We start from the raw sequence: 72,089 nt of genomic DNA, 5'->3' as shown, positions 1-72,089 counted from the left end.
CTCAGACAGTTGGATCTGGACTATGATTGGATTGAGAGTAATTGTCGGTTTCTTTAGGTCATCACCTTCTGCGATCAACCCGATTGATCCCTCGGGATCCCAGCCATCTTCTATTTCAATCATGTGGATACCTCTACCCTTATGGTCTGGCAGAGGGTTGTTGCGGACGTTTGGAGCGGGTTCTTTTGCCATAATGATCTTGTTATCAATAAAAGACTATATTTTGTCTTTCAAGGAACGGCATTCGTCGATGGTGTGCCCTTTCATGCCGGAGTGGTATGCACAGGACTTGTTTGTGTTAACCCACTGAGAAGGATTCTCAGGGGCTGCAACAGGGATAGGGGTGACATAACCAGCAATTGTGAGCCTCTCATACAACTGGTCGATGGGTTCGGCGATGGTTGTATATTATTTTGGAGGTCTGCGATGAAAATTAGATTGGGGTCTAGGGAAATTTTGGCGTGTAGGGGGTGATTGATAGTGGAATGGCTGACCATTATAAGTTTGGTAGACATGAGCGGGTTGGGAGTATCTGGGTGAAGTAGGTTGATATGCAGGAGGTGGAGATGACTGATAAGTTGGTGGCGGAGCTTGGTATGAAGGTGAGGGTGTTTGGTAGTTTGGGGTTGGCTGGTATATGAGTGGAGGTGTTGGGCGAGTTTGGTATTTAGGGGGAGACTTGGTCCTCTATGCAACCATCACTACCCCTACGTCCCTTTTCTTGTATACTCTACCGGACTGTAAAGCCTTATTTGTAGCTTGCAAGGCCTCGAAGTTTGTAACCACACTGCTTTTGATACCTTCTTCAATTCGTTCACCCAGTTTGATAATGTCGGAAAACTTATGGTTCTCGATCATCATCAGCCGTTCATAGTACTGCGGGTCCTGAGTCCGGACAAAGAAATTATTCATTTTCTCCTCTTCTAAGGCGGGTCTGACCTTAGCAGCTTCGAACCTCCAACGAGTAGCATACTCGCGAAATGTCGTTGTGGGCTTCTTCTTCAAATTCTGGATATAGAACATGTCAGGTGCATTCTCTGTATTAAACCTGAATCTATCCATAAAGTCAGATGTCATGCCTAACCAGTATGACCACTTATTAGGATCTTGGCTGATGTACCAAGATAATGTATCTCCTTTCAAACTTCTCATGAAAAGCTTCATGCGGATCCTTTCATCCTTCCCTCACTACTAGAAAATGGGCCTATTGCAACGGACGTTTTTGCAACGGTTCAGAAACTGTTCCTATAGACCAGTTATTGGAACGGTTATAACCGTTGCAATATGACATTGATGATACCAGCACACTTTGGCTATAAAACCGTTGCCATTAATTAGAAACTGTTCCCATAGGATTGTAGTTTTTGCAACGCTTATTATGCTAACTGTGCCAATAAATATATCTATTGCCACGGATCTTGAAAAAAATTCAATGGGAACGGTTGTTATTTCCCCCCTCCCCTAAAATTTTGGCCCCCTAAATTTTCGTAAAACTCGCGCTAGAACCCCTATTTTTATATAATTTCTGTTTGTCTTAATTAATAGACTAGTATATTATTGTTTTATGAAATATAAGTTTCTATACCTAATTAAAAACACATTACAGAATTGAAAGGGACTTCACCCTTAGCCATCCCTCTCAAAAGGAACTTCACCTCAGAACCTCCATCAACCTCCGACTCTGCCATCGTCCCGCCGTCAACCTCCGCAGTAGAACCTCCAACTCTATAACAGCTACGGTCGTCAAAAACCACCTCCTTCTACAGCAGCCAACAACAACCACCATCCCACCGTCAACAAAATCATTCCAGCTCTTCGACTAGTTCTGAGATTTGATTTTCTTTTTTCTTCACCCATAAACTTTATCTCCACCACTAGAAACAACCACCTCTTTCTATTAATCCAAGCTCCGCATTTTCAAATAGTCCCAAAATTCTAGGATTTTTTCTCTACTAAGCTCGACTACCACTTCTTGTTCTCACAGAGCCCTAATTCTAGGTTTTTGCTTGACTCTCGCGAATTTTCTGATTTACATTCTTCTTTTATTTTTTTGCAATTTCTCAATAGTTGATCCATAATTTGCAAATTTCATTAGTGAGGAAGAAATTACAACTGGTAGTTGTAGGATAAATCGCAGTAAGTTTTTTTAAACTCTCTTTATTTAAATTTTAGATAACCACATTCGATAGTTGTGTTTTTGAATGAAGATTTTAGTATTAATGTTCGTTATTATCCGATTCAACTTATTTTTATTTTTGGGAGTATTTGAGCGACATAATGTGATTGAATGGAGATTAAACACACTGGTGCATGTCTTCTTATTATGATTGAAATTGTGGATTTCATTGAAATTATGCTTTGCATTGGTACAATTGATAGGTTTTGATTCTATATTTTGTTAGATATTTCACTGTTTGATGCAGTTGTCTTTATTTAAAAAAATTTCTTGTTCAACTTATTAAACTCACAGCTTTAAAGCTGTGAGTTTTTTCTTCTGAAGCTATTAATATAAGTTAGAGTTCAATTAGGATTTTGTCATACAATAATTCCTCCCTTTTTGTTCTTGATATTATGAGGAAAACAGGAAATTTCATCAATATTTATGTTCATATCCTTAAAATTCATTTCAGAAATAATACACAAATCATATTTTTTGTATTGTGCAGAGAACTGCTTTGGCAGACTTGCGAGTCCCGTAACTCAGCTATATTTTCTGTATAACCTTAGCTTTTGGTGGTTTATTGGAGCTTGAACATCCAAGTTTGTGCAGGTACAATTTGTTTTGCTATGTGAAAATAACTTAATTTTCGATAGTATGAAAATGGCTAGTGATATTTTATTTGTGGCCAATTTCTAATTAGATATTCCTCTGGGAATCTTCTTTTTGTGTCTATAGAGGTATGTTCTTTATTATTTCCTTGGTATTTAACAATCTTTGATATTTTGTGGAGCTTCTGTTTGTGTTCTTTATTTTATCCTTGTTGATTTTTCAATTAGGTCCAGTCCAATCGAATGGAGTTATTTGTTGTTTCATTGGTATTTAACAATCCTTGTTGTTTGTGTCTATAGAAGTAGTTATTTGTGTTTAAAAATTTCCATATGGAAATCAAATTGTAGCAGAATTGTCGCACGAAACTGCTATTCATAAGAGACAAAAAGTACATGTAAATATAAATAGAAAATCAATTGCATCAGACATATATGGATTCCACCATATTAATAGACCTAAAATAATATTTACAAACTTATTTTCAGTATGCATTTTCTCATAAAACTCCAGTACCTTATTACTTGTTTTTTCACAATGAATTGCGTCTTCCTGGTAGGGACAATTCCACTCAGTTCCTAGATGCATTTTCAAATTGCAAGTCAGATTCCACTAAGTTTTATCCTCAAGGCCTCAAAGTCAGAATTTCTTCTCCTCCTTCCTTGTGTTGTCGCCTCTACCACTTCTATCTTTCTCCCAAAGTCAGAATAGTCTAGTAATTTTTACACTTTGCCTATATTCAATTTTAAGAGAACTAGACTTGTTACTTATTCATAATTCAGACAAAATATTTATCCTGAGTAATGCTATAAAGACTCAACTTTTCTTGTTTACATGAACTTAATTTCCTTCTCTTTTCCCCCCTAACCTGCTTTTATTGAAGTCTCAATAAACAAATCTCATAGCTCACATAGGCCAAATAGCTGAGCACAAGAACAGCTAGGAAAAGAGAGGCAAAATTCTGAAAATGATTGAAGTTCCATTTACACTTATACTGCTATTGTTATACAAGTAAAGAAAATCCTCAATAACCTTCTCAACATATACAGCTGTGTATATCCACAACATACTAATTGATACTAAATATTTATAGTGATATCACCAAATTCAACATGATTCACAAATCAGAAGTATGGGGACAACATCAAAAACTCTTAAATTATTAATTCTCTAATCTCCAAGAACTATTGACACGATATCTTAGACCGAATTCTCTTGAAGAGTAATGACTTTATTTATCTTATTTTGCAGGTGGAGTGGATCACGAAATGGAAGATGATGGCAATGAAGAACTAGACCTTACTTGAGATGAATTTTGAATTGCTATGATGAAAGTTCTAGGAATCTTTTGTTATCAACATTTTGAAACTTACTCTCTAGAAATGTATTAAACTTATGCACTTGGGGTAACGTTTGCTTTATGAATATTATTAGCTTGATGGATTATTTATATGATTAATAGTTTTATTTTGTGATTTATTTAAATTCTAGTGTTATTATAATTTATTAAATGTATAAATATTTATTTATAACAAGGGCTACAGTTTTGTTTTAACTGAACTGTTACAATAGCCTACCAGAACCGTTGCAATAGGACACAAATAACATTCCATTAGACAATACAAACCATTGCAGTAGGTCCTATAAACTGTTCCTAAATGATCGATAAACCGTTCCAATAGATAGTTAAAATTGTTGCCATACCTTTTTCCTCTATTGTCATAGTAAATCGTAGCAATACAAATAAAATAGTTACAATAGATTAAAGAAACCGTTGGTATATTCATACCTAACAGTAACAATAGATTACATAAGTGTTGTGTTAGATAATATGGTAACGGTTAGGAACCGTTGCATATATAATATAGTAATGGCTTTAAACCGTTCCAATTGGAGAGAATATTCATTCCAACAGAGAAAGGAAAAACCATTGCGATAGACGCGTCTGTAGCAACGGCGATGCAAACCGTTGCAATAACAGTTCCTATAGCTCTATTGGCACGCGGGCTGATGTAACGGGCTGTGAACCGTTCCAATACTCCTATGGCAACGGTTTATCTGTCTATAGGAACAGTTTTCCATGCGTTACCATAGACCAATTTTTCAGTAGTGCCTACTCCAACCAGCTTGTCACAATATATCCTCAGATGGACCCTTGGATCATCCGTACCATCAAACATTTCGAACTTAGGAGGTTTGTACCCCTCGAGTAGTTCGACATCAGGCTGTATGCAAAGATCCTCATAGTTCATCCCCTCAATTCCTTTGCTTCCCTCAACGCCCTGAATCCGGCTGGTCAGTTTCTTAAGTTCCTCGGCTAAGTTCCTGATAAGCAGATCCTTTTCATCGGACTCAGATATGCATGAGATAGGTAGGGTGAGTGTGGCATGGTCTCCACTTAGATAGGAGTGTTATGGTGGCTTGGTGTATGGGTGTGGAAATGGTCGTTTGTAGAGTTCTGAGGTTCTGGGATGAGTAGTGGAGTGTTATTTGGGTATGGCAGGTGTTACATTGGTTCTTCGGTGGAATAGCGTGATGGTGAGAAGCGGGATGATTCTGTTGTTTTGGGATATTTTGAGGAGGTGTAGGGTTTTGAGTGTTGGTGAAGTCAATATATGGGGTGTTGAGGGAAAATGACAAGTTTGCCACATTTCAAACCTGATGAGCTCTTCCTGGAATTTCAATAGTTTCTATTCAAGTTGTGACACATTCTCGTTAGGAACCCGAATACCATGGCCATCAGTAGCCTCTACCCGTTCAGTGGTGTTCTCCTTCCTGATGTTGTTCAAATATTCCATCTTGCCTTTAATGGGACTAAGAGGGGGAGTGGGTGGAAGACCCTTGGATCTTGTGAAATAAAATGATGATGCCAGAGTGCACCAACCAACCTTTGGAGAGGGTAATAATAAAAGAAATAAAACAAAACAAAAGGTAATCAAGTCAGTGAGGATTATGAAAAAGTATTGCAATATTTAAACATAAAGTGCGAGAATGTAAAGCGTGTCCTGGTTTGGGAACCTCTTTGTGCCCGAGGTAGGCCTAGCGACAAATAGACTTGGAGAACTTCGGATGACAATAAATGCTTTATTTCATAATATAAAAATAGATGAATCCCAAAACGATACTAAGATAATAATAAGTCACTACTGGCACTTGGCCTTATTACATTTGGAAAGCGAGTAAACCTAATCTATTTGGCCTCAGAAGGACCTTCCTCAGGTTGAATTCTCTCGTTGATCAAATCCTCCAGTTTGCGTAGATTCACCAGTAAAAATGCCCTTTCCAGGTGTTCTCCTTCATTTCCCTCAGTGTTCTGGCAGTCGGTGACTCTCTTCCTCACTTTTCCTTCAAATTCCAACAGACTGTATTCCAGATATTTCAACTTTCCGCTAGCTTTGGCGGCCCTCTGTTTCCACTAATTGATTTGATCATTCGATGGAAGACTCCTCCACCAGTCTAGCAGAGTGGGGCATGCTAACCATACCGAAACTGGGGACCTCGTGCCTCATTTTCTGCAAAACAAAGGGGTTAGACCCTACCCCCACCGGACTCGACTATTTATACATTTATGATCAGCACATCGACATTTAGTTCTCCAAATAACTACACGGAACGTGATGATGTTCGTTTGGGTTTAGGGAAACCCAATGGACTTTTGGACAAGGCTATCTTAAAGGATCATTACGTGGACAACATAACTGATCCGACTAGGTTTGACCATGATGCATGCACAATTTAACAGAGTAAGGTTTCTATGGGGTTTTAGACTATTATTCTTGAGCGGACAACTCAAGGGGGAAGGCACGAAACCATCGATTGCACCGCTGATCGACTAGTTTTAGCACAAATATGCCTTTCTGAATTTAGGGGGTAATGATATAGGAAGAGCGCAATCACTCACAAAGCATTGCTATAGTATTTGTTTGGCGCGAGTGGAGTATGATGTTGAGCATGATTATGCAATAATTAAAAGCATATTGACATGTATTTGCACGTTAAGAAAGCGATAAATACAACAGTTTCATAATTTAAAGTAGTTATAAAGGAAGGAAACAAAAAGATAGGTCAGTTTTGATTTCGAAGAAGAAATTAAATGCTTAAAGGAATTAAACAAATAATTGCACACAGGGAGGTACAAATGCACAATAACAATCTCAAATGGTAAAAGCCTAAAAATCCCCAGCAAAGTCGCCATGCTGTAGCGCCCCCTTTTTCCTCGCGGAATCGGGTTCATGACATTTGGTTGGGACAACTCTTTCCTTTTGGAAAGGGGTTCTTTCAATTTTGGAGAGTCGTCACCTAACGATTTTAAGGTGCGTTAGGGCTCCTATAAGGTTCATCTACAACTACCTTTTGGAAACCAGAGATAGGGTAAGGGCTTGAAATTATCCTAAGGGGAAGGTGTTAGGCACCTCTCAGGATCCACTAGTGTGGTTCCCGACCAAACAGTTTTTGTGAATTTGTGCAATTAGCAAATAAACAAGTATGGCTCAAATAGTAGGGGATTTGAGTTTAAATACACAAGTGTTTGAAAACAATTAGTAAAAGGAGAAATTTTGAAATGAGTTACAATCTAAAGCATGCTTATGAATGTAAAGGGGGTGTCCTAGGTTTGTTTATAATATGGATCACATCAATGCAATACCCGGTATGACACTCCTCGAAGAGGGGCTACATGTGGTATTAATTTACCGGTCATCATATCCATATCTACCCTTTCTCGCCCCGTAAAGATACTTAAAGCGAAGGTTGGTCTAGACACCAATTGTATGTCGTTACCCATCCCTTCCTATCAGTCTTGAAGGAATTTAGGACTCCTATCCTAAAAGAGGTGGCTCTAGGTAGACCCTCAGGTTTAACGGCAAAATACTAAGCGACAAACAAGAACATATAGGACTGTATTTAGGGGAAAAGACAGAAGCGAGTAGAAGGCTTATGTATACCTCCACAAATAATGCACATAGACAGCATGACTTATACACAATTAAGGTCTGAATTTAAATGCAAGGTATCTAAGTGATAGCATCAGAACCAGATTTATTACATGACTAAGAAAAGAAGTCCGAATCAGGCTTACCTACTGATTTTGACAGGTTGACAGTTAAACAAAGGCAATTCTGGTTTTATTTAAAGTTGATTACCTAAGGCTTGCCTAGGCGTAAAATAGTGTACAGTAGTTATTCAGGATTATTAAAAGACAGTTTGGAAATTATTTTACCCTAAGAGCATGTTGTTCTAGTTGATACGAATGCATAGATTATTACCAGTTATTTTAAATGGGATAATCAAGTGTGAAGCTGTTTTTACCTCTTTTATGATCAGCAGGTTACACTAAGTGTGAATGCAGGTACGAATAAGATCATAAAACATGGTATCTAAGATGCATGTATAAAACTCATGATACAGAATTCCTAGAGCAAGATTTCTGAATGCATATGGCAGGATTGCAAAATTTCCTAAGAGCAGAATTTCTAAATGCACGTGGCAGCGTAGAACATAATAGTAAAGTGCTAATTATTAGCAGATTTTAGCACATGATTTTGTAAAGGTGCACATGCTGAAACAAAAAACATGAGACATAAGGGAATAATTTCTAATGCATGTATGAACCCTAAGCATGGTTTCTATTGCGCAATTAGGAACATAAACCTAATAACATGTTTTCCACCCTTAACAACTATAGCATGCATATTTACCCCATCCCTTTTCATAGCCAATCCCAATACTGGTTTACAACAAATTATTATAGGCTAACATGAAATGAATTACATAAGTAGAAATGAAAATAGGAAGTTATACTATAGGAAGCCTGATTAGGACTTCCTCTCTGAGTTATATAATCAATTACCTCGAGTGCCAAGATTGTTCCATAGCCTTTCTCATATTAGGGTGTGTCAGAGTTCCCTAAGGACCTCAAGGGATCCCGGGTAGTGCTCACATCCAGATTGTATAACCAAGACAGAGTAAGTACTGTGTGGAAGGGCCAGATTTTGTGTGTCCAAGTTCAGAGGGAGCTCAAGGGTCCCAAATCAAGGCTCATACAAAAAGGGCAGAACCTAGTCATCTAAGAGTATATGTGAGAGTGCTTGACATAGATTTAAAAGAGTTGAGTTGGAAAACAGTTTGAACAACATGTTTGAAATAAGCTTGCAAAACAGCAGAAGAGTTTGCCTTAGGGAAAATCAGTTTTGAAAGGAAGAGGGAATAGGAGTAACAACAACTTAGAACAAACCAGCACACACAAGTCAAATTCAAAGAATAGGATCATTTCAACATTCACAAGTAGGGAAATAAGGGGTTGGGGACATATAGGTTTGAAACCACATAGATAGGGAAAACATTTGACACAACAAGCATACAGAACAACTTTAAGTCCATTAAGCAAATCAGTCATGATAACAGCTATTTAAAACATGGGAAAGAATGCAGCAGGATCATGTTGAAGATAAGAGTTTTGTTGAATAAAATTTGACATATTATTAGGGCCAATAGAATGCATCAGAAGACTAAGTGACTACATAGCTATACCAGTTAAAGAAAAGGGGGTTAGGGAACTAAGTGAGCATGCTGGACAAGTCTCAAGAAACTAAGTAAAATCTGATATGATGATTACACATAAGGTAGAATTTAGACATGCTTAGTAATAGCAAAACATAGGGACAAGTTGAAGAACTAGTACAGTAACAAGCAGGGATATGTAGGCATGGCACACATGAAGTTTGAGTTTCGGAATTGAACTAGGAACATACCAGTTAAGGAAGCAAAGTGCAGAAAAGTAAAGCAAGTAGAGTTCCATAGCTTAGCCTTGGCTTTCAGCCGGCTAGACAAGCAGTAGCACAAGTAGCAGAGAAAGAAGAGAAAGTCTGAGTGTGTGTGTGTGTTTTTGAACTAATTGTTCGTGTCCTGGATTGAGAGTAGAGGAGAGTATATATAGTAGTTTAGGAGTGGAGCAGAATAAGGTAAAGAATTCATAATTCAGCAATCAAGGAAATTACATATGAAATTAGCATAGTCTTCCTTCAATTAAGGACAAATACCCAACGGTTAAAGGACATGAGTCACTTAAGGAAAGAAAATCAAATCATACCCAAGTAAAGAGGTAAGCAAATAGAAGTTTAATTAAGGAAGTAATCGTAAAGAATCAGTGACATTACGGACAATAAGGTAATAAGAATAATCAGAGTTATAAACAAGGGAATGAATCGGTAATCAGTACATAATTTTAAACAAGCAAATCAGTCAATCGAGATTCAAAATAATGTTAATTTGAAGAGAGAGAAAATATCAGTTTTCCATAAATAGACAAATAGGCAAAAAATAGAATTTCATAAACATGCATAAACTTGCCAAAGGATCGACTCAGAAACCCTAGTAGAGATGAACTAGGGTAAAAATCACAAGATACTGAATTAGGCTAAAGGGAAAAATCATGAAAGTCAAAGCACAACACCAACAACGCAACAAGTAGCTCAGAAAGACTAAGAATCAAAACAAAAACATAAGAAAATTAGGGATTTAACACAAACTAGTTAGGGTCCAGACAATTTTAGCAAAAATCAGTCAATAATACCTAAGAACATATGATTAACACACGAAAATCATGAAAATTTTGAGAAGACGAGTTTCAGTAAACCCTAGTTTAGAAAAGAGTAACTAAAATTGAAATAGTTACTCAAAACAGGAGATTTTTTTAAGGAAAACATTTAATAACACTGAAATCATCTCAGAGATCTGAGAAGAATCGAACAGTAGTGAGTCTAGGGTTTCGAAAAATAGTAAAGATGAAGAAACAATCGGTTAAAAGCTCATGGATACACTTAGATCTAAGACAGATCTAAAGAAAAGTGGAAAATCTCAAGAGCTAGGGGTTCAGAGAACCCAAACAAGGTGAGAAAACATTAGATCGTTACCGGTTTTAGCCAGAAAGGTCGTGGATCTTACTCAAACAGCCATGGATGGCCGGAAAGTAGCATAAAAGACCATAGATAGAAGTTGAACAAGATATGGACTAGATCTCTTTGAGATCTTTCCACGAAATCACAAAAAAGGCAACCTGGAGACGTAGGAGACAAGTATACATCTCAAACAGCCATGGGAATCTATGGATTGAGTAAGGATCAAAGGGGATTGGGCTAGTTTTAGGTGGCGGCGGCTAGGGTTTGAGTTAGGTTTAAGAGAGAATTGGAGAGAAAAGGGGATTCAAGGGCAGCAGATTGTAACAAATGAGTTAGGTAGGGGGTCATTTGGGTTAAAAAAGGTAAAGGGAAATAGGGGATGTTGATCTTCGAGATCAACGGCCAGGATGAGACGGGTAGGTGGGGTTCCAGGTTTGGGCATGGCTAAAGAGGGTGTGGTTAGGTTTTTAATTAGAATTGGGTTGGGAAATTGGGGTCCAATTTTGGGCTACAATTGAAAGCCAATTTGGCTATATTTTAAATAGCCAATTTTTCCCTATTTAATTTATAAAAAATAGTAAATAGTTTCTGAAAACTAATTTAAAGGGCTAAAATTATTTATAAAACATAATTAACAATTTTAAAAAATAGATGATCCAATTTTATGCGTATAAAACATAATTAAATCTAAAAAAGGCTAGTATTGCAATTACATGCAATTTAGCTTTAAAAATACTAAATACAATTATAAAAATTAATTTAGCCATATTTTGGCATAAGTATAGAAATACAATAGATGAATTATCAAAACAATAATTTTGGAAATAATTATTGGGGATTTTATGGATAAAAGGGGAGAAAATAAATTAATTTAAACCTTTAAAATTATGGAAAAAATAATAAAACCTTTGGACATGCTTATATATGCATATATATGCTATTTTTAAGGTATTTTGCATATTGAAAATATATAGGAAAAAATTGGGTATCAACAATATGATCATTCGGAGAGTGGGCCAAGTAGCTTATGAGTTAGAATTGCCCTCGGAACTGGAGTTTGTCCATTCAGTTTTTCATGTATCTATGTTACAGAAGTGCATTGGCAATACCACTTGAATGGTGCCCACTGATGATATACAGATTACAGAGAACTTGTCATACGAGGAAATTTCGTTGCCATCTTAGACCGACAAATCCGCAAGCTACGGAATAAGGAGGTAGCATCCGTGAAAGTTCTTTAGAGAAACAACAATGTGGAGGAAATGACTTGGGAGGCTGAAGAATACATGAAGTCTAGATATCCTTACTTATTTTCTCCTCCAGAGAAGGGTCCGACTGAGACGTCATAACCTCAAGGTACGTGTACGGATTCTTGTGTTAGTTATTGGCATTGGTCGTGTGAGGCCATTGTCGTTATTAATGATTGTGGTCCTGTATGGAATTGGATTATTAAGCTTCTACAGGGAGAGTTGGTAGTACTGTTGTTACAAGGGCGACCCTGCCAAAAGTTATACAGATCCCGGGGAATTGAACATTCAATGACGAATGTTTCTAAGGGGGGAAGGATGTTACACCTCACGTTTTTGTACGTTAAAAGATTCGTCTTTAGTTAATCGACGTAGACTCGGGGATGATATTATCTTGAGGTTAACGTATTTACGCTATTTATAACAAGCGAGAAGTAAGCGTCATGAAGAATAAAAGGTACACGAATTAAAGAAAACAAGTTTTATTGAAAGTGGCCAATTTGGAATAAAATACGGGTTGAGCGATAATATCCGATAATTATGAACTAGTACCATGCATGGTACCATATGACCACGGTAGTATAATTATGAACTAGTACCATGCATGGTACCATATGACCACGGTAGTATAATGTATAAAGTATATTAAAAATAAGTAGAATTTTAAGTAATTTGAGGCAATTTTTAAATTATGCGGGTAATTAATTAATTACCGGGTAACAGGACATTACCCAGTTAACTAATAAGTGCATAAAAATTAATAAATTAAATTACACCCCAAAAACGTGGCACAAAGCCACAAGACTAAGAATGACTCTTAGTCATTTATGCCTAGGTGGCTACCTAAGGTTAAATTGGAATTTAACAAAATAAGACTTGTTAAAAGTCTTGTTACATTTTTCATTTGGACAAAGAAAATCAGAACGTCCCTAAATCCTAAAGAGAGAGCCATATACCATTTTCCTAGTTCAAAATGCTTCAAAAGGCAGAAGCTTAATTCGTTCCTAATACTTCAGAGAACAAAAGCTTGATTCGTTCAAGACTTCAAGAACAAAGGAAAATTCAATCTGATTTTTTGGAGTTTTCCCTACTCCGGGTATGTTAAGGCCATTCCTTCTTTCTTTTTGGCATGGTCCAAGTTATACAGAAGAAACGAGCAAATGCACAGTTTTCATAAACGACTCTATTCATAGAAATACTAGGAGTCTCTGTGTTCTTGATTCCCCATGTGACATATTATTATATCTTCTGTTATGGGTCTCAGAATAATACACAGTTAAAAAAGTTTATCGGAAAGGAATATTGAGATTATTACATATTTTTCATGCATTTCATTCAAAAAAATACGTAAGTTGGTAAAGTTTATTTCATGATATTAATCAAAGGCATAATGGTCTTATGACGCTCCAGAAGATTTTATTGATGTACTTCTCATGCATTGCATTCATTTACATTGACCCATGATCAGATGGTGTTATATATATATATATATATGGGAAAAAGGTTACGGCGTTATATACGCACCACCACCTGATCAGTTGGTATATGTTGATGATGTTGCCCACAGTAGCCAAGATGATTTGATGGGATGCCCTCAGTGGCTTGATGATGTTATGTACACATATACTCATGCATGATAGGATATTTATATACACGTGCATAACATTATAAATGTTTCAGAATTTATAAAGTTATTCATATTTATAGATGAATTTCTTTATTCCATGTTCTATCTATGTCTTTTACGTATTGATTTTCACGCCTTACATACTCAGTAAATTTTTTGTACTAATGCCCTATTTCACGGGGCCTGCATTTCATGCTTGCAGGTGCAGGTAGGCAAGCTGACGGTCCCCCTTATTAGGATCCTTGATCAGCGAGAGTTGGCGTACTCCACTTGATCCGGAGCTGCTTTTGATTTTGGTACGATATGATTGTACATATATATGGGTATGATGTGTCTCAGTCCCGTTTTTGTACAGTTGCATTTCTATTAGAGGTCTGTAGATGTTATGCACAGTTGGATAGTATGTGGTCTTGCCGGCCTTCAGTTTTGGGTATATAGTTGTCTATCGCGGCCATGTCGGCTCGCCCACTGTAATCTGCACGTATATGTATATATATCTTTTGGATAAGTTTTCTTCATGAATGTTATTCTCGTAATTCAATAGATTTTAATCAATTTTATAGCTTAGACGCATGCTTAGGGGTGTTTGACAGGTAGGACTCAGGCACCCGTCGCGGCCCTTTGATTTGGGTCGCGACAAATATTTGAGGCGATTTTCACCATATGAATTGGGGTAAGTGTTCTCTACTTGATTTTGGTTATATTTAGTGAATTTATCTTCATTTTTGGTAATTGGATTGTAAATTTTAAAGAGGAAATTAGGGGGGTTTTGCCAAAAGTTTCATAATGCGAATTTTTGAGTTTTGAAAATCGATTCGGAGTCGGATTTGAGTGAAACTAATATGGTTGGACTCGTAATTGAATGAGTTATTGGATTTTATATGTTTTGTTAGGTTCTGAGGTGTGATCCCCAGTTTGACGTTTTGGTCGATTTGGGAATATTGATTAAAGATTCGACATTTATCGATTGGGTTTGTTTCTTTTGGCATTATTTGATGTACTTGAGTTACTTTTGGCTAGTTTTGAGCAGTTCAGAGGTTGATACGCACAGGATGGCAATTTTGGAGCATCATTTGTCTTGTTGGGTATTGGATTTGGCTTGTTCGAGGTAAGTAACACTCTAAACTTGGTGCTGAGGGTATGAAACCTCGAATTCGATGCTATGTGATTGGTGTTGAGGTAACGCACATGCTAGGTGACGGGCGTGTGGGTGTGCACCGTGTAAATTGTGACTCTGTTATTTCTATGGTACTATGTAGTTACCTGATCTTACCTGTAACCATGAAATTTCTACATACTTGAGCTATTAAGCTGTGATCCATGTTAGAAACCATGTCTAGGCTACATGTTTATCATGTTGGGACCCACTGAGGTCATTTCTGTTGTTGAGTTATCTACTTTCATTGCTTTGTATACTCAGTCATACGCATTCATATGCATATCATATCTCAGTCTCTATTACCATTTATTGACACATCATATCATCATTTTGGGCTAGTTTCATGGCATTATGAGCCCGAGAGACTTGAGAGATTGATGACTAAGTGAGGCCGAGGGCCTGATTATGAGTGACATTTATAGGATCGGGTTGCACACCGCAACAGTTATACTAATTTATGATAGTGCTTGGGCTAAATGAGCCCCTCCAGAGTCTGCACACTCCCCAAGTGAGTGCAGTTGATTATATTGAGGGATGGATCTTTCCTAGACATGGATCTTGTCCGAAGCATTTGTATACCTGGGGATGGATCTTCCCCATGGGCTGGATTTGGCCCTACTCATACTAAGTGATTGATGGTCAATTGATGTATATATTCCAGGATGGATCTTCCCTGGACCGGATTGGCCATATACAATACTGAGTGATTAAGCATGATGAGTGTGATGACTTAAAGGGTCATCTTCTATTTTAGAACTCGAATTCGTGTTCCGAGGCCTTAAAAACTCATTTTATCTCTCCTCGATTTGCGTGCAAAAGCCCTTATGTGGAAAATTTATGGAATGATAATTTTTGACCTAAAAAGTTGATTTTTGTTGACTTCGGTCAACATTTTGGGTAAACAGACCCGGACCCATATTCTGACGGTTCCGGAGGGTCCGTAGAAAAACATGGGACCTGGGCGCATGCCCAGAATCGAATTCCGAGGTCCCTAGCTAGAGAAATAAATATTTTAACAAAATTGATAAGACTGGAAATGTAATAATTTAAAGGATTTAATCTTGTTGGTATCGGGCCCGTGTTTTGGTTCCGAAGTCACGTATAAGTATGTTATGATATTTAAACCTTATCTGTGAAATTTGGTGAAAACAGAATTGATTTGACGTGATTCGGACCTTTGGTTGAAAAGTTTGAAGTTTTGAAACAACCTTGAAAATTTCATGTTTTTGGTGTTAAATCTGTAGTTTTAGATGTTGTTTTGGCTATTTGATCGCACAAGCAAGTTCGTATGATGTTTTAAGACTTGTGTGCATGTTTGGTTTGGAGCCCCAAGGGCTCGCGTGAGTTTCGGATAGGCTACGAAGTGATTTAAGACTTAGAGGATATTGCTAGTATGCTTCAGCTTGTTGTAGGCCCCTGATCTCGCAATTGTAAGATCAGGCATCATAATTGCGAGCCCAGCAGGGTTTGCATTTGTGAGCCTTTCATCGCACTTGTAATTAGAAGGCTGGGCCAGCAGAGTTCGCAAATGCGAACAAACCTTTGCTAATGCGAAGGGAGTCCAGGAGGGTTATGGATCGCAAATGCGATCTTTTGTTTGCATTTGCGAGGTCAGTAATCGCAATTGCGACACTTTCCTCGCATTTGCGAAGACAACAGGAATTGTGAAGGCTTCGCAATTGCGATAGCCCCTTCGCAATTGCGAGCTTCACATTTGCGTAGCTCAGGTCGCAAATACGACATCTGCAGCTGATAACCTTGGACTTAGACGGGATTTTTCATTCATTCTCCCATTTTTCAAAATCTAAAATTCAAGAGGCGATTTTCCTAAGACCATTTCTTCCCCCAAATCATAGGTAAATGATTCTTAACTCATTCCTTTCAATCTATTACATCTTTTTACAAGATTTCATCCTAGAATCTAGGGGTTTTTGGGTAGAATGGGTAATCAGGTTTTGACCAAGCGGGCCCGGAGTTAATTTTTGACCTTTTGGGGAAAATGTTGGGGAATCTATAATTATGTGTTGGAATTGATTTCTTTAGCGATAATTGATGTTATTAAGTTAATTATGACTAGATACGAGTGGAGTGGAGGTGGAATCGAGAGGTAAAGCAGTAATTGAGCTTTGAATTGCCCGTTGGCTTGAGATAAGTGTTTGGTCTAACTTTGACTTGAGGGATTAGGGATCCGCGACTTAATTGCTATGTGAAATTCCATGTGTGTGGCATATTGGTGTGGTAACGAGTACCTATGCACCGCCAAATTACCTGTTTAGACTATTCCCTTCCCCGTTCCTAGTATATTATTTTCCTGTCTTAGCTGCTACTTGCTTATTGATGCTTCCATGTCTAATTGCTTCTTGTTAAATGTTGTTTTCTCTACTGAATGCATTAATTATTTCGTAGTTTCATCATATTATATTGTTGGTTTAAGTTGGTTTATTGGTACTTCATGGTAACCTTTGGTTGGTCTCGTTGTGTAGTATTAACTAATGAAGTTTCATAACAGTATAGATTTCCCGTTGTTTTGGTTTGAGGTATAAATGTTGTGGAGGGTTTTGAGCTAAATTGTGAAATACTTGTTCTTATTTTATGATTGGTACTGATATGGTGGGATCGGGTTGCACGCCGCAACAGGAGGAAAAAGGGTGAAATGTGATTGTTTGGTGGGATGGGGTTGTGTGCCACAACAAGGAGTAATAAGGGTGGACAAGTGGGATTGGATTGCATGCCACAACAGGAGGAATAAGGGTGATATATTGAGGAGTAATAAGGGTGGACTGGTAGGATCAGGGTGCACGCCGCAACAAGGAGGTCAGCCTGTTGAGGCAGCTACCTGGGAGGAGCCGGTAGCTATTCTAGACTAGCAGGTTCGATAGTTGAGATCAAAGAGTCATTCTTTGGTTCGAGTGTAGTAGAGAGGTCAGCTTGTTAAGGCAGCTACCTGGGAGTCCAATTCCGATATGCGGAGCAGATATCCCCATTTTTTCACCGGCTCAGGTACTTTTCTATGTCCGTTCGAGGACGAACGGTTGTTATAGAGGTGGAGAATGTGATGACCCAAAGGGTCATCTTCTATTTTAGAACTCGAATTCGTATTCCAAGGCCTTAAAACCTCATTTTATCTCTCCTTGATTTTTGTGCATAGTCTGAACATGTATCCAGAAAGCCCTTATGTGAAAAATTTATGAAATGATAATATTTGGCCTAAATAACTGATTTTTGTTGACTTCGGTCAACGTTTTGGGTAAATGAACCCGGACCCATGTTCCGACGGTCCCGGAGGGTTCGTAGAAAAATATGGGACCTGGGCGTATGCTCGGAATCAAATTCCAAGGTCCCTAGCCCGAGAAATAAATTTTTGAAGGAAATTGATAAGACTGAAAATGTAATAATTTAAAGGATTTGATCTTGTTGGTATTGGGCCCGTATTTTGGTTTCGAAGCCCAGTATAGGTCTGTTATGATATTTAAACCTTATCTGTGAAATTTGGTGAAAAATGAAATTGATTTGACGTGATTCGGACCTTTGGTTGAAAAGTTAGAAGATTTGAAACTATCATGAAAATTTCATGTGTTTTGGTGTTAATTCCGTACTTTTAGATGTTATTTTTTCAATTTGATCGCACAAACAAGTTTGTATGATGTTTTAAGACTTGTGTACATGTTTGGTTTAGAGCTTTGAGGGCTCGGGTGAGTTTCGGATAGGCTACGGAGGGATTTGGGACTTAGAGGATATTGTTGGTATGCTTCAGCTTGTTGCAGGCCCCTGATCTCGCAATTACGAGATCAGGCATCGCAATTGCAAGCCCAGCACGGTCTGCATTTGAGAGCCTTTCATCGCAATTGCAATTAGAAGGCTGGGCCAGCAGAGTTCCCAAATGCGAACAAACCTTCACAAATGTGAAAGGAGTCTAGGAGGGGTATGGTCGCAAATGCGATCTTTTGTTCGCATTTGCGAGGTCAGCGATCGCAATTGTGACACTTTCCTCGCATTTGCGAAAGCAGAAGGAATTGTGAAGGCTTCACAATTGCGATAGCTTATCGAAGCCTACCTTGCTCTACTATTGAGTAGCGAGAGAGGGTCGAAGCAGCTTTTACCCGATTTATGATCGGGATCGATTTCCATAGAGAGCTAGATGTTGGAGTCGGGTATCTATCTAATTTAGAGTTGGGTATGTGTTTCAAATTACACTTCTAAACATTTTTGCCTTTTTGTTTTACTTCTACTTTTATCAAACTACAATGGTAAATTAAACTAGAATAAGCTAAGAGTAAAATGTTGCAGGTTGTTCAAATGGTTTAAAAGGCACTAGGGTAGTGACTTTCGCCTAGGTGGTCAATTGACGAATACTTAAGTCGAAGGCATAATTGACATATTTGGGGAGTATGATATAACCGTTGCACGAGTTTACCCACTCTGCACCTCTCGATGGTTCAAGTGATTTTGCCCGAATTGACTTTCTCAAGACCAATTGGGTATACAAATTTGCACAAGCAATCAAGGTTCAAGTCGGGTATTACTCTCTCGAGGTTTAACCCTTTAATTGGGGATATCAATCTCTTGAGTACGCCCCAATTCTTTGTTGGATAAATTTCAGAGACTCAAGCTCTCTTTCTCAAGAAGAGCTCAAGTCAATTAAACACAAACTAGTGTTTGCAACCACTAATTCAGCAGTTAAACATGAAATTAGCCCAAATATCAAACACTCATAGTCAATATAGCGCTAAAACACATGACCCATCAATTAACACTAGGATTGAGCCACAACCCTAGCTTATGGGTTTAGCTACTCATAATTAAAGAAGAAAAGCAAGAAATAGATGAAGAATAACTCATATTAATTAATTACTAAGATAAATAAGAAGCTTCAATGTTGAAATGTAGATAAAATTGCCCAAAATAGCTAAAATATTCAAACCCATGAGTGCAACTCTTCGCTAAAACTATCTGATGACCTAAAAATGGGAAAAGAAGCTATTTATACTAAGCTGAAAAATCTAGACAAAAATACCCCTGCGGGGCTAGTGCGACCGCACTAAGGCTCTTAACATAAAAATCCATCTCTCTGAACTCAGGCAATGCAAACCTCACAGAATGTAGTGCGACCGCGGAGGCTTCTAGTGCGGTCCGCATGAAATGGAGCGCGGACTGCATTGGCTTGAAACTCAGAAATGGCAACTCTCTGATCCTTCTTACTGCGGACCACACTAAATCGAGTGCGGCCACATTGATCCCAGTGTGGACCGCATAAAACCTAGTGTGGCTGCATTGCCCTTTTTGCCTGAATATCATACTCTCTGAACCTCGCTTGTGCGGACCGCACAGAATGGTATGCGGCCGCACTGACCTTTTCTTTGTCTGAGCTTTGTCTTGTCTTGATACTTGTGCAAGTTTCACTCCTTTTGAGCTGATTTTTGACATCATGTCACCTTGTTGATCAAACCTGCAATCAAGCAAAACTTGTGAGCCTTTGGGACTCATTCAATCAATTTACAACTGATAACCTTGGACTTAGACGGGATTTTTCATTCATTCTCCCATTTTTCAAAACTTAAACTTCAAGAGGCGATTTTCCAAAGACTATTTCTTCCCCAAATCATAGGTAAATGATTCTTAACTCATTCCTTTCAACAGGAGGAATAAGGGTGATATATTGAGGAGTAATAAGGGTGGACTGGTGGAATCGGGTTGCACGCCGCAACAAAGAGAAATAAGGGTGAATGTTCATATTCTTACTTGTTATATGGTGGGATCGGGATGTACGTCGCATCATTTTGTTGATTATGTATTCTTCCTCTGTTGTGATTTTATTCCGTAGTATTGAAACTCTCATAAGGATTGGTTATAGCTGAATACTGGAAAATTATTTGGGTTCTGTATTTATTTGTTGCAAGTTACTATTCCATTTCATTCTATATTTCCTTTTTGCTTTATTATATACTATTACAGGTTATATTGTATATGCCCTGCCGTAGCCTTGTCACTACCTCGCCGAGATTAGGCTCGACACTTACCAATTCATAGGGTCAGTTGTACTGATACTACACTCTGCACTTTCTGTACAGATTTAAGAGCTGGTAGTGGCTGATCGAGAGATCGGTTGTTGATACTTCATTCAGGAGACCCAAAGTAGTCCTATTGGCATCCGCAGGTCCTGGCGTCCCCTTTTTATGTTTTTCCTTATTTCTGTTTATTTCTTTCCGAGATAGATGTATTTTCTTCTTTCAAACCCATACTTGTAGTTATTCATAGAATGTTCGTGAGTTGTGACACCTGTTTCTGGGTGGTAACAATTTTGGAGTTGTTAATAGCATATATAAAATTGGTTTAATATGTACTTCCGCCTTTATTTCTTTCGAATTAGTTTTTTTAATTTTATATTATGAAAATGTAAAGAAAAAATGAATATAACTCTAACGTTGGCTTGTCTAGCGAGTGCGATGTTAGGCGTCATCACGGTCCCGACGGTGGGAAATCCGAGTCGTGATAGTGTGAGATAGGAAGATTGAGTACTCTGAAAGTGTGAGTACATGAGTTCATCTTTAAGATACATTGCATTGACATGCACACATGACATACAGGCATAGAGATGCATTTACCTCACGTTGTATGGTATTACGTCATTTATGACTTCTTACACATATTGACATATGGGCATAGAGAGGTATTTTACACTTGCTATCTGGAAAAAAAATGAAACATCTTATTCATTGTTGAAAGGATTTTTGGAAAAAATTACAGTTTTCAAATTACTTGTATTTTCGACGATTTAGGTAAAGGATTTGGGTTTTCACTGATATATTTGAAAAGTGGAACTATTTTTCAGGAAATTATGAGAAAGCTGAGCATTTTATCTCTGAGTTACTTCTTTCATTACTTGCCTTACGTTGTTATGAACTGTTGTTGGCTATTGGTGTTGGACCCGACCTTTGTTCCAGCTCGTCACTACTTTCGACCTAAGGTTAGGTTTGTTACTTATTGAGTACATGGGGTTAGTTGTACTCATACTACACTCCTGCACCTTGCATGCAGATGTTGGCTGTTGATATTGCTGTGATCGACGGGAGCTGGAATTGAAGACGTACCTGTGTTTCGGTTGTAGCTGCATCTTGTTCATGGTAGCCTTAGATCATAAAAATTTGTTTATGTACTTTTCGAACAGATGATGTATTTATTTCATACCAGCTTTATAAATTCTAATCTTAGAAGCTCATGATTTGTACTACTAGTCATTGGGAAATATAAAAGATTTAGATAATTTCTTCTATTTAATTATTTTATTAATATCATTCGAATTGGATAGTTGGTAATTAGCTTACCTGGCGGATTGGGTTAGGTGTCATCACAACTATTTGGTTTTTAGGTCGTTACAAAAATTGAGTATAGAGCTCAACTTTGATAGTCCAAAAAGAACTATGAAGCATATTCCTTAAGGAGTCATGCCTGGATTTGAACATGAATAACCATTGCTTTCCAATCTTTTATAGCATATCTTGTAACTCTGCATGTCTAATTCTGGGCATAAACCTTTGCAATCCTGAGTATATGGTAGGTCCAGCTGATACCTAAAATAATACTCTTCCACACTTGACAAAGCAATCAAGGCATTGGTGATGTAGTTGCGACTTTGCCTAAGTGTTTTGCACTTGTATCTGTCCTCTCTCATTACATACCTGCCAAACCGATCATCCTCATGTGTGATACGTGAATAATGTACCTACATTTTCTCCAAATGATGCTCAAATGGCCCGTAACATGCGGGAAACTCCCATGGTTTAAATTGTCCCGCCTTGACATTAACACAGTAATGCATGATAACTAGGGATTTTGATGCACTTTATACTCCTTTTTGCTTATGTTTTGATTAGAAATTCATACAAAATAGTCCCAAAAGGCTCACAAGTTATGCTTGATTGCAGCTTTGATCACAAAGTGAACAAGATGTCAAAGATCAGCTCAAAAGAAGTGAAACTTGCACAAGTACCAAGACAAGACAAAGCTTAGGCAAAACAGGCCCAAAACGGCCGCACACCATTCTGTGCGGTCCGCACAAGGAGGTTCAGAGAGGTGGCATTTAAGCAAAAAGGGCAATACGGCCGCACTAGGTTTTGTGCGGTCTGCACTAGGATCAATACGGTCGCACTCGATTTAGTGCAGTTCGTAGTAAGAAGGATCAGAGAGTTGCCAACTTCCGAGTTTCAAGCCAATGTGGTCCGCGCTCCATTTCATGCAGACCGCACAAGAAGCCTCCGCGGCTGCAGTCCATTCTCTGCGGTCCGCAGTGCCTGAGTTCAGAGAGATGGGTTTTCAAGTGCAGAGCCTTAGTACGGCGGTCCACCATTTTGTGCGGTCCGCACTAGCCCCGCAGGGGAATTTTTGTCCAGATTTTTTAGCTTAGTATAAATAGCTTCTTTTCCCATTTTTAGGGTATCACATAGTTTTTAGCTGTATCTGCGCTCGTGAGTTCGAAGTCTTTAGCTATTTTGGGCAATTTTATCTATATTTCAACACTGAATCTTATTGTTTATCTTAGTAATTAATTAATATGAGTTGTTCTTCATCTATTTCTTGTTTTTCTTCTTCAATTATGAGTAGCTAAACCCATAAGCTAGGGTTATGGCTCAACCCTAGTGTGGGTAATTGATGGGTCTTGTGTTTTAGGGCTAGATTGACTATGGGTGTTTGATATTTGGGCTAATTTCATGTTTAATTGTTGAATTAGTGGTTGCAAACACTAATTTGAGTTTAGTTGACTTGAGCTCTTCTTGAGAAAGAGAGCTTGAGTCTCTGAAATTGGTCCAACAAGGAATTGGGGCGTACTCAAGAGATTGATAGCTCCAATTAAAGGGTTAAACCTCGAGAGAGTAATACCTGACTTGAACCTTGATTGCTTGCGCAAATTTGCATACCCAATTGTCTTGAGAAAGTCAATTCAGGCAAAATCACTCAAACCACCGAGAGGTGTAGAGTGGGTAAAATCGTGCAACGGTTATATCATACTCCCCAAATATGTCAATTATGCCTTAGACTCAAGTATTCGTTAATTGACCACCTAGGTGGAAGTCACTACCCTAGTGCCTTTTAAACCATTTGAGCAACCCACAACATTTTACTCTTAGCTTATTCTTGTTTAATTCACCATTGTAGTTTGATAAAATTAGAAGTAAAACAAAAACCCAAAAATGTTTAGAAGTGTAATTTGGAACACGTACACAACCCTAAATTAGATAGATACCCAACTCCAACTTCTAGCTCTCTGTGGAAATCGATCCTGACCCTAAATCGGGTAAAAGCTGCTTCGATCCTCTCTCGCTACTCAATAGTAGTGCAAGGTAGGCTTCGATCAACTTTTTGGCACCTTTGCCGGGGTGCTAACGGTTTTGGCTATCTATTTAATTAGTTTTGTTTATTGTTCTTCTTTCCTTCTTTGTTACTAACTTGTTTGTGTCATAACTCAGGTACCAAATGGTAGCGAACAATGCTAATGACCCTCTTGGAAATGTGATTGCGGGGGAGGAGGTAGATAATATCGGAGATGATGAGGTGCCTCTTGTACCTCAAGGACAACGTAGAGGCCGCCAGGCCAATGCGAATAATAATAACAATATTCCAGACCCTCCTCCAGCACCTCCAAGAGTGGCTCCTAGAGTGCTTCTGAACCAAGGCTATGCAAGTGATATTGTCCCACCCCGAATCTGGGCGAGCAATTTTAAAATAACCAATGTAATGTTGACTTTTACTAGAGCAGCGTGGGTATTTCACGGGCGCTGCAAATCAAAATGCTTACAAACATCTCAAGGGGTTCGTGGATACATGTTGGGGGAGCAAGCAAACTAATGTGTCCAAGGATGTTCTCCGGTTAAGACTCTTTCCATTCTCACTTAGGGGGAAGGCATTGGATTGGCTCGAGCGACTTCCCAACCATTCCATCACTACTTGGGATGAGTTGGCGGATAAAAAGTTCATTGACATGATGAAGAGCTTGTCCATTAATGTGCATTTGGTGGAGGATCTTGAACAAATGGCGGGCTATGCAAAATTCATGTAAGACTTGGTCACAAAGAAGCATTCTATCTATTGTGAAACTATAAAGATGACTCACCAAGTTAGTGCTATAGTGCATTCAATGGCCCCGAAGCTTGAAGATCTCGGTGCTTTCACCATTCGTTGCACCACTGGGAGTGTGGATTTTGCTAAAGCTCTATGTGATTTGGGGGCTAGTATCAATTTGATGCCCTATTCCGTTTTCAAGACTTTGGGTATCAGGCAGCCGAGGCCGACGTCTATGAGATTACAAATGGCAGATAGAACAATGAAGAGACCATTGGGTATTATTGATGATGTGCTTGTCCGGGTGGACAAATTTATCTTGCCAGCTGACTTTGTGATCTTGGATTGCGAGGTGGACTATGAAGTTCCTATCATATTGGAAAGACCTTTCCTAGATACGGGGAAGACATTGGTTGATGTGGAAGCAGGGGAACTCACCTTCCGGGTGGGTGATGAAAAGGTGGTCTTTCATGTGTGCAAATCAATGAAGCAGCCCAACAGTACCGAGGTGTGCTCTTTTGTTGACCTCGTCACAGCAGTGATAATTGATGACACCAGTGCAATGATCAATGTGGAGGACCCATTGGAGGCCGTACTATTGAATCTTGATGTCAATGAGGATGCAAGCCGGGTGGAGTGCATGAATGCTTTACATGGAAGGGCTCTTATTCTTATGAGTCTAGGAAATTATCTTTGGACCTTGAGAATAGAAAGACTCCACCAACAAAACCTTCAATTGAGGAGCCTCCGGTGTTGGAGTTGAAACCACTGCCTCCACACCTTAGGTATGAGTTCTTAGGCTCAAATTCTACTTTGTCAGTTATTCTTTCTTCTTGTCTTACTAAACTGCAGGTTGATGCCACATTGGCGGTGCTTCAAAAGTGGAAAAAGGCAATTGGATGGACTTTAGTTGATATTCGGAGGATAAGCCCTGCATTCTGTATACACAAGATTATTCTGGAAGATGATGCAAAGCCTTCCTTGGAGCATTAAAGGAGGTTGAACAAGGCAATGCAAGAAGTTGTGAAAAAGGAGGTGATCAAGTGGTTGGATGTCGGGGTTGTGTACCCCATCTTTGATAGCTCTTGGACTTCACCGGTGAAATGTGTACTGAAGAAGGGTGGCATGACCGTGGTTGCAAATTCACAAAATGAGGTGATTCCTACCAGAACCGTCACCGATTGGAGGGTATGCATGGATTACCGCAAGTTGAACAAAGTGACCCGCAAGGATCACTTTCCTTTGGCTTTTCTTGATCAGATGTTAGATCGACTTGCGGGGCGTGCCTTCTACTGTTTCTTGGATGGGTATTCTGGGTACAACCAAATCTTGATTGCTCCGGATGATCAGGATAAGACCACATTCACTTGTCCATATGGCACTTTTGCCTTCTTTAGGATGCCTTTTGGGTTGTGTAACGCACTGGCTACATTTCAGCGGTGTATGATGGCCATTTTCACCAATATGGTGGAAGACATTTTGGAGGTGTTCATGGACGACTTTACTATTGTGGGGGATTCATTTGATGAGTGCTTGAAGAATCTTGATAGAGTTTTGGCCCATTGTGAAGAAACCAATCTTGTCCTCAATTGGGAGAAATGCCACTTTATGGTGGAAGAAGGAATTGTTCTTGGGCATAAAATTTTGAAACATGGCATTGAGGTGGATAAAACAAAGATCAAAGTGATTTCAAGGCTCCCTCCCCCTACATCTATCAAGGAAGTTTGAAGTTTTCTTGGTCATGCGGGGTTCTACCGGAAATTTATCAAAGACTTTTCGAAGGTAGTGAATCCCTTGTGCAAGTTGTTGGAAAAAGATGCTAAGTTCGTGTTTGATGAAAAATGTATGCAAGCCTTTGAACTTCTCAAGCATAAGTTGACCAACACTCCTATCATTACCGCGCCTAATTGGAGCTTACCCTTTGAGCTTATGTGTGATGCGAGCGATGTTGCGGTTGGGGTGGTTTTGGGTCAAAGAGTGAACAAAATGTTTCATCTGGTGTACTATGCGAGCAAGACAATGAATGATGCTCAAATGAACTACACAGTGACCGAGAAAGAACTTTTGGCTATTGTGTTCGCAATGGAAAAATTCCAGCCGTATATTATGGGTGCTAAGGTTATTATTCATACCGACCATGCCGCACTCCGGTACTTGATGACAAAGAAGGATTCCAAAGCTAGACTGATGCGATGGGTCTTGTTACTTCAAGAGTTTGATTTGGAGATTGTGGACCAGAAGGGTAGTGAGAACCAAGTGGCGGACCACTTGTCCCGCTTGGAGGAGGAGGGGAGGCCTCGTGATGGCCCAGAGATCAATGATTCATTTCCCAACGAACAACTCATTTCGGTGTCGATGAATGATATGACATGGTTTGCCGATGTTGCTAATTTCCTTGTGACTGGTATAATCCCGTATAGGCTCTCTTCTAACCAAAGGAAGAAGCTCAAGCGGGATAGTTTGGATTTCTATTGAGATGAGTCGTACTTGTTTAAGATTTGCACGGATAGTGTGATCCGAAGGTGTGTCCCAGAGGAAGAGCAATTGAGTATCTTGGAGGCTTGTCATTCTTCTCCCTATGGTGGCCATCACGGCGGGGTAAGGACGGCTTCTAAAGTTCTTAGTTGTGGGTTTTATTGGCCAACTTTGTTCAAAGATGCGGGCGATTTTGTAAAGAGATGTGATGAATGCCAAAGAGCGGGTGGAATTTCGAAGAAAGATGAGATGCCTCTCAATACAATTCTTGAAGTGGATATCTTTGATGTATGGGGCATTGATTTCATGGGCCCATTTGTTAGCTCTTGTGGGAACACTTACATTCTTGTGGTGGTGGACTATGTTTCAAAGTGGGTTGAAGCCGTGGATTTGCCCAATAATGAGGCCCGGAGTGTTGTTGCATTTCTCAAGAAACGAATTTTTACAAAGTTTGGTACTCCTCATGCAATCATAAGTGATGGGGGGTCTTATTTTTGCAATAGAGCTTTCGACACTTTGCTTTCAAAGTATGGTGTCAATCACAAAGTTTTACTCCCTATCATCCTTAAGCAAGTGGTCAAGTTGAAGTCTCCAACAGGGAAATCAAAAGCATATTGTCAAAAACGGTCAATTCAAATAGGACCGATTGGTCAAAGAAGTTGGATGACGCTCTATGGGCTTATAAGACTGCTTACAAGGCTCCGATTGGTATGTCTCAGTATCGGTTGGTGTTTGGGAAAGCTTGTCATCTACCGGTCGAGTTAGAGCACAAGGCCATGTGGGCTTTGAGGAAGCTAAATCTTGAGTGGGATGTTGCAGCCAACCTTCGTTTAGAGCAGCTTAATGAACTTGATGAATTCTGATTCCATGCCTACTCCAGTTCGTCCTTATACAAGGACAAGATGAAGTACCTTCATGATAAATATACTCGTAGAAAGGAGTTTAAAATAGGTGTTTTGGTTCTCTTGTTCAATTCTCGGTTACATCTGTTTCCGGGAAAGCTTAAATCAAAATGGAGTGGACCTTTTGAAGTGGTGTGTGTGATCCCTTTTGGTGATCTTGATTTGAAAAACAAAAATGGAGAGGTCTTCAGAGTTAATGGGCACCGGGTCGAGCATTATCTTGGAAAATAGATGACAGCCACGTAGTGGCACTTCTTCATCTCAAATGATGTGATGATAACCTGCGTCGTGCCGCAACGTTAAATCAGGCGCTTCTTGGGAGGCAATCCATGTGTTTTTCTTCTTGTTTTATTTGATTTTCATTGTAGTGTAGGATTGATTTTTGGGCTAACTGGTTGTGAGATATTACAGGATTGTGTTGGTGCAGTGCAGGACATAGTGAAAAAAGTCTTCAGGCCTCTGAACTTTGCAATGCGGCCGCACTATATTTAGTGCGGACCGCACTAGTGAAGGAGGAAATGTCCAACTCTCTAAAGTTTGCCACCGTGGCCGCAGTACATTTTGTGCGGTCTGCGGTGGACCACTTCGGCCGCATGGCATTTTGTGCGGACTGCAGTGGGTTGCCTGTGTAAACTTGAAAAAGGCTAATAGTGCGGACTGTGGTCCATTTTGTGCGGTCCGCACTGGGGTAGGTAAGCTGGGCCCCAGGACTTTTTCTATAAATAGTACCTGAGGCCCAACGGTTACACTTTTCGATCTCTTTGCTCTCAAACATTATAAAAACACTGTTCATACTCCATATTGCTCGTAATTCATTGTTTGGACTTGTTAAGCTTCATTTTATCTCACATCTGGTAACTTAACTTCATTCTAATTGCTTTAATTTTGTTATTTTCCTTTATTTTATTTTATTTTTGTTTTTCTTGCCTTTCATTTTGTTCCTCCCATAGTTTCTGCATTAGGGTTGTTAAATTCTTGATTAAAGTAGACTTAGATAGTTAAAAGCACTGGGCAATCACTTAGGGACCCTACTTAGGTGAAAAATTGGGCTTAGAATCAAAATTCATAAAACCCTAACTTAGTACCACAACTGGGCACTCAATGCGGACCGCGGTCGTTTCTGTGTGGTCCATAGTAACATTTTGTGCGTACCGCATTGATGAAAGTCCTGAAAATTGAACCTTGGGGCTGCGGCTGCACTACATTTTGTGCGGTCCGCATTGGTCCCTATGCGGCCGCACTACATTTTGTGTGGTCCGTACTACCTGGATACAGAGAGTGGGTAGTCTGAACCCCACCAATGCGGCCACACACCATTCTGTGCGGTCCGCACAAGGAGGTTTAGAGAGGTGGCATTCAGGCAAAAAGGGCAATGCGACCGCACTAGGTTTTGTGCGGTCCACACTAGGATCAATGCGGCTGCACTTGATTTAGTGCGGTCCGCAGTAAGAAGGATCAGAGAGTTGCCAACTTTCGAGTTTCAAGCCAATGCGGTCCGCGCTCCATTTCATGTGGACCGCACTAGAAGCCTCCGCGGCCGCAGTCCATTCTCTACGGTCCGTAGTGCCTGAGTTCAGAGAGATAGGTTTTCAAGTGCAGAGCCTTAGTGTGGTTGCACACCATTTTGTGCGGTCCGCACTAGCCCCACTTTTTGTCCAGATTTTTTTAGTTTAGTATAAATATCTTATTTTCCCATTTTTAGGGTATCACATAGCTTTTAGCTGTAGCTGCGTTCGTGGGTTCGAAGTCTTTAGCTATTTTGGGAAATTTTATCTACATTTCAACATTGAATCTTATTGTTTATCTTAGTAATTAATTATTATGAGTTGTTCTTCATCTATTTCTTGTTTTTCTTCTTCAATTATGAGTAGCTAAACCCATAAGCTAGGGTTGAGCTCAACTCTAGTGTGGGTAATTGATGGGTCTTGTGTTTTAGGGCTAGATTGACTATGGGTGTTTGATATTTGGGCTAATTTCATGTTTAATTATTGAATTAGTGGTTTCAAACACTGGTTTGTGTTTAGTTGACTTGAGCTCTTCTTGAAAAAGAGAGCTTGAGTCTCTGAAATTGGTCCAATAAGGAATTGGGGCGTACTCAAGAGATTGATAGCTCCAATTAAAGGGTTAAACCTTGAGAGAGTAATACCCGACTTGAACCTTGATTACTTGCGCAAATTTGCATACCCAATTGGTCTTGAGAAAGTCAATTCGGGCAAAATCACTCGAACCACCGAGAGGTGTAGAGTGGGTAAAATCGTGCAACAATTATATCATACTCCCCAAATATGTCAATCATGCCTTAGACTCAAGTATTCGTTAATTGACCACCTAGGCAGAAGTTACCCTAGTGCCTTTTAAACTATTTGAGCAACCCGCAACATTTTACTCTTAGCTTATTCTAGTTTAATTCATCATTGTAGTTTGATAAAAGTAGAAGTAAAACAAAAACTCAAAAATGTTTAGAAGTGTAATTTGAAACACATACACAACCCTAAATTAGATAGATATCCGACTTCAACTTCTAGCTCTCTGTGGAAATGGATCCCGACCCTAAATCTGATAAAAACTGCTTCGATCCTCTCTCGCTACTCAATAGTAGTGCAGGGTAGGCTTCGATCAATGCACATGTCCACAACCTTTGTGTTGTCATGGGGCCTGCTAGTATTAACTTGTGTGACGCCCAGGAAGTTGCATCTTCTAGTACGGTATTTCACATCTACATCAAACTATAATTCTATAATGCTCCAGTTTGGTTGACTCATGTGCAGTCTTCTCCCTACCTTGTTAAGTAAGTATTTGGGCTGGTCTATGTAGTGACTACACCTACAGGGAATGAGTATCAAAGATACTAATACCACCCTAATAGGCTTGTCCATCACATAGAACCAAGCACCCTCTAAAGTACCTGCAAAACAAGAAACCATGTTAGCGAAAAAAAAAATTTCTACTCTCCTCACAATAGATTCGAGTAGAAAGTGCAGTGAGATCTCCTTCCCCTATGACCTTACCATAGTCTCCGGTATATATCCTCATCAACCACCTTATTACCAAGGAACACCTCATCGACTTCAGTTCATTGGAATGCATGATCATTTGGAGTTTGGCTTGGCAGTTCTTACCCTAATGTAGGGTATTTGTAGCTTGTCACTGTTCAATATCTTCCTCCATTCTGTGTCTAGTTCCTCAATTGAATGTACCTGTACCAAGGCTTGTTGTTCGAGTATTAAGTTAGCTAAATGATCTGCTAACTTATTTCCTTCCCTTGGTACATGCACTACCTAAAGCACTCCTCTAGACAATATTATTTTCATTTCCTCCGCTTAATTGACTATGCTCCAAAGTGATTCCCAGACTTCCTCCAGTATTCTCTTCATCAAACTAACATATTTGATGGCTTGAAAATAATTTTTTTTACCTTAATAAAGATATCCCATTTTTTTGAATTACCAACTATAATTCTTCCTTCACCATATTGAAAGCCTAATACATTTTGACTTTTAAATAAAGCTATAGTTCTATAATCTCTCTTTTACGCTTTAAGTTTAGAAATGATATGTGGAATAGATTTTAATCAACTGCTAGGATGGATTCTCTATAAATGATGCACTAATTTCATCAAATATCTATTCTTGAAGGTTCCATTATCAGTTCTTCAATCTTTAGTACATGAATCTTTTAAACTATCAATAAAACTGCGTTCTTCTTCTAATGTTCATCTTCTTTGGCACTGAGGTATTGATCTCCTTGACATTTAGACACTTGGTCAGAAGGGGTTGCGTGATTACTCATTTATGATCTTGTGGGAAAGTTGATCAAGTAAAAAAATAAAAAGAAGTGAACTTAATAGTTTTCCAAATTCATATAGCAAGCTAGCAAAATACATGTGTTTATAGTAGTAACTACAAAATATATAATCTATCTAAAATCAAAGAATTAAAAATATAAACAAAAAGAAAGAGAAAGAAAAGGTTTTTGTTAAAAAGTTTCCGATCCAAAGTTTTGGAGAAGCCTTCACAAGTTAGCAAATGAGGAAGTTTAGCATGTCCCTTATTTGTGTTAGTTACCCAAATTGGGTCTCCTCCCTATTCTCTTCATTTTAGTATATACACCTATAAATCTTCTAAAGAATCTATTTGGCATAATATAACTTAAAATAACACAAAAGAGTATAATATAACAGAAATATATGTCACAGAGATTAACTTAAATAAAAGAATTTTTGTTGATTAAAGTAAAGTTTGCTTCTTCTTTTTTTTTAATCATGTAGAGTAAAGTTAGCTATTAAGACCACGGGATAGGAATCTGGTAGGATTTGTATGCGTTAAATCAAATTAGTTTGGTTTTTCACTTGAAATTAACTTCCTAGAATCTAAATCTATTTCAAATCTAGTGGTAATTTCGATTTCGGGTTATCACTTAATTTTTTCACCTACATTTATTGCCGCGTAGCGCAACTTGGGTGTGATGAGGTTGAAACTGGTCAAAATCTTTAATATCTCACTGAAATTCCATTTGCAATGTAAGATAATACTAATAATTTTCGAGTTTCAGCAAATAAAAAAAGTACAAACCAAAATCTAAACCCTAACAATTATTAATCAACAAACAGAAATAGAAAATTTAAAAGCCCTCTCGATATCTTATTGGAGTTTTGTAACTAGTGACCAGTCTTCCGTCACGTCAGCCTTTTCCCAGTGCACGAAGCTCCGACGAGGAAAGTGTTAGTGCTTAATCATTGGGTCAACAATGCTAATCCCTCTTTTCGTACTACTCCTTGAGGGGGGGGGGGGGAAGATAAGAAAATGCGGAGCGTTCTCTTACTTTCTCAACCTATTGTTTCTAAAGACTTCTCTCTATTGGCTAGATCTTGGGGAATATATACTTTGGTCAAAGAGAAGTAACAAAAATAGAAGAGATTTCCTTTAGCAAAAGGATTTCATGTATAATAGAGAATGAGACCGAGGAAGTAACAAGAGAAGGAAAGAAAAGAAATTAATAAAAACTTATAGAAAAAGAGAAGCATCTAATGATTCTCTCTCGTGATATCAGGGAGCCATGTTTGATATGCCAAGCTCGTTCGGTTGTATCGCTGGAGAAAAAAAGGATTTGTGGAAAAGTGATTAAAATAGATGTACTAATGCGGTGAAAAAGGATTTTTGAGGGGTAATTTGTTTTATGAAATTTTTATCCAAGGGATTATAATTTTGGTATTATTATTCCACCCCTAATATGGGATAAGTTTATACTACTATTTAGTATAAAATTATACTAGTATTATTTTAATACTAGTAATTAAATATGAAATAAATTTAATCTTAATTTCTATATTGAGATATCCCACGTAACCAAACGACGCCTAAAAGTTAATAAGATAACATGCGTTTGACAATGTATTAGTAGAATATGACATACTAATAGACCAAAAGTACAACAACAACAACAACCCAGCGTAATTCCACAAGTGGGGTCTGGGGAGGGTAATATGTACGCAGACCTTACCTCTACCCCAAGGGGCAGAGAGGCTGTTTCCAGGAGACCCTCGGCTCGAAGAGGCAACAAGAGACACTATATTAGTACTATCAATATACTCATAATAAAACAACATAAAATACCATAAAACCCATAACATAACATAAATACCATAAAAAACAAAGTAACAGCAATATAAGAGATATAGGAAATACGAGAAAGATGTAAGGTATTAATACACAGAAGATAAAGCACATCATTAGTAGTTGATCAATAGCATTCTAAGACTAATTTCTAACTGGCTAGTCTCACTCTAGTGCGCTGTAAAAAAGACATCACAATTTCCCCTAACCTACAACCTTAATGCTCGATCTCCACAATTCCCTGTTTAGGGTCATGTCCTCAGTAACCCTAAGTCGCGCTATATCCTGTCTGATCACCTCTCCCCAATATTTCTTAGGTCTCCCTCTACCTCTCCTCGTACCCACCACCGCCAGTCGTTCACACCTTCTCACCGGTGCATCAGTGTTCCTCCTCTGAATGTGCCCGAACCATCTGAGTCTTGCTTCCCGCATCTTGTCCTCCATGGGGGCCACCCCCACCTTCTCTCGAATATCTTCATTTCTAATCTTATCCTTCCTTGTATGCCCACACATCCACCTCAACATCCTCATCTCTGCAACTTTCATCCTCTGGATGTGTGAGATCTTCACCGGCCAACACTCGGTCCCATACAACATAGCAGGCCTAACCACTGCCCTATAAAATTTACCTTTCAATAACAGTGGCACTTTCTTGTCACACAGGACTCCCGTCGCTAACCTCCATTTCATCCACCCAACCCCTATACGGTGTGTGACATCCTCGTCGATCTCCCCGGACCCCTGAATAAACGACCCCAGGTACTTGAAACTACCCCTCTTAGGGATGACTTGAGAATCAAGCCTCACTTCCACTCCCGCTTCCGTCGGCTCTGCCCCAAATTTGCACTCAAGGTATTCCGTCTTCGTCCTGCTCAACCTGAAACCTTTGGACTCAAGGGTATGTCTCCAAACCTCTAACCTCTCGTTGACGCCGCGTCGTGTCTCGTCGATTAGGACTATGTCATCAGCAAATAGCATGCACCATGGCACCTCCCCCTGAATATGATGCGTTATAGCATCCATCACCAGGGCAAATAGGAAAGGGCTGAATGCAGACCCTTGGTGCAACCCCGTAATAACCGGAAAATAATCTGAATCGCCTCCTGCTGTCCTAACCCGAGTCTTAGCTCCATCATACATGTCCTTAATCGCCCTAATGTAGGCAACCAGGACCCCTTTAGCCTCTAAGCATCTCCATAAGACCTCCCTAAGAACCCTGTCGTACGCTTTCTCTAGATCGATAAACACCATGTGGAGATCCTTCTTCTTATCCCTGTATTGTTCCACCATCCTCCTAATAAGGTGGATAGCTTCTGTAGTAGATCGCCCCGGCATGAACCCGAACTGGTTGTCTGAAATAGACACCGTCCTTCGCACTCTCATTTCTACCACTCTCTCCCAGACTTTCATGGTATGACTTAGTAATTTAATACCCTTATAGTTGTTACAGATCTGGATATCGCCTTTGTTCTTATACAACGGGACCATTGTACTCCACCTCCACTCTTCGGGCATCCTATTAGTCTTGGATATAACATTAAGCAACTTAGTAAGCCATTCCAAGCTTGCTCTACCCACACACCTCCAAAGCTCAACCGGAATTTCATCTGGTCCGGTAGCTCTGCCCCTACTCATCTTACGCATTGCCTCCATGACCTCATCGACCTTAATGTCCCGACAATCACTTAGTACATGGGGGCTTTCGGCGTTCCTCAATTCATCTAGTACAATATCCTGATCCTCTTCCTCACTTAGAAGTTTATGAAAGTAGGTCTGCCATCTCCTCTTTATCTGGTCATCCCCCAACAAAACTTTGCCGTCCTCATCTTTTATGCACCTCACTTGGTCAAAATCCCGAGCCGTCCTCTCTCTCACCTTAGCGAGTCGGAGTAACTTCTTCTCCCCGCCTTTGTTCCCTAGTTCCTCATACAAACGAGCAAAAGCTGCCGTCTTTGCCTCTGTCACTGCCATCTTTGTCTCCTTCCTAGCTACCTTATATCTCGCAATGTTTGCTCTCTTCTCCTCCTCTCCAGTGCTCCCCACTAACCGCAGGTAAGCCACCTTCTTCGCTTCCACTCTACCTTGTACAACTGCATTCCACCACCAGTCTCCTTTGTGGCCACCAGTGCGGCCTGAAGATACCCCTAACACCTCTCTCGCCGCCTTCCTTATATAGTCCGCCGTTGTCGACCACATAGTGTTTGCGTCCCCACTACTTCTCCAAGCTCCCATTGCCGACAACCTTCCTTCCAACTCCTGGGCTTTAACCTTAGCCAAGGCGCCCCATCTAATCCTCGGGCGGCCTCGTACTGACCTCTGTTTCCTTCTTATCATAATACTAACGTCCATCACCAAGAGCCTATGTTGCGTTGCAAGGGTCTCACCTGGGATAACTTTGCAATCCTCGCACAACCTTCTGTCGCATCTCCTGAGGAGGAGATAGTCAATTTGAGTCTTCGCCACCGAACTTTGGTAAGTAACCAAATGCTCCTCTCGCTTCGGAAAACTCGAGTTTGCAATCACTAGATCGAATGCCTTGGCAAAATCCAGCAGTGAGATGCCCCCTCCGTTCCGTTCCCCGAAACCAAAGCCGCCATGCACCTCAGTATAACCACTTGCAGACGACCCAATATGGCCATTGAAATCCCCTCCTATGAATAACCTCTCGGAAGGTGGAATACTACGAACAATGTCATCCAACCCTTCCCAAAAACGCCTTTTAATCTCCTCGTCACAACCTACTTGCGGTGCGTACGCGCTAACGACGTTTAAAGTACACTCACCCACTAATAAACCAAAAGTAACATTAGAAAAGTTAAGTTGACTTGTATCATATACATAAATAGAAGAAAATGATATATAGACCTTTTTCTTTATCGCAAGTTAAAAGAGAAAATCAAAAAATAATGATCTCAATCTTTTATTTAGAAAATGCTTAAAATAATTTTTTTTTTATAAATGAAACAAAAGAGGTGTTGATAACATTAATTATTGTGTTTCCATTTTTCGAGTATAAACTTATGCTTCTCACAAAAATTTTACTTCTTAAAAGCAAATACAAATCTAATCTCACATCTATTATTTTTGACCGAAGAAACGCACATATTTAATACGCCTAGTAAAAAATGTGTGTGTTAGTTAATACTAGTAATTAAATATAAAATAAATTTAATCCTAATCTCTATATTGGGATCTACCTTAATATAAATGACTAATTAACACAATTATAAAGAAATTGGGCAACAAATGCACGTTCATAGATGGCCTGACCTATACACAAGTATGATAGAATTCCACTCAACAAATTTTCAATTACTAAGAATAAATGAGCAACAATATCTAAAAAAAAGAGTGTAATAAATGCAATTGTCTTTAAGGAACATCTGATGGGGATCTAAAATAAATTGGGGGCATTAATTAGGAACTTATCAACTGTAATTAGATTACAATCTTCAGATTATATTATTATTACTACTCCACTAATCACTGCCAACAGCAACCCGTACCGGTCTGGTTTAATTAATAACTCCGGTTCAATCAATGCCTATACAAAGAAACCAAACTTATTTTTCTCTCTTTATCTCCTTTAAAAATATTTTCTCTTTCATCAATCCAACAATCTTCACAAAATATTTCGCCGGAAAATTGCATCCGAAGAGACCGTCACTGTCTCCGGTCGCCGATTATTTTCCAATGAATCTCCGATGGGCATCGAATTAGTAAGCACCTCGATTTTTAGCCATTTTCGTAAAATTTTTAAAAATTATTCTTTCCGTGTCATTTAGGTTATTGAGCTAAAATAAAACTTTGAAACCCTAACCTATTTGTTCCCGCTTCATAGGTGCTTTCTATCACGATTCGCTTTGTTAGGGTTTTGAAGGATTGAAAAAATTGGGGGGAAAGGGGGAAGTTTCAAAGCTAGGGTTTTGCATTGGATTGGTGAACCTGTGGTTATTGTTGTTGTTGTTACAGAAGGGAAGATTTGAGATATTAATTGATTTTATTAGTAATATTTTTGGGGAGTTAAGAAAAAAATTTGATTTTTGATAGGTTGTGGGGTTGAAAAGGATAATGTGTATACTGTGTTCCATCCAAAAGTGGTCACGAAGAGTTGCAACCATGTTACCTTGGTTAGTGATTCCATTGATTGGTTTATGGGCATTATCACAGTTATTTCCACCTGCATTTAGGTTTGAAATCACATCACCAAGGTTAGCATGTGTGATTGTGCTTGTGGTTACTCTTGGCTGGTATGAGGTTTTGATGCCTAAGTTGTCTGCTTGGCGGGCAAGAAGAAATGCTAGGCTTAGGGAAAGGAAGAGGTTTGAGGCTATTGAAATGCAGAAATTGAGGAAGACCGCAACAAGGAGGTGTAGGAATTGTTTGACTCCGTATAGGGATCAGAATCCTGGTGCGGGCAAGTTCATGTGTTCATATTGTGGGCATATTTCTAAGAGACCCATTTTAGACTTGCCTGTGCCGCCAGGGTTGGGGCTTTCAAATTCGGGGATTTTGAAAGATTTGGTTGGGAAAGGTGGGAAAATGTTAAATGGTGGAAAGGTTTGGTCGGACAACAGGTGGATGTGTGGGGGGCAGGATTGGTTAGAGAATGGGAATTGGGTTGGTGGTGGTGGGTCTTTTGTTAGCAAGTCGGATTCTTGGAGCAACAATGGTGGCGGTGGATACTTTGGGGTGGAGCACTGTTTAGCAGAGAAGTCATATTCTCGTGTTTTTACTTTTGCCTGCAAGGCACTGACTGCTTTTTTCTTAAGTATCATGTGGCTCTGTAGAAAGGTTTTTAGGATTAGTTCCTCTAGAGGTGATGCTTCAATGGATGCAGAACGGAGGGCAATGATGGATAAGAGAGGTGATAATGGGGGGAATTGTCAGGAGAGTAGAGGGGAGAAAGCTAGGAGAAAAGCTGAGGAGAAGAGGTTGGCTAGGTTGGAGAAAGAGCTAGCGGAGGAGGAGGAGCGAAAGCAAAGAGAGGAGGTCGCTAGGCTGGTGGAAGAACGTAGGAGATTGCGGGATGAAAAAATGGAGGCAGAGAAAGAGTGGGGGAAGGGGTCTCCCTCTGCTAAAGTACGGGACAGTAAAAAGGAAGCCGAAAAGAAGCGGCAAGAGAAGAAGAAAGATAGGGACAGGGGATCTAGCAAAAGCAACTCAGATGCAGAAGAGCTGGATAAAAGACAAGGCAAGGAGAGTGCGCGAAATAAGCGAAGTGATGGTGATAGAAGGCAGCAACAAAAAAATGGGCTCGAAAGTATTAAGACACATAATGTAGAAGTTGTACACGGTTTTAAGGGTGTTTCTTCTAGCAATACTAACCATGGAAATGTTGGTACTCGGTACTTGGATCGTATGAAGGGCACTTTCTTATCATCTTCTAGAGCATTTACTGGAGGTGGTTTTTTTGGCAAGAGTAATACTACTCCAGTTCCAAGAGAGCAGAAATCTAATACTTCAGTAGACCCTGTTCATTATGCCTCTAGGAGGGAACTATTTCAGCCAGATCGGGTACCTGGAAAGCTGAATCCAATTGGAGATGACAGGAGTATGAATAGGCCTGTAAGTTTTTCGTCATCTTCTATTTCAATTGCTTATAACAAAGTGCTCCTTCTCATCAAGTGTTTTTGAAAATGTTTTGTTCTGTATCACAGTAGTGTAGTATTTTTCCTTCTCATCAAGTGTCTTGCTTGGTACTTATTAAAGAATTCTGCTTAATCTTGCAGCTGATAACTTTGTTTACCATTTTTTGTTTTTCAAATTTTGGCCTGTTCATCTTGTTGAGTTGACGTGAACCTACAGATAGATTCATATCATATCGAGATATAATTTTGGCTGTTGTTCAATGAGATATTGGACTCCTGTTAAGCTGTCAGTTTAATCTGTTCTTTACAGGTGCTTATTGAACCTCAACCATGTACAGCTCCTAAAAAATCTTGGCAACAACTATTCACTCGATCATCCACTGTTTCTTCCCCCTCTTCCAATGTAATCAGCAGACCAAGTGTTAAGCCCCAAGCAGAAATTGTGAGCCCTCCCTGTCAGCCTCCAGCTACTCAAACTTTCGACAACCCCATTAGCTTTGGTCTCCCATCGCCTTTCACTTTAACTTCTTTTCCTTGTGGACCCACAAGTTGTAGTACAACTGTTCCATCATCACCGGGAGCACGACATTCTCAAATTGGAGAAGGACCAGGTCAGTTATTGGCAGAAGAGTTGGAGAATTTTGAAGATCCTTGTTATGTTCCAGACCCTGTGTCATTGCTTGGTCCAGTTTGTGAGTCCCTTGATGACTTTCAACTGGAGGTGGACCTTGGCTTTGTGTCAGATACAGGAATTGACAACCCAGGTGTGGTAAGAAGTGTGAAGGCATCTTCCGAACTGACCAGGCCTTCACCAATTGAGTCTCCAATATCACGGATGCGTGTTCCAGAGGAAAGGCATGCTGGGTCTTTTCTTTTCAACAATCCTAATGCTCAGGACATGCGCACTGTGCCAATGAATGTTTCAAATAATGCAAATGATACGGGAACATGGCAGATGTGGAATAGCTCTCCGCTTGGTCAAGCTGGTCTAAGTTTGATAGGTTCTCCAACCAACTGGTGTTTGAATACAGATTTGAATACATCAAACGTGCCTCCTGCACCTCCAAGGACAATGGCTTCACTGTTTAAAAATGATGAACAACTCTCCGTCTGTCATTCTTCCCAAACAGTTTATACAGGAAGTTGCCAGAATGGTGGGACACTGAGTACTGTTTTGCCTGGTAGTGCTGAAAGCAGGTATCCAAAGGCTCCTTTTGGTACATATTCAGGAGGTGAAAGTCAATTTTCTCTCAAGTTTGAGGATGCTGCTCAAAGTGAAATGATGTATGGGAGTCCTAATGCTACTGCTACTAACCATCCATTTGCGTCGTCTCCGCCTAATTGTTGGGCCAAGTAAGCAAAAGAAAACCACTAATTTCTCTTGCCAATTGGAACAAAAGTAAAGTAAATGTGTTTGCCTCTGTTTGAAAGTTTGAAGCAATTTGAGGTAGCCTATTTGCTGTACTTTTGCGTCAATATTATCTGAATCTTCTCTTTTCTCCTAGTCGCTGTTGAGAGTTTCTTCTGTGTTTTCATAATGGTTGGCCATTTGTTGTGAATTTCATTTATTCATCCAAAAGAGTGCTGGTATGTACTTAAAAAATATCTCTAATTCCTTCAATTATAAAGGATTCCAGAGACTCGACAAAAGTATTTACATCATGGTTGGCTACTGTTATCTCTTGTCTGAATAAGGTCTAGAGGTGCTTGCTTACATGTGTCTTATCCATTCATATGCATCTGATAGCCATATGTACATGTTGGCTTCCTTTTGACTATAGATAGTGCCGTTACTTTTACCCATAGAGGAGTAGGACATTTCAACATGTTTGTAACTATGAGAGTGTGTGCCTAAGGGAGAGCTCTTGTGTGCTTACAGAAAGTTGCAAATATATTTGAAGTAGTGTTATCAAAGGCGAAAAGCGCAAAAAAACTCTAAGGTCTGTTGGGACTTTAAGCGCAAATAAAGCGTGAGCTTTAATAAAGCAAGGCGCAAATGGAGAAAAGTGATAAATATGTACGTGTAGTCCAAGACTAATATATATAAGCATAAATAACAAATATATGGACAACGAAATTGAAGAAAATTTATGATAAAGTGAAATACCAATTGTTTAGTGTCGCCTCTTCAGGATTACGCTCATTGTCAAGGAAAAGTATGCCTTAGAGCCTTGATGACAACACTAAAGCACCCGCTAAGCAAGGTGAAGCGCTCAACATGTTTCGAGCCTTGCTTCAGGGCTTAAGCGCACTTTTGATAACACTGATTTGAAGTTAGATAGAACCTGAACTAGATACATCTTGGGACTATTTTGTCTTGGACAATTGAATCCAAAATTAAGATCAGGCTATGAATCCTTTAATATTCATACCGCATCATTTGGACGTGTGTTTACACATAAATAGTGTGAGAAATAATACAAGGTAGAAGATATTGAGAGAACTCAACTTGATTATTCCTTCAAGCTATTGGGGTTTAACTAGCTGAGTATACATGTCCTAAGAAAGGAAAGAGAATAAAAAACGTAGTCACAGGGAGTAAATCATGCTATATTCACAACATCCTAGACTCCTAGATTATCTACAAGATTCTGACACTTTCCCTTAAGCTGGTGCATATAAATCATATGTACCAAGCTTGTTAAAAATATAGTTGATACGAGAGTGAGGGACTTAGTGGAATTATCTGCAAGCTTATTTTTGACATTACGAATTTCGTAAAAATATCTCCTGTGAGTATCTTTTCACTAATGAACTAACTGTCAATATCAATATATTTTGTTCTCATGAAATACCGGATGAAGAGCAGTTTGGTTATTGCGCACAAGTTCCATCTAGCTGATTTCTCCAAAACTTCAATTCTCTCAGCAACTGTTTAGTCCAAATTAGTTTGTAAGTTGCCACAAGTATTGCTCAGTATTCTGCTTTTGCACTAGATAGAGGGACCAAATTTTGTTTTTTGCTTTTCCGAGATACTAAATTACCTCATACTAGGACACAATATCCATACGTAGACCACATACCAGAAGGTGATCCCACCTGATCAATGTCTGTGTATCCAACAAATTGCTCATGACTTTGATCCTCAAAAAACAATCCTTTGCCCGAGCTTGATTTTAAATGGGGCTGATATTTATATGTCGAAGAATACGGACAACTGCATCCCGGTGACTGGTCCATGCTTCGGGCATCATTGTCAATTACATAACCAAGTGTTAACGAGTTAGGGGTCCCTTCTCTGCTGTTGTTCCTTTCATATTCATTTTAGAGAAAAATTGTCCTAATTCAACTAGTCACTGTTGAAGTAGATATGGAACCTAAATGATTGTCTTTAAGTTGACTAATGACACCACTATTAGGTGCATGGACAATTCAGAGCCATGTTTCTGCACTTGCTAGGCAGCGAAACCAGCAGTTTGGATGAGCGGCTGACGGACCTATTGGTGTAACTTAGCATTATATTTGGGTAAAGCTTAATAGCTCTTCTGCCCCCAGCTTGAACTTATAAACGTCAATACTACGTTTGATTGGGGTGAGAAGAGGAGGAATGCAGGGGCACTAGTAAAAAAAGTGGTGTAAAGGCATCTTCCTCGTGTGGTAAAGAATTAAAATTAGAATGGCAGGTAAACATATGAAGTCAATCTTTTCGTTTGGATGGCGACCTAGAGTGCTATATATAACGGGCTGAGAATTTAATGAGGCATCACTTATCAGTTGGGGCTTCATGAGCAAAGAAATGGGGGAGGATGTATCTTTCTGTACTTTGCAAACTTTTGGTATAACTGTGGAATAGAATGCTGAAGTTCTTTTGGTGTAAGCTGAAAATACCTGAAACAGTTAAGGAATTATTTTGTATTCCTCAGACAGTATGATGACAACATCGCTAGAAAGAGGTCATAGAGCTGTAGACGGAGTCCTTCTCTTAGGTGCAGATGGTGCCATGGTGGTTTCACTTTTTTGTATATACATCCACTCCAACTTGGATTGATGATTGTACTTGTTGAAAGGATTTTCTGTATGTACCTTACCCCCCCCCCCCCCCCCCCAAAAAAAAAAATCCTATATGTAGGTAGACTTGATGTATTCTTCTTGAATTTGAGGTTGGCTCTTTTTTTTTCCTATAAAATTTATTTAAAAAGCATTAATAATTCTACATTAGTTTTCAATCCCGGCAAAGTTGGAGGCAGAATGTAGATGCCAGTTTACATCCTTCCTGCTATGGTAAACAAATGGAGGGAAAGAACAAATCTGTTCATAATGGAAGTAAATCAACAGTCATCTTCCCGCTCCCTAATCCCTCCCCTTCCTTGAGCAAAACATTTTGTGAATGAGAATCTTTTTTTAAACAAAATATTGGAACCTCCACTTATGGCTATTTAACATTTAGTACTAGCTCAAAGCTACTTATAAGGTCTGGTGAAAACTAACTAGTGGCTTATATGAATTGTTTTTTGAACTATGGCCATTAGCTTTATTGAGCACCTGTAAGCAGATACTAAGCTGTGCCAAGTAATTTAATGGTGGCATATTGACAAAAGTTCATATCGATTTGCAATGTTTTCCCCGCAGTATGTTAGAACGTGCGCACGAAGCACGTGTTTACACAGGTTGAGATGAGTCCAAGTGGATCGAATTGGATATTGAGGATTCATATAGCTGACATAACTAGCTAAATGAGGCGTATTTGCTATAGTTAATGAAATCAAGCATTATATTTAAGTTTTTCAATGTTGACTTGGATTGCAAAATAGGTTATGGATATGAATGGTCTTGTTCCTTTCTATTCCTATCATTGGTGCCTTCTTGGTTTTTCTTGATAAGCATTTTTAAGCTTTGGTTATGGATTTGTAACTTGGTGATGCTGGTGTTTTTCTGGGATGATAAGTTGCTTTTGACATGTTTTTCTTATGGGAGTGTCTTGGAAATAGATTGTTGAACTCTTTGTTCTGGTGATCTTGGTTACTATTTCTTTCTATTTTGTAAAAGGTTCTCTTTTCCCTCTCCTCTTTTTTTCAACACCATCTTACTCGTGATTTACTCATCTATTTTTTTTCCAGAAAGGACTGGACTCCGCAGCATACGGGTGAAGCTTTTGGAAGCTCACCGATGGCTAGGTCCTCTGTTGGTGGCTTATATTCCACACCAAATGTACAGTCTTTTTGGTCTTCTGAATAAAAAAAAAGAAAGAAAAAGGAAAAAATGGGATAGAGTACAAGGGACTTGAACACACCCTCCTGTTACTGAGGAGGAAAGTACCCTCTTTTTGGGAGGACAGTTTAGAATGCTGCACTCATTGTATCTTCTTTTCTCTAAAAAGGAAGAGTTACATTAGATGATAGCGATGTATGTTTCCACGTATGCGCTTCTAATCAAGTAAAAATCAATTATGATACGGCTGAGTACTTCTCTTTTGATCTTTTTGACACAGAGGGGCAATCGCTGATATAGATGAATAGAGCTGTTTCCACTTACATGTTACATAGTTTTGGATACAACTCATATAGATGTCCTATTAAGGCATAGACAGTACTTCCATTTATACTGCATTTCTCTGCAAGGTTCAGCGAAGTTTTTGAAGGACTAAGCAGTGAAGGAAGCCTTTTATTTTTCGTTTTTGGTTGAGGTTCGTGCATTTGTTATGATGCATTTTTCAAGCGAGAAAGAGGAAATATGGGGGCTTGCTTGCACCTATACAGGTTTTGATCTGTTGTCCTTACAGTTAAAACAGGGAACTGTTTAGTGTATATAGCTCTTACTCAGCTGTTTGACATCTAACTTATCCTTGTCTTCTATCTGCTACATTTTCCCTTCTCTTTTTTCCTGCTGTTTCTGTTTCATGTGCTTTCGCGTATGAGTTCTAGCAAAAGGCAGTATGTGGCATGTTCCCTGGTGAAATTTTGGGTTCAGATCGCAATAATGGCTTGATATCCATAAATTAGAATCTAGGTGGAAGAACCTGTACAATAGAATGGGAACCACATGTTCTTAACATATCACTTATCAGCAAAAAGTATTTTCTCCATTTAGATGCCCAGCTATGAAGGGGAAAAGGAATGAAAAATGCGTGTTTCAAAATTTAGCGTATATTATGGAGTATCATATGGAAAAACTGTGATATATTCCAGGTGGATATTGAGTCTCTTTGTCCAAGTGCCCCTTGTATGTAAAAAGATATATGATACTATTTCTTACTAAAAGCGCCTTTTTTGCAAGCTACTTTTTTAGTAACAAGTTCGAACTATATACAGAAGTTCATAATTAGTTTCAATATATTTCTTTTCCTCCCGATGTCAGCTATTGTTAATAGTTTGATCAATTGCAAAATACATAAAGAGACACTTAAAGTTGGCCTCAAATATCTATCACATTCCAGTTTACTCAATGATCAAATAGACATTTCTTGTTGGCCAAATTGTGCCTTTTGAACACTTGTGTTTGTAAGTCTACCCGCGTGAAATACAGTATGTGCTGACATGTCAAGTCAACAAATGAAAATGTGTAATTTCAAAATAAAATAATTATCACCTTAATGATAACTTAGTTTAAAAAACTCAAAAAGAATAATTTTTCCTACCCCTCCAGGTCCCTACCCCAACTTCTTCTTCATTTTGAAAATCTAAACCAGACCCCTTCCATCCTCCATCTTCTTCTCTGGCACTCCCCTCACCCCAAAACCAACGACCCTTTTTCAAAATTTTTACTCTAAAGCCCTTTAATAGTTCCTTAATGAATCTGCAAACCGAGAAGCCATCTACACCCCATCACAGAACCTCATCGGAAAAGCTCACCTCCGGCGAGCGGCGACCTCTCTCTTCATCTCCTTCCCACCTGGGTTTCCTAGTCTCTTTCCCTTATCCCTTCTTTTTTCAATCTCATATTTTTTTTTTCTCCATGAGTTTTTTTATTTGCAGTACAAAATGCCCAAACAAAGAAACAAATTGCGTATCTTTTTTTAATTTTCTATTCGTTCTACTTCCTTGCTTAATTTTTCACTTTAATTTGAATTTTAGTGGGATTTTTTTTATAACTTTTACAAACTGCATCTCCTTGTTGAGGTGGTGAGGTGAGGGTGATGTTGAGGTTGTGGCTTGATTGTGATGGTGGCTATGACTTAATTGCGGATGAAGAAAGTGGGTCCACATGGAAAACATTAAAGCAAAAATATAATTTTATGCATCTTCACGCACTCAAATTTGAGTGAAAGACTCATTTTGCCATGTCACCAGTGTTTACGAGATATATCTGTGTCAAGTTGAAGTGTCTACTTGATCATTGAACAAGTTAGAGGGCCAACTTTAAGTGTCTTTTTATTGTATTTTGCCTTGATTAATTTACAATACAAGTGATTGACAGCTGAGGAAGAAAAAGGTAGATACACTGAGAATGGTTCATCGGTACAATGTTCTCAATTTAGAACAAGTTTAACTTTTATATACCGGCAATTAAGGTCACTAAAAGATGGTCAATATTAAACCAACGGTTCATAAAAGTGGATGAAAAGTTAGTCAATATACCTACCAAATACAATGATAATATAACAACTTCTTACACTGCTAGCGTGAACCAAGTCAAAGGTAAAAGTAAACTCGAGCTTGGATCAAGAACATAAAGAAAATACAGAATGGAGTTGATCTTCTAGCATTAAAACATAACTACATTGGCAATGTAATTGTAGTTCCTAAAGTGCATTCTGAGGTGAATCAGTGTCAAATTCTTCCTCTTCTGGCAGCAGAGTCCGTGGCTCATCACCTTGCCAAGTCCACACAATATCTTTCAATGCTGGTCTTATATCCTTCTTCATCATCTTCTTATACTCTATAGTATCTCCACTATTTTTCTTCACCTCAACAAAGTGAAAATTTGGAGTTACTTCAAAGATTTCTGTATCAATAGATAACACTCCTTTTCTTCCTTCTTTAGATCCTTCTAACTTCAATAACCCTCCATCCTTTTTCGTCACCTTCAACTTTAAACGCTTAGCTACATCCTCTAGCTTTGAGATGATTGTTTTCGCCGGTTGCCTTGATGTAAATCTAACTTCCCTCTTTTTGTTTCTTTCTTCAAACAAACCAGACAAGTCAAAACCAGTTGACAATGATATAATATCAAATGCATTCAAGTGTGCAGGCTTCACCATTTCGGGCTTTGGCTCTGTTTTCTCACAAACACTAAAAACAGCATCATCATTTTCAAGTGCTGCCTCCTTTGGCTCTGCATCTTTAAGCATTGATTTCAGTTGCAAGCCTTTCTTGAACCAAGAGTTCTCCATTATCTTGGAAATGGAAATTCTTGTGCTTGGATTTGGATCTAATATTTTCGATATAAGCCTGCGAGCATCAGGAGGGAACCAGTTAGGACATCTGAACTCAGCCTTACCAATCTTTTTGTACATCTCCATTAAATTTGAATCATGGAATGGTAGATATCCAGCCAAAAGGACATATAATATCACCCCGCATGACCAAATATCAGCTTTAGCACCATCATATCCTCTTCTGTTTATCACTTCTGGTGCAACATAAGCTGGTGTCCCACATGTAGTATGAAGCAAACCATCTTGTCTCTTAGATTCAGCAAAGGCACTCAATCCAAAATCTGAAATCTTTAAATTTCCATTTTCGTCAACCAATAGATTCTCCGGTTTCAGATCTCTGTGATAAACTCCTCTACTATGACAGAAATCAATAGCACTAATCAACTGCTGAAAATACTTTCTTGCAACATCTTCTTTTAACTTCCCTTTAGCCACCTTATTAAATAGCTCTCCGCCTTTCACATATTCCATCACAAAATAGATCTTCTTTTTGCTCGCCATAACCTCATACAGCTGCACAATATTAGAGTGTCTAACCAATTTCATGACCGAAATTTCGCGTTTGATTTGATCAATCATCCCAACTTTCACAATCTTCTCCTTATCAATCATCTTTATCGCCACATTCAATCCAGTCTTGACGTCTCTTGCGTGATGGACCTTAGCAAAAGTACCTTGTCCTAACAATTTCCCTAACTCATACCTTTCCATTAGTACACTACTCCCCTTACTCTCCATATCAACTTCAACAAACCAGAGCAATTAAACTCAATATTTATATACAAGATGCAAGATTTATCAAGAATTGAACAACTCAGCCATCTTCACTAATATCGTGATACGATACTATTTGACCCTGAAAATATCTAGCAGGATTTGGCATTTGATGCGAGAATCTGGATGAAACTAGAGGTGCAATGTCATCAAGTATAAAGGAAAGCTTAAATAGAGCTTCAATCTCACTTAAGCACATCTTTCAGCATTCCCTGGTCTTTTTAATGGACTAGAGAATACTAAAGAGGATGAACCCTAATTTTCCACACTGAGCAAATGATTTGTTTACCTGAATAAATCAAAAAGGGTAACTAAGAATATAGTTTAACATAATTGGTTTTGCGGGATTAACTAATATATGGTCACTTAAAAGCCAATTAAGTGCTGAATATATTAACTTCATTATAAAAATAAGATAGCTGCAAACAAATCCACGAGTCCCTGAATCAGAGGCTGTCAAGATCAAATAATTTAAAAGAAAAAAAAAACAAAAGCAGAAATACATTAAAGATCAATTCTTTGATTTAGGAAAACAAAAAAAAAAGTGTTGTATTAGCATAAATTTTGAACAAGTACTATTGAATCTTGATTTAATTGTCGCTCTGCTTTACATCCTGAAGAAATGGAAAATGGATGAAGGCATAAAATCCATAAATAAAACTGCAGAAGATTTTGAAGAGCAACATAACAAGCCTATGCGAAAACTTAGACAAATTGTAATATGGTTACCTTCAAACTGAAGAATTACTCAACCCCTGCAGCCGCCTTCAAAAAGATTAATGTTTAATTATGTGTTAATATTTGTGAAAATATTTAGACAGACACAGAATGTGGGAAAAGGCATGGGCTTTTTATACAAGCTCTTTGTCTACTATTGCTAGTTGTTTATAATAATACACCCTCCTACCTAAATTGTAGCTTACTCTTTAGCTTTTCTAATTTTGATTAGTATAGACATCTTAAAAGCCAATACTAACTTCTATACACTTTAAGGGCACTTTCGGTTTGAATACGGTCTATGCTAGGATAAGTTATGTTGGGATAAGTTATGCTGTGATTAGTTATCCCGGTATTATTTTTTATCCACTGTTTGGTATATTGTATAAAAAATGACAATTGCATAATTTCTAAGAAGAAGATATAAGTTATCATGTCACTAATTACCCCACCCCCTACAAGGTATAAATTATTCCGGTATTAAGTATAATACCGGAATAACTTATACCAGATTTGCTAACCAAACAAAGTATTAAGGTGGTATTAAACTTTTATACCAGCACTATATCTACTTATACCTCATACCAAACAACCCCTAAGTGGGGAATAAATTCTTATACTGTCAGGTCACCTAAGCATAGGGTCTATTGGAAATAACCTCTCTATCCTCACAAGGTAGGGTAAGGTGTGCGTATACATTACCCTCCCCAGACCTCACGGTGTGGGATAATACTGTGTATGTTATTGTTGTTGTTGTTGTCAGGTCACCTAAATGAAAATTAAAAGTATTGTCCATGAAAAGTGAGATTAGTAAGTGCTCCAATAGGTTAAGGGAGTCTTCAAAAATATTTTCAGGTAAATATGTATCTATAATAAATTGTGTGCATAAATGGGTTGTGGATTCGGTGGCAAGGGAGGAGTCAACGGAGTCCATAAACTACAAATCAGCCTACGAGTTCAAATACAACAACAACAATAAAAAATTCAATAGTTTTTCACAAGTGGGGTTTGAGGAGGGTAAAATATACATAACCTTATCCCTACCTTGGAAAGGCAGAGAGGCTGTTTCCGACATTATGAGTCCAAATAATATAAATTAAATTACACTGATAATATAAAAAATATTTTATGCAAAATAATGTATATAAGTTAAATCCAATTTGTAACGTGTGATATTCCTTGAGTAGTTTCTGAAATCATCTCTATTAAAGAATTTATCGTCTATACTTGATCAAATTAGCTGTAAATTACGGAAAATGAAACAATTTAAAACAGAAATGTTTTCAGAGTTGGCAATCTCTGAATGGTTAAATAGAATGGGACTGTAATTGCCATCTGTATTCATAATGCAGGCGAAGCCATATAGGTACATAAAATTAATATGTCAGAATATTCATTATATTTGATTACCATATTGCTTTTGTCCCCTATAGCAAGATAATATTATGACATGCATGAACATAGGACAATTCTTAGCAAAAAAGAAACAATCATTGTGATTTGTGATAATAATATTTAATAAAGTTGGTGACAGCAACTGAGGTAGATCTTATCTTAGGCCACTGTTTCCTCTTTTATTTATTTTTACTTTTAACACTATACATATTGCAAATAAGCTTGTCACTTGTCAGTTAGTTCGAAATCTAGGCATAATTATTGTTGTTAAAGTTTTCGTATGAATTAATCATAATATCTATTAAATTTTGATTACCGATAAGAGCAACTATATTCCCCATTATAGCGTTAGAAAAAAAAATCTTAGAAAAGAAAAGGCATGAACGGATAGATAACATAATTCGTCCATTTAAAAGCCAACAAAAAAACTCCACTTATATATGTGATAACGTTGAGGTATATATCATCTTTGTTGAGGTAATTGCAGGTTTATTTTATTAATTTTGTGAATTGGGTAGTGGTAGAGCTACTACATTGACTTGGTCCGTCCCCAAAAAATAAATTGAAGGAACTTTTTAACTTTATAATTGTTTAAATTTAATATAAACCTAATTTAAGAGTAGATGTCAAATTTAAAATTCAAGGATTATCTCAACTTTTAGTTCTTATTTTTTTTTTTCAAATAATTTAAATTTTAAACTTTTATTGATATATATATATATATATTGTGTTACTATTAATAAGTCAATTATAGAGTTTAAATTGAATTTATAACCAGAAAGAAAAAATAAATTGGAAGTTGGAGGACTTATTTATAGGAAAGCAGCTCCCATCAAATGGTCCTACAACAAAAAGTAGGCAGGTGGTAGCCAATGCAACAATGGCAGTTGAGAATTAATTAGAATAAGGTCTTCTTATGCTTTTGATTGGTTGGTAGAGTGGACTAAAAGACTAGAATGATCCACGAAGAAGACTTGCGTCAACTTTTTTTATTTTATGCGAAAAAAGGCACAAATTGCTGCCTTTAAACTATCCGAACTAGGTTATTTTTACCCTTCGTCAAATTATGGTAAGTGTGAAGTCCTAAGACATGATTTTTAAGTGTAGTAGCAGATAATCAAATGAGTTAGCACAAAATAGGTCCTATAAACATGATTTCTAAATGACATCGCAAATTACATAGACAGTGTTTGATTACCATTATTTAGGATCCTAAACTCATAATTTCTAAGTGAAGCAGAAAAAAAGAAGATCCTATAAGCATGAAAACTAGTATCAAGCAATATGCAGGAACTAGAGCACAATTTACAAGTAGCAGGCAAGGCTAGTTGGACCTATAGGTATGTTATCTACCCAGTTATGCAAGAATTAAACTACCCTAGGTCCTTTTTAACTAATTTTCCCCATTATCAATTTTACAAATTATTATGTGGAAATGGTGTGGGGTAACCACTGTTTAAGCTGATATTTACTTTTTATCCAACATTTTTAATGCTTAGCAATAGTAGCCACTAGTCTATTAAAAATAATATGAAAAGACAGTGCTACCCTTTCCTCTCCAAACGGAAATACACTGATGCATTCAAAACATAAAGACTTCGTTTTAATTTGTGCTTGTTCACTACTGTTATGATTGACAACGATGCTTTTGGTTTTGAAAACAGCTGCTAATACATGTGAGCACGTGATTTTTGCCTCATACGAATTACTCCAAAATAACTCCCGAAATTAGGTCTTTTTTTTAATTATGTGTTATTTTTAGGAAATATTGTACGGATTTCCTGTTTGTTTGCATAGGTATATGTGCGTGTGTAATTTTATTAATGTATTTAAAAATAATATAATGTAATATGTGTTGCATGTGCATTTAGGATTTAGTTTTTCAATTTAGGAATTAACAGGTTTGTTTTACAAAAAGAAAAATCACAAAAAATATGTAATTGTTGTAATTTTGTCATTTAAATGTGCCCTTATGTGATTTCATTGATTTGCGTGTTAATTATTGTAAGTATTAATTAATATTTGTAGTTGTATTTAGCTTTTATAATTAATTAGGAATTGTATTTAAATCCGAACATTAAAGAAGAAAAAGGAAAAGAATTCAAAAAATGAAGAAAGAATCGGATTGGGCCAGTTTTAAGCCCAAAGAGTTGCACTTCCTACCCAGCCCATACCCGTCCCAAATCCAGTCCACCTATATCTAAATTAAACGACGTCGTTTCATCATGCTCAATCTGGTTCGTTGATTTCACTTGATCAACGCTCCAGATCAATTCTTCCACACCCGACCCGTGCCCGTCCAAAACTGATTCGGTCTTGAGGATAAACAAAACGACGTCGTTCCACTTACTCGATTAATCCAGATCATTGATCTCATCAGATCGAACGGTCTGGATCCAACCCTCACGTGCATATATAAAGGGTCCAAACTAACCCCGCCCCCCCAAACCAGGCCCCCTCCTCTCATTTCTCATCAAACCTCGTCTCTTTCAGAGATGAGGAACCCTAATAGCCGCCACCCCGTTCCCTCGCCGTAAACCCGGCGGAGCCGGCTCCAATGGCCGTGAAATTCACACCACTAGAGCACCTAACTGCCCTCTTCACGAATCCCTTAACCATTTTGCTCGAATCAGGCCGAAGCTCCTCGAATCTTCAATCGAAGATTCGAGCAAAACCCAACACTACCCCAACTTACCTGAAACTCACACCTGATATCCGCTAGGTTTCCCCCATAACATAAAAGATCTTGGTTCTGTTCGAATATGTCTAGAAATGCTCGAATTTTAGATCGAAAAATCAGGAACCCTAAAAAATCCAAATCGTGGAATTTGTCCAAATTAAATGAGAGATTGGGGTCTAATAGACTTTAATCGAGGTATTCTCAATTGAGAATACTTCGAGTAAAGTCTGTTCAACCTCAAAATCTCCGAATCCTAGTTTGAGCCTGTGTCTGTATAAGTTCTGAAGGTTTGAGGTATTTTTCTTTTTTCTTTTTCTGTATTTATGATTTTTGTTTATCTGTGTATTTGTGTATTTTAGTTTTGATTAATTTTCCACACTTTTTCAATTCATCTTTTCATTCCCAGTGACCCTTTTATTTGGTCGATTTCTCTTCCGTAATTAAGTTGTATATGTTATAAACTACGTAGTCGATTTGATTAATGTCGTCGAATAGTTAGCTTCATAAACCCCCTGTGTTGAACAAAACCATGAATTACCCTGTTAGTATGCTTAATTCTGTTTGTGTTGTGTATATGTAATTGATTAATTAGATGTCAATGTTCAGTTTGTTCATATAAGTTTGAATCATTTTTGGCATTCTGTTTGGTTTTAATTTCGATGGTTGATGGTCTGATTAGTTAAAGTTCTGTTTGATTGTACACAATGTTCTGAATCCTGGGAATCTTAGTATTTAAGGTATTCTTTGCCTTAAAACCTTTGAATTGGTTATAGCTGTTGTAGTTAATTGAATTCAGATAGTGGTTGGATTTGAGTAGATTGGAGAGGTTCAATGCAGGTTGAAAGGGAGTGGGTAGGCCAGTAATTTTATAACTTTCAGGGCAGTAATAGTAAGGGAATTTCAGGGGTGTTTGGGGAATAAAACAGTTAGTATGATACTTTATTGCTAGTGCTTTATCAATGGGGTATTAATTAATCCTAATGGGGAACCAAAGGAAGTGGAGGGGCTGAAATTAAGGGAAAGTTTTCCTTAGTGACTGATTAATTAGAAAAGCAGTTTTAGTGTTATTTGAGTGGAAAAACTGATTTGAAAAGAAAAGGGGGGGTCCGGGCAATAGGCTGGAAAGGGGGGAAACAAGTTATATAAAAGGGTGTGTTGGAACTGATTTCAAGAGAACACACACAGAAAGAGAGACACACACGGACAAAAAGAAAAATAGAGAAGAAAGAGAGAAAAGTCAGAAGAAAAAAAAGAATCTTACATTATAAGTTAGAGTGTTAAGGTTGATTTTTTAGATTGAGAGTTTCAGGTTACATCTTCCTGAGTTTTAAAAATCAGAAATATTGTTTCCTCGTATCTGTCCGGGTTCGTTTGGTGATATTGTTTGGATTGAATCTGGAGTTTCTTGAGGTTACTGCTTTGTTTGGTTTTTCACGGATTTTTTTTTGGGGCTGTTTAATCTGCTGAACTGCTGTGTGCGTGCTGCTGTAAATTTTGCTGACCTTCATATTTCTCTATTGCTGGTTTTTGGATGCTGCTACTGCTGAATTTTACCTCTTTTACCCTTATTTCCAGGTATATATATTTAGACTCATGTTATTGCAAAGTTTCAATGTTGCAAAGAAATGAAATCTGGAATTCTAAATACGTCCGCTATCCATTTAAATTCATTAGTTGAGTTTCAATTATTTTTAGTTAACTAATATAGCTTATGCTCGGCATGGGAGCTATTAGTCCATCACACCTCTTTTTGAAGTTAGTATAAGCTTTGCAATAATTCTATTTATTTCAGAATCTCATTAAGTATAGTTATATTCGAACTGTCGAGACAGGGGACTTGGTAGAAAGTTGACTATTCCTTAAACTTTGTATTTAGACCATGTTAACTAAGCGCTTGGTAACATGAAAATATCGAGGAACCACGCTAGTAAACTTCGTCAAGCTTGATATTGTTTAATTCTAGTTGACATAAGTATTCTCGTTTATACAAAATAGGGCCTAATAATGGGGATAACTATAAGTGAGAGGTGAATCGATATAATTCGTTACGATAAAGATATTGGAATATTCCGGATGGTTCATATGTGTATTTGCGGTATATGTAATGTCATTTTATTAAATCAATTTGTAGATTAGTTCTCTTTCTTAACAACCAATGGTCCATTTATCTTAGGAATGCGATTAACTCATTTCTTATAAAAATAGTATATAAAAAATAATGTCGATAATTTTACAAAGTACAGATTTAGTATTTGTAAATAGCTTGCATAAGCCAAGATAAAAATTAGTTTGATTTTATCTATCCCAAATTCAATCATCGTAAGCAAATTAACCAAATAATTAGAACTTTGGACTAAAAACAAGTTGTGTAGAAGAATGGATTTATGAATACTGATTGCAACATTTTAGTCAAAGATATACAAAGTAGAGTTCGCTACGAGTAGAATAATGAAAATTCTTCGAAAACTATTGGTTTGCTTATCAATTAATTTTTTTAGTTTTACATGTAATTCGCTTGGTAAGTTTGTAAACAACATACACTTAGTCCTAAACCTAGGAAAATAATAAATAACTTGTGCATATAATCATCAAGTACTAAAAGTACATAACCAAATTACGGATACTGTATTCACGATAAAATGGTAATTTTAGCTGCACGTTATTTATTTATCTTTCATCTCATTAACTCTTCCAATTTGAATAGTTTTGAGGTATATAATTTACACGTTTAAAATATAACCTGTGGTCAACACCTAATAAATCTTGATTTTTCAAGAAATCTCGAGGTATCCCATTCGGTGATTTTCCATGACTTTCATATCTAAAATAGATGGACATAATAAACATTTGTAGAAAATTTATATTACCATTAAGAATATTTTGTGTAATTGGGGACACGTTCGCGTGACATGATTACATTTCTAAAAATAATTCGGAGTATGCGTTCGCGCAACTTCGAGCAAACTTTCTTAAAAAAGGGGTTTTTCGGAGGTTATTAAATTAATTTATTTCATATAACCCGAGATGTGCAGTTCACCATTTAATCATACAAGAGTAACGAATGTTCGTAATTTTATTTTAAGCACGCGCAATTTCAGCCATAAATTCATTTTTTATAATAAAAAATATAAAAAATACTATCAATCTTATTGTGTACACGTATGCGTGACACGATTCTTTATATTTATATAAAAAATACGAATATACGTACGCGTGATTCGTTTCAAGGTAGGTCTATAATTGTAAACAATCTAACCAAAAGCGGTAACAAAATCATGCAACAAAGAAAAAAATGTATTTAATAAATCAAGATAATTAAGCCAAGTATAAAATGGTTAAGCGACCGTGCTAGAACCACGGAATTCGGGAATGACTAACACCTTCTCCCGGATTAACAGAATTCCTTACTCGGATTTCTGGTTCGCAGAACGACAAACAGAGTCATATTTTCCTCGATTCGGGATTAAAACCGGTGACTTAGGACGCCATAAAATTCCCAGGTGGCGACTCTGAAATTAATAAAAAATCTCGTTTCGATTGTCCTTTAATCGGAAAAACTCCCTTTACACTTACGCCCTCCTCCGAAATGTTATGTAAAGGAGAGGTGTGACAGCTCTGGCGACTCTGCTGGGGATTGAGAAACCCAGAACCACTGATTCAGGGTTCAAGAATTCGAGCTTAAAATAACTGTTATAGTTGTCTTTGTTTGTTATCTGATTTTTTCACATATTTATGCTTAATGTACTAAATGTTGCTTTTTACCGCTTTAATATTACCTGAATTGTGTATATAAAACTGCTACGAAACCCTTCTTCTTTCTGAGTCTTCTGAATTTATGGTGCACACGTGCGCGTGACCCACCTTTCTGTTAGAAGTCATACCAAATAAGACGAAGTTGGGACAAGTAACTAGGTCGGGTAGACTTTCATGCTCCCGGTACGTTGCCCCCATTTCGGCTCAAGCTGTCCGTTTGGGTAAGCCAGGTCTAGAACAATATGCCTCAGGTTTTTCACTTAGAATAACTCAGCCTCGTACCGGATCCCTAGTAGGAACGTCTGTTTGCATCATGTACATTTGACCTTGGAGACTCAACACAGGGGTTGGGTCTGTCTAGGACAGATGCACCCGAAATGAAAAGACCATCCTGATGCATCCTACTTGCTACTTGTGCATTCATTTGCCTCGGATTTGCATGTTGACCAGCTTAATTGGGAAAAGAAAAAAAAATCATTGTGAGAACCGAGAAATAAAATGGGCTGTTTTAGAAAATTCCCAAAATAGTTTTAAATTTTGAAAAAAAAGAGAAGAAGAAGTGTTACATAAATAAAAAAAATGATTTTCTTTTTATGAGTCTCTGTTTTCAAAAGGAGTCTTGATTTTGTTAAAATTAATCGCAGATACAAAATGAGCACCACCCAAAACCCACCATTCGCAAATGTAGATGAGTTTCTATTTCGGCTTCAGATATGGTAGCATGAGTTAGGAGAAGATGGTCAGAAATGGGTCATTAAGCATTTGGGAACTCTCACAGATATTATGAAAGTTAAACCACGTGATGATTTGATTGCGACGTTAGTGACTTTTTGGGACCCTGTTCACAATGTCTTTCGCTTCTCTGATTTCGAGCTTACTCCTACATTAGAAGAGATAACTGGATATGCCGGTTTTGACAGAGATTTGAGAAACCAAAATCTTATATTCCCAAGGGCTCCCACAGTGCATCGATTCTTTGGTCTTCTGAACATCAGTAATCAAATCAGAAAAAGCAACGTTGTCAAAGGGTGTTGTTCTTTCAACTTCCTGTATTCAAGGTTCGGAAAGCTGGACGGATTTGAAATTCATGAAAAGGGCCTTACTAACAAACAGAGCAAAGACACCTGGCAGATTCACCGTCGCTTCGCTTTCATGGTGGCTTTTCTGGGAATCATGGTCTTCCCAAACAAAGAACGAACAATTGATATTCGCACAGTGAAAGTCGTACAGGTCCTCACTACCAAGGAAAATCACACCCTTGCCCCGATCATTCTCTCAGACATTTATCGGGCGTTGACTTTATGTAAATCAGGGGCAAAAGTCTTCGAAGGGTGCAAAATTTTGTTGCAAATGTGGATGATCGAACATCATCCCAAGTTCATGCAGTATGGTCCAAGTAGTGACAATTTCATCGAAAGTTATGAAGAAAGAATAAAAGATTATAAATCTCCAGAAGGGGTGAAAGCCTGGATATCTCATCTAAGATCTTTAACGGCAAGTCAAATTGAGTGGACTTTGGGATGGCTCCCAGTAAGAGAAGTGATACACATGTCAACCTTTAATAGTTATTTGCTGCTATTGGGATTGAGAAGCGTCCAGCCATATACACCACAGAGAGTTCTAAGACAACTAGGGAGATACCAAGTGGTGCCTGATGATGAGGATTTAAGTATGCAAGTGATCGAGTTACACCCCGAAGCCACTCTTCCCGAGGCTTTAATTCAGTAGATGTGGAATGGATGTCGATACTTGAAAGATGATACTCAAGTTCCCGATCCTGCAAAGGGCGAGATGAATCCAGAATATGCAAGGTGGTTTGAGAAATGATCCCGCGTGGATGATGCACCAGAACCCGATCTTAGAAGGCCTATAAAAAGACCACATGTTCAAACATTTGACGATAAAATTCGAGAACGATTGGTTTGGGGAGAAAAGGAAAAGGGATACAAAGCGACTATTCATGCCTTAAAGGAAAGTCTGAGGAACCTCAATTTGGAGAAAGACTTACAAGCACAAGAAGCAGAAGGTGAAAAGAAGAGTCTGACTTGTGAAAATAAAAATCTCCACGCTCAATTTCAAAAAATGAAGAAAGCTTCTGAAGCACCAATGATAAGTTGGAAAGATCAAAAAATCATCGCCAATCTTTTGGAAAAAATGCAAGATTATGACTCTATTTTGGCAAAGACTGAAAAGGCGTTAGGCAAAGCTAAGGAAAGAATCATACAATTAAACGAGGAGGCCAAATCTAATAAGGAACGCCAAGTAATGCAATCCGAAGAAGACAGGGCACAATTCAAGAAAGAGAAAGACCGTTGGATACATTCAGAAGCTCAACTCCATGCACAATTGGAAGAAGCAAGAAGGTACAATATAAAACATCAGCACGCAGACATCGACAGAGAAAGAGCACAAGCAAGACTCGATCAGGCCAGACTTCGAGCTCAATTAGAGTCAGCTTTAGATCGCAAAGACCGTATAAGAGATGTAGCTACCACTCGCCAACAGCAACTGCAAAACCAAGACCAACGTCTCCAAAATTTCAGGGCACAAATCCATGATTTGGCGGTTTACACCTCTCAAAGTTATGTGAAATGCCAAGGGATGGATTATGAAAGGTTTATAGAGCATGCACCTGTTTTTTCCCGTCATCTGGCAATGGAGTTAGAAAGAATGTATCGTACACTAGGAGGTCAGCCGGGTCAAGCCCCACCGTGAGCAGATGATCCAACGATTGAAAATAAAAGTGGGGAGTGGAGCATGTTCACAGCTGTTAAAGAGTTATGTCTTTTGTTTGATTTGGGTTTGTGTCGAGTTTTAAAACCATTTTCTTATAATGTTTTCCAAATGTAATGTCCGTTCCATCTTTGTATTATTTCAAGAATAAATAAAAGTGTTGACAATTGCCTTCCGCCGGAACTACGCACGGTCTGATTCATGCGGGGACATGATACGTAGGCAATCTCTATAAGATTCGACCACAATCAGAAGAAGGAATAAAATAAAGAGTGAGTGACAATAAAAAGAAAGATCAAGAAAAGCTGGGATGACACAAGCAACCGAGCAAATACATGATAGAAAATGGTTATTTGTCTAGGAACATTGCATCTCAATGTGTAATTGTATATGTGTTAAACTCTCAAAACTAACAAGTTTGCTCATTTCCAGAATTCAAGCAGTTAGTTTATCTAGAGTATACTGGCACATTATCATTATCAAACCAGATCAAAAGGACCGATACCCGAAAGCATGTCTATCCCGGATGTCGACACAGGTATTGAGATAGAGGAGATGGACGTCGGTAAAATGAAAGAAGAGATGCTTAAACTTAAGCAACAAATGGCCGAAATGTATCGGGCTTGGTCTACAGGACAATCACCCCCATCTTACCCAGCTAAACCTGCCTCCACCCCACCACTAGCTCAAACTCAGGATAATTCTGCCACTGAACTATCCCCGAGTTTCCCCATCTACCAGCACTACCGAGGCACCACCTCTCATACACCACAGTCTCCACCCCCTAAACCAGTTCCATACCCTCCTCCACCCATAACTCCTGTCTTCGTAGCACCTCCCCCAGCTACATTCCACAAATCTCCTAGTGAGCCTATGTTCCAGGCCCAGGACAACCAATACTACCCCCCAGAGCCCACTTTCAAAGCTTCCAAAACCCATTCATTTACTCCCCATTTTGACCTCCCAACAGAAATTGACAAGCCAGTCAAAAATAACGAACAAGAAGAGATGTTCAGGAAGGTCAAAAGCTTAGAACAATCGTTCCGAGACATGCGAGGGTTAGGAGGGCAGGTCAGTGTGGCCTACAAGGACCTATGTTTGTTCCCAAATGTGCAATTACCAGCTGGTTTCAAGATGCCCAAGTTTGACCTATACAACGGGCACGACGATCCAGTAGCCCACTTGAGGGGTTTTTGCAGCAAGATGAGGGGAGCTGGGGGAAGAGACGAATTATTAATGGCTTACTTCAGTCAAAGTTTGAGCGGATCAGCTTTGGAGTGGTATACCCACCAAGACCATGGGAGATGGTACACCTGGGATGACCTGGCACAGGCATTTGCTTGTCACTTCCAATACAATCTGAAAATCATCCCAGATCGACTATCCTTGACAAAATTTGAGAAAAAGCACAGTGAAAGCTTTAGAGAGTACGGTTTCCGGTGGAGGGAACAGGCAGCAAGGGTAGATCCCCCAATGAAGGAAAGTGAGATGGTAGATTACTTCCTACAAGCCTTGGAACCCACTTATTATGCCCATTTGGTTTCAGCGATAGGAAAATAATTCAACGAAGTAGTGAAGATGGGAGGTATGGTGGAAGAAGACCTCAAGTCGAATAAAATCATGAGCTATTCGGCTATTAAAGCAACTACTCAAGCTATTCAAGGTGGAGTAGGAGGGATTGGAAAGAAGAAAAGAGAGGAAGCGGCAATGGTTGATTCAGGAACTTGGTCGGGATCCAAAGGTTCACCTCATTACTACAATCAACATCGATCCCACCAACCAACTTATCACCACAATTCACCCCAACACTACTATCACCCGTCGGAACCTCATTTTTCCGTCAACCATGCGCAAGCATACAATCAGCCACCTGCCCACGCTCATTGGCGTGCTCCTGTCATACCAAGTACCTACCCTTATCCGCGAACCTATCCCGGACCAGGTTTCAGGCCTAATCAAGAACTCAAGGGTGAAAGGTTGCAGAAAAAGAAAACCTTTACTCCATTGGGAGAATCCTACACTAGTCTGTTCCACAGGCTAAGACAGCTAGATATGCTAAGGCCGATACAATCCAAGCTGCCAAATCCTCCTCCAAAGAATCTGGACTACACTGTTAGCTGTGAGTATTGTTCTCGTACACCAGGCCATGATACAGAAAAGTGCTGGCATTTAAAAAATGCAATACAAGAGCTGATTGATACTAATAAAATTGAAGTTCAAACCCCCGAAGCTCCCAATATCAACAGAAATCCAATGCCAGCCCATCAGGAGGCCAATATGATAGAAATAGTACGGGCTGATGGGGAAACAAAGAAGCCGTCACAAACCGTCATGATGATTCGGTCTCATGAAGCCAAGACAGATGAACAGTTAGCAGAGGAGAAGCCGGTACCTAAGTAGAACAAAAACGGTGATGAGCCATCTGTGGTAGTTGAGAAGGGATCTTCGAGCAAAGTTGCCACGACGCAGGAAGGGTTAAAGGTGATTGTACCAGGGGTGGCCAGCAAACCCATCATAGTCGTGGAAGGAGCCCGTGTAGATTGGGTTATTATCAAGCCAGTAACCCAGTTACTAGTGATCAACAACAAGGCTGTTCCATGGAACTACGAACGGGTGACGGTAATGTACAAAGGAAAAGAAGTCAAGGGAGAAGTCTGTGAAGTGCAAGGCTTGACTCGCTCGGGAAGATGTTTTACTCCCGAAGAGTTAAGAAAAACTAAAAATAATCCAACACCAATGAAGAAAGCCGTGACTGAAGAAGAAGCGGAAGAATTCTTGAGAAAGATGAAGCTGCATGACTATTCTATCGTGGAACAATTGAAAAAGACACCCGCTCAAATTTCATTATTGTCATTGCTGATCCATTCGGACAAGCACCGTCAAGCTTTATTGAAGATCTTGAATGAGGCACACGTTCCTGATAAGATCTCCGTGAATCACTTGGAAACAATAGCCAACAAAATCTTTGAGGCAAATAGAATCACATTTTCTGATGATGAATTGCTTGTGGAAGGTATTGAGCACAACAGAGCTCTTTACCTCACATTGAAATGTGAAAACTCCGTAGTGACCCGGGTGTTGGTTGACAATGGGTCAAGCGCAAACATCTGCCCTCTCTCCACTCTGAGCAAGTTGAAAATAAAAGAGGAGAGGATCCACAAGAATAGTATTTGCGTACGGGGATTTGACGGTGGAAGCAGAGATTCATTTGGCGACATAGTGCTGGAGCTGACAATAGGGCCAGTTGAATTCACAATGGAGTTTCAGGTGTTGGATATAGCTGTTTCCTATAATTTACTGTTGGGTCCACCATGGATCCATACCGCTAAAGCAGTTCCATCAACACTACACCAGGTAGTGAAGTTTGAATGGGATAAACAAGAAATAGTTGTGCATGGGGAAGACAGTTTAAATGCTCACAGTAGTGCCATTGTACCGGTCGAGGGAATAAAGAATGACCAGGGACCATGGGTTTACTAGGTTTCTGACACAATATTGGTAGAGAAAATTCCGGAGGGGAAATACATTCCGAATCCAAAGATAACCGCTGCATCAGTCATGGTAGCCTATGAAATGTTGAAGAATGGTTTTGTACTCGGCAAAGGTTTGGGCTCATCTTTGCAAGGCATTATACAACCAGTATCTCTTCCCGAGAACTGGGGAACATTTGGTTTGGGATTCATACCCACTGTCACAGACGTGAGAAAGGCCAGAAAGCCAAAACAGAAGGCATGGGTCCTTCCAAAGCCAGTCCCACATCTATCAAAGTCTTTTGTCAAGTCTGGTACCAGAAATCACCCGATCACAACAATTCCTAAATCCATGATTAATCCTGAGGAGGAATTAATTGAAAGATTTGAAAAGTTGTTTGACGATGTGAACATGGTGGAAAGCGGTGAAGGTTCTAGCAACGCAGAAGTTCAATTCGTGGGGCTAGAGACAAAGCTTAATAACTGGAAAGCCACTCCTCTCCCCATTCGAAAGGAGTCTTGGTAGTTTATTTTGATTTTCCTTCAGTTTGTTTGGGTTACTTCAGGGTTGTAATCCAAATTTTTATCTTACAATTTATTTGAAGTGTGCAAACCTTGTTATCTTTCATCATCCAATGAAATACAGTTTCCTTTTCATTATCATTCCTGATAGTTTTCTTTTGTTTTTCTTCTTTTTTCTGTACAGTCCTTTTTACGCTGGCTCTAGTGATATGGCATGCATAAGGAATCCTCAGCCCAGTCTTAAAAATCAATTTGATTCCGAAATAATAATTCAAGAAGTATATTGTGATTATGAATCAGAATATGATGAGGATGAGGCTTTCGAAGAGATTAGTAAAGAGTTAATTCATTTTGAAGAAAAAACCAAACCTAACCTGAGTGATACCGAAGACATCAATCTAGGAGACACAAATAATATCCGAGAAACTAAAATAAGTGTCCACCTCGAACCAAAGATCCGGGAAGAGTTAATTAAAGCACTCATCGAATTCAAAGATGTTTTTGCATGGTCATATGACGACATGCCAGGCTTGAGCACTGATTTAGTGGTTCACAAATTGCCCACTGATCCAATGGTGCCTCCTGTCAAGCAAAAGTTGAGGAAGTTCAAGACTGACATGAGTGTGAAAATTAAAGAAGAAATCACCAAACAGTTGGATGCAAAGGTCATTCGGGTCACTCGATATCCTGTTTGGTTGGCTAATGTCGTTTCTGTGCCAAAGAAAGACGACAAGATTAGAGTATGCGTCGATTACCGCAATCTCAACAAAGCAAGTCCAAACGATAACTTCCCATTACCCAATATCCATATTTTGATCGATAATTGTGCCAAGCATGAAATAGGACCTTTTGTGGATTGTTATGCCGGGTATCATCAAATTCTAATGGATGAAGAAGATGCAGAAAAAACGGCATTCATCACACCATAGGGAACCTATTGCTACCGGGTAATGCCATTTGGTTTGAAGAACGTCTGGGCAACTTACATGAGAGAAATGACTACGGTGTTTCATGATATGATACATAAGGATATTGAGGTATACGTGGACGATGTGATCATAAAATCAAAGCATCAGGCCGACCACATTGGGGATTTGAGGAAATTCTTCCTGAGACTTCGCAGGTACAACCTCAAGCTTAACCCTGCCAAGTGCGCATTTGGTGTTCCATCTAGAAAGCTATTGGGATTCATAGTCAGTCGGCGAGGCATCGAGTTAGACCCATCAAAGATCAAAGCCATCCAAGAATTGCCACCTCCAAGGAACAAGACTGAAGTAATGAGTTTGTTAGGGAAGTTGAATTACATCAGCAGGTTTATTGCTCAGCTCACGACAACTTGTGAGCCTATTTTCAAATTGTTGAAGAAGGATGTTGCGGTCAAATGGACTGATAAGTGTCAAGAGGCGTTTGATAAGATAAAAGGATACTTGTCAAATCCACCCATGATGGTTCCGCCAGAACCAGGAAGTCCTTTGATTCTTTACTTGACAGTCTTTAAAAATTCATTTGGTTGTGTACTAGGGCAACATGACATCACCGGCAGAAAGGAACATGCCATCTATTACCTTAGCAAGAAGTTCACAGCTTATGAGGTTAAGTACACTCATCTGGAAAGGACATGTTGCGCCCTAACTTGGGTAGCTTAGAAATTGAAACACTATTTGTCATCCTACACTACTTACCTCATTTCGCGTCTGGATCCGTTGAAATATATTTTTCAAAAGCCTATGCCAACAGTGAGACTTGCAAAGTGGCAGATATTGCTCACAAAATTTGAAATCATCTATGTGACTCGGACTGCAATAAAATCCCAAGCATTGGCCGATCATTTAGCCGAAAACCCGGTCGACGAAGAGTACGAGCCATTGAGGACTTATTTTCCCGATGAAGAAGTAATGCATATCAGTGAGATGGAGCAAATTGAAAAACCTGGCTGGAAACTTTTCTTTGATGGGGCTGCTAACATGAAAGGAGTCGGGATAGGAGCTGTGATTATTTCTGAAACCGGACATCACTATCCTGTTACGGCTCAACTTCGATTTTATTACACCAATAATATGGCTGAGTATGAAGCTTTTATTTTGGGGTTAAGGCTAGCTGCAGACATGGATATCCAGGAAATCTTGGTCTTGGAAGATTCGGATCTTCTGGTACATCAAATTCAAGGAGAATGGGAAACACGAGACTTGAAGCTCATACTATACCGACAATGTTTACATGATCTTTGTCAACGGTTTCGATCAGTGGAGTTCAGGCATATTCCAAGGATCCATAACGAGGTTGCCGATGCATTGGCTACCCTGGCATCAATGTTGCACCATCCGGACAAAGCTTATGTGGATCCACTGCATATTCAAGTCCATGATCAGCACGCTTACTGCAACATGATTGAAGAAGAATTTGATGGTGAACCATGGTTCCACGACATCAAGGAATATATCAGAATGGGGATATATCCAGCACAAGCCACAGGGGATCAAAAGAGAACCATTAGACGGTTGGCAAATGGATTCTTCTTAAGTGGAGGAGTTTTGTATAAAAGAACACCAGACCTTGGATTATTAAGATGCATAGATGCTAGACAAGCTACGACTGTCATGTTTGAAGTACATTCGGGAGTTTGCGGACCCCACATGAGCGGATATGTGTTGGAAAAGAAAATTCTCCGAGCTGGTTACTATTGGCTTACCATGGAGAGAGATTGTATCAGTTTTGTGCGCAAATGTCATCAATGCCAGATACACGGAGATTTGATTCATTCTCCACCATCCGAGTTACACACAATGTCGGCACCATGGCCCTTCGTCGCTTGGGGCATGGATATTATTGGACCAATTGAGCCGGCAGCATCCAATGGGCACAGGTTCATTCTGGTAGCCATTGATTATTTCACCAAATGGGTTGAGGCCAAAACATTCAAATCGGTGACCAAGAAAGCTGTGGTCGATTTTGTTCACTCAAATATCATATGTCGATTCGGAATCCCAAAGGTGATCATCACAGATAACGGTGCTAATCTTAACAGTAACTTAATGAGAGAGGTATGTCAATAGTTTAAGATTATACATCGCAATTCTACCCCATATCGGCCCAAGGCGAATGGAGCAGTCGAGACAGCTAACAAAAACATAAAGAAGATACTTCGGAAAATGGTAGAAGGTTCAAGACAATGGCACGAAAAATTACCATTTACGTTGTTGGGATATCGCACTACTATTCGCACTTCGGTAGGAGCAACTCCTTATTTGTTGGTATATGGCACTGAGGCGGTAATTCCTGCAGAAGTTGAAATTCCTTCCCTTCGGATCGTCGCCGAAGCTAAGATTGATGATGATGAATGGGTCAAAACCCGTTTGGAGCAGTTAAACTTGATTGATGAAAAATGATTGGCAGCAGTATGTCATGGCCAATTGTATCAAAGAAGAATAGCAAGCGCATACAACAAAAAGGTGCGTCCCCGAAAGTTTGAAGTGGGTCAACAGGTGCTGAAACGTATTCTTCCACATCAGGTTGAAGCAAAGGGCAAGTTTGCCCCGAATTGGAAAGGACCGTTCATTGTGACCAGAGTATTGTCCAATGGTGCATTATGTTTAACAGATATTGAAGGAAAATGCATAGACATGGCTATCAATTCTGATGCAGTAAAGAGATATTATGCATGATTTTTCTTTGGTATAATTATTGAATGTTTGTATTTGGCATTATTTCGAAGATTGGAATGACGAAGGCAATTTATTTTGCTATCTAAACACTTTACCCTTTGTTCCCCCTTTGAGCCACATTTGTTTCTTTCCTACCCTCTTTTGGAATCAAAAATGAAAAAAAAAGAAAAATTATTGGAGTGAACTACGTTTGACCTGATTCCTCAAAGAGGATACGTAGGCGCCTCACGGCTCGGTCATAGGGTGCATAATATGCATAATGTGCATAATATAACATAGCAAAATAAAACATCAAAAGACCCCCAAACAAGAAACTGGGGAAGGAATTGTATTGGCAATAAGAAAAATGATTCCAAGAGTTGTAATTCTAAACCCATATCAAATTGTTTTGGCTGTTGATACCCTTTCATTCCAACCACATCCCAAAAGACCTTTCGATCCATCTTAGAAAAATGCCGAGTCGAGCAAATGGAGGTGATTCATAACACTCTGGTCCAAACAGGAAAAAACGATGAAAATGAGAGAGTCTTATAGGTGAAAACCCTCACGGGCACCATGAGACGACGGAAGATGAGAGAGTCTTATAGGTGAAAACCCTCACGGGCACCATGAGACGACGGAAGAGGAGAGAAAGTAAAATGAGAGAGTCTTATTGGTGAAAACCTTCGCAGGCACCACAAGGCGAAAAGGAATTAAGAAATAAACAAATGAGGGAGGTTTGTCGGTGAAAACTCTTTAAGACACTGCAAGTCGAACAAGGTCCGTAAGTTGGCAAAAAGTAAAATTGGGTTGTGGAAATTTTGGAAAGCAAAGTGAAACAATTGAAAAAGAGATTGGTTAAATAGACTGGGCTGATTAATCCAAAATGCATACCCTGATCATTGGTGCCAGTGACTCCAATCAGATAAGTTCCTTATTCCTATCTCCAACAGTCATCCAAATTTGGATTTTTCTTTTCATTCTTAATTGTCAAAAATCGTCATGTTCGTCGCTAATAGTCTTACTCATCTAAAGCTTTTGAGGAAACTTTCGTTCCAGCAAATAAAAAGGAATGTCAAGGTATACTACCAAGATTCAAAACTGCACAATACGGCCATGATAGGCGGGAGGTAATGGGATGAAAATAAGATATGGGTGTGAGAAAAAGTTGAATAAGAGAAGTGGTTCAGTAATGTCATGAGAGACATATGGTTACGATTGAAAGGGTTTGAAGTGAAAACAACAGCTGGGGATACTACGGTTAAGGATCAATTATAAGGATAAAACAGTCTTTTCAACCGCTTCAAGGCAGTAAAACAGGACAGAGAAACCTCACCCCCAGCAAGAATGCCACAAATAACCACCACGCCCTAAACTAACAAGATTTTCATTGATTTGAAACAGGGGCAAAAACAATATTTGTTTCAGGAAACACCCGGTGAGGGAAGCAAGCAGGCATCCACCTGGAAAACAAGGAAGAGCAATGAAGTATCGACAAGCAGGCGTCCACCTGGAGAACAAGGAAGAACAATTGAAATATCAGCAAGCAGGCGTCCACCTGGAGAACAAGGAAGAGCAATGAAGTATCAGCAAGCAGGCATCCACCTGGAGAACAAGGAAGAACAATTGAAATATCATAAAACAGGCGTCCACCTAGAGAACAAGGAAGAGCAATGAAGTATCGGGAAGCAGGCGTCCACCTGGAGAACAAGGAAGAACAGTTGAAATATCAGCAAGCAGGCGTCCACCTGGAGAACAAGGAAGAGCAATGAAGTATCGGCAAGCAGGCGTCCACTTGGAGAACAAGGAAGAACAGTTGAAATATCAGCAAGCAGGCGTCCACCTGGAGAATAAGGAAAGAGCAATGAAGTATCGGCAAGCAGGCGTCCACATGCTTGCTTGGAAGAACAATTGAAATATCAGCAAGCAGGCGTCCACCTGGAGAACAAGGAAGAGCAATGGAAACATCAGCAGTCAGGCGTCCACCTGGAGAACAAGGAAGAACAGTTGAAATATCAGCAAGCAGGCGTCCACCTGGAGAACAAGGAAGAGCAATGAAGTATTGGCAAGCAGGCGTCCACCCGGAGAACAAGGAAGAACAGTTGAAGTATCAGCAAGCAGGCGTCCACCTGGAGAACAAGGAAGAGCAATGGAAACATCAGCAGTCAGGCGTCCACCTGGAGAACAAGGAAGAACAGTTGAAATATCAGCAAGCAGGCGTCCACCTGGAGAACAAGGAAAGAGCAATGAAGTATCGGCAAGCAGGCGTCCACATGCTTGCTTGGAAGAACAGTTGAAATATCAGCAAGCAGGCGTCCACCTGGAGAACAAGGAAAAGCAATGGAAACATCAGCAGTCAGGCGTCTACCTGGAGAACAAGGAAGAACAGTTGAAAATATCAGCAATCAGGCGTCCACCTGGAGAATAAGGAAGAACAGTTGAAGTATCAGCAATCAGGCGTCCACCTGGAGAACAAGGGAATATACTTCAAATTTCGAGGTCAGGAGCCCCCGTGAAGAATAGAATGGCGATTTATTTTTGACATTGTTGGTTGAAGTCAGGAGCCCACCCATATAATGGAGGAATACACTTAGAATCAATAAAGCATAGGAATCCGATCGGAATCCCCAGCGGGAAACAACAAAGAATCCGAAGCAGAGGAATGAAGTACAAGACTCGATGAAAAACAATACAAAAAGGAAACAAGCAGTTCAAGATCGGTAGTCCGAAGAGAATACGAGACAAATCGGAAGCAAAAGATACCAAAGGAGTCACCAAGACATCAAAGCAACAAGAGACACAAGGGCATGATCTAGATAAGATTTTGTAATTCATATACCATAGTCTAGTCTAGCTTTTTGTTTTTCTTTAAGCAGTGTGTAATAAGGAGGTCAGCAAGCAGTAAAAGCAGCATGCAACAGCAGTGACATCACAGTCCCATGGTATTCCCAGCTACCAAAACTTTCCGAACTACATTGACCTGATTCCTTTATAGCCAAGGATATGTAGGAAACCTTTGAAGTAGAGGTTCGGTCAAATCTTTCAAAAAATGCTTCCCACGGAGTATTCAAAACAGGCAAAAATCGCTCGTATCCGCTCACTTTATCTTTGCACGAAAACTCTTCGTGTTTCCGGACAAAGAAGGGCAGCTGTGAGCACGTGATTTTTTCCACATACGAATTACTCCAAAATAACTCCCGAAATTAGGTCTTTTCTTTAATTATGTGTTATTTTTAGGAAATGTTGTACGGATTTCCTGTTTGTTTGCATAGGTATATGTGCGTGTGTAATTTTATTAATGCATTTAAAAATAATATAATGTAATATGTGTTGCATGTGCATTTAGGATTTAGTTTTTCAATTTAGGAATTAACAGGTTTGTTTTACAAAAAGAAAAATCACAAAAATATGTAATTATTGTAATTTTGTCATTTAAATGTGCCCTTATGTGATTTCATTGATTTGCGTGTTAATTATTATAAGTATTAATTAATATTTGTAGTTGTATTTAGATTTTACAATTAATTAGGAATTGTATTTAAATCAGAAAATTAAAGAAGAAAAAGGAAAAGAATTCAAAAAATGAAGAAAGAATCGGATTGGGCCAGTTTTAAGCCCAAAGAGTTGCACTTCCTACCCAGCCCATACCCGTCCCAAATCTAGTCCACCTATATCTAAATTAAACGACGTCATTTCATCAAGCTCAATCTGGTTCGTTGATTTCACTTGATCAACGCTCCATATCAATTCTTCCACACCCGACCCGTGCCCGTCCAAAACTGATTCGGTCTTGAGGATAAACAAAACGACGTCGTTCCACTTACTCGATTAATCCAGACCATTGATCTCATCAGATCGAACGGTCTGGATCCAACCCTCACGTGCATATATAAAGGGTCCAAACTAACCCCCCCCCAAACCAAGCCCCCTCCTCTTATTTCTCATCAAACCTCGTCTCTTTTAGAGACGAGGAACCCTAATAGCCGCCACCCCGTTCCCTCGCCGTAAACCTGGCGGCGCCGGCTCCAATGGCCGTGAAATTCACACCACTAGAGCACCTAACCGCCCTCTTCACGAATCCCTTAACCATTTTGCTCGAATCAGGCCGAAGCTTCTCAAATCTTCAATCGAAGATTCGAGCAAAACCCAACACTACCCCAACTTACCTGACACTCACACCTGATATCCGCTAGGTTTCCCCCATAACATAAAAGATCTTGGTTCTGTTCGAATATTTCTAGAAATGCTCGAATTTTAGATAGAAAAATCAGGAACCCTAAAAAATCCAAATTGAGAATACTTCGAGTAAAGTCTGTTCAACCTCAAAATGTCCGAATCCTAGTTTGAGCCTATGTCCGTATAAGTTCTGAAGGTTTGAGGTATTTTTTTTTTTTCTGTATTTATGATTTTTGTTTATCTGTGTATTTGTGTATTTTAGTTTTGATTAATTTTCCACACTTTTTCAATTCATCTTTTCATTCCCAGTGACCCTTTTATTTGGTCGATTTCTCTTCCGTAATTAAGTTGTACATGTTATAAACTACATAGTCGATTTGATTAATGTCGTCGAATAGTTAGCTTCATAAACCCCCTGTGTTGAACAAAACCATGAATTACCCTGTTAGTATGATTAATTCTGTTTGTGTTGTGTATATGTAATTGATTAATTAGATGTCAATGTTCAGTTTGTTCATATAAGTTTGAATCATTTTTGGCATTCTGTTTGGTTTTAATTTCGATGGTTGATGGTCTGATTAGTTAA

The 72,089-nt window shown here is 38.8% G+C and overlaps 2 protein-coding genes and 1 long non-coding RNA gene across 4 annotated transcripts; 2 read left to right on the top strand and 1 right to left on the bottom strand.

Moving 5' to 3' along the window:
- Positions 1–1,568: 1,568 nt before the first annotated feature.
- On the top strand, positions 1,569–4,234 carry LOC107813507 (uncharacterized). Of its 2 annotated transcripts, none has more exons than XR_001654361.2 (3): positions 1,569–2,136; positions 2,667–2,770; positions 4,019–4,234. It is a non-coding gene; the product is annotated as an uncharacterized LOC107813507 (long non-coding RNA). The 2 variants fall into 2 exon arrangements; XR_001654362.2 differs by having other exon boundaries at positions 1,571–1,998.
- A 33,081-nt stretch (positions 4,235–37,315) lies between these two features.
- LOC107784518 (uncharacterized) lies at positions 37,316–44,720 on the top strand. The gene is made up of 4 exons (XM_016605661.2): positions 37,316–37,456; positions 37,579–39,305; positions 39,639–40,681; positions 44,386–44,720. Exons 2-4 carry the CDS (start codon positions 37,809–37,811, stop codon positions 44,501–44,503), a joined length of 2,658 nt encoding a protein of 885 aa, XP_016461147.2. The 5' UTR covers positions 37,316–37,456; positions 37,579–37,808; the 3' UTR covers positions 44,504–44,720.
- A 2,013-nt stretch (positions 44,721–46,733) lies between these two features.
- LOC107784517 (CBL-interacting protein kinase 2) lies at positions 46,734–49,278 on the bottom strand. Its single transcript, XM_016605659.2, has 2 exons — positions 49,146–49,278; positions 46,734–48,705 (listed from the first exon to the last, which is right to left on the bottom strand). The coding sequence occupies exon 2, from the start codon at positions 48,378–48,380 to the stop codon at positions 47,007–47,009; it is 1,374 nt and encodes a 457-aa protein (XP_016461145.2). The 5' UTR covers positions 48,381–48,705; positions 49,146–49,278; the 3' UTR covers positions 46,734–47,006.
- Between the last annotated feature and the right edge of the window lie 22,811 nt (positions 49,279–72,089).

The sequence above is a fragment of the Nicotiana tabacum genome, chromosome 10, assembly GCF_000715075.1.
Source record: "Nicotiana tabacum cultivar K326 chromosome 10, ASM71507v2, whole genome shotgun sequence".
In the NCBI taxonomy this organism is placed as follows: Eukaryota; Viridiplantae; Streptophyta; class Magnoliopsida; order Solanales; family Solanaceae; genus Nicotiana; species Nicotiana tabacum.
Note: the sequence above shows the minus strand (reverse complement) of the source record. Positions and strands in the feature narration are given on the sequence as shown.

Bases quoted from the DNA above. Each gene is read 5' to 3' on its own strand.
- LOC107784518 (XM_016605661.2), top strand. From the start codon at position 37,809: ATGTGTATACTGTGTTCCATCCAAAAGTGGTCACGAAGAGTTGCAACC. The intron at 39,306-39,638 runs GTAAGTTTTTCG...TGTTCTTTACAG, and splicing joins ACAGGAGTATGAATAGGCCT to GTGCTTATTGAACCTCAACC. The intron at 40,682-44,385 runs GTAAGCAAAAGA...TTTTTTTTCCAG, and splicing joins CCGCCTAATTGTTGGGCCAA to AAAGGACTGGACTCCGCAGC.
- LOC107784517 (XM_016605659.2), bottom strand. From the start codon at position 48,380: ATGGAGAGTAAGGGGAGTAGTGTACTAATGGAAAGGTATGAGTTAGGG.